We start from the raw sequence: 72,089 nt of genomic DNA, 5'->3' as shown, positions 1-72,089 counted from the left end.
CTTGAGCATGTGGAGAAAAGCCGCGCTTTTAACCTTTTTCACATTAATTTGGCCATAAGTATTGTAAATTTTGATTATAAAAAGTCCCGTTGCACTTGCTTTTTTATTGGTGTCCCCGGTGGCATATCAGGGGTGAGTGGCGATGAAAATGTTCCTGATGGTCATAATTCTTGGTCTGTTTTATTGGGACAATTGCGCACGAAGCGCGCAAAACCTTTCCATTTTACACTATTTTAGTACAAACAAAGGTGATATGTTGTGGTAATTTGCAACATTACACTATTTTGCCCTAAATTAAGGTGTTTAATCAATGGTCTAAAAAAGAAGATGCACAGGGCAATTCTGGACCATTTCTGTCCGGTAAATGAAGCTGTCCCCACGCCTGTTGCGGATTTTCACGTCCAGTGGCTTTGCACCACGGTGACCAAACAAATGGGAGGAGAGGGCGTTACCAGAGGCGTTGTTCTTGATTTCCCCTGCCAATTGAATGTTTGACTGATCGCCACAAACTATACAATATAGGATTTCCCGACTAGATCAGACTTGCTTTGTGGAGGAACTTCTTTAATTTCGGGCTGAAACTAGTACCGTACAGAACTATTTCAAGCACAGAGTTTTATTTCTCACTGCACGGATTTCTATTATCACTGCACGAACGTGCCAGGAGGCACGTTAAAATAGCCCCTGGGGAATCCAAAAAGTGTTAGGTACCCGAAGGGGGGGGGGGGGGGGGGAAAAAAGTTTTCCACTTTAAAACCCAAAATTTATGTGTGCTTCGCGCGCATTGAGACTCTTTATATCACTTTTAACCTGGGCAAGTTTGGGTTGTCAGTGCTTTTGTTTGACAAAATGATGGCAACATGCAACATCTGGATTTGGTCTTGGAAATACTGGCATAGAATTTTATATCATCTACAAAAGCTTACAAAAGCTTACAAACATGATTGTGCACCAATCGGATCAAAAACTGGGAAAAATACAACTAAATCTGGGGAAATTTACATATGTGTCTTTGGTTTCCCCCTCCACTTTTGCAGCAATTTTGTGCAAAATTGGTTGATATTGCCCCCCCCCCCTGAAATTCACTTCCCCCCTGAAAAAAATCCTGGTGCCGCCACTGGTCAGTCAGGAGACTTACCCAGCAAACACAAAACGTTTTCGACATCATTCGCAAAAGGTTGTCAGAAAACGTTTAAATGTCGGGTTATATAAAGGGTATATTAAGAGTATAAAACGTTTTCATAGCCTTAAAAAACATTTTTTGATAAACTAGTGCTCAACAAACAAAAATGTTTTACAGGAAACGTTTAAATGTCGGGTTATATAAAGGGTATGAAACGTTTTAATAACATTCTAAAAACATTCTTGAATACTTGATACAAAACATTCTAAACAAAATGTTATTTTGGGGTTAAAAAAATATTTTGCGAAAAATGTTTGCCCAAAATATTTTCAATAACGTTTTAAAAACGTTTTCATGACCTTTATATAACCCAACATTTCAATGTTATTAAAAGGTTTTGAAAAAAACATTTTAAGAACATTTCTGTGTTTGCTGAGTTCAAACATTTTAACATAATGTTATTTAAGTATTGACACAATATTTGACAAAAATGTTTGCAAAAATAGTTTACAATAACATTTTTTGAAAACAAATACGGTATTGTTGTAGTGTGTTTTCATACAAAACGTTTTAAAACGTTATCATGACCTTTATATAACCCGACATTTTAATGTTATTAAAACGTTTTTACCTAAATCAAAAGCCCAAATATAACTTACTTAAAACGTTTTTAAAACGTTTTTGTGTTTGCTGGGTATTTTTTCAATTTTAATTTTTTTTGGCCCCCGAACTGGTGTGTTTTGCTATTTGATCGGGCCAGTTTCGCATATGTTTATATAGTGCTCAAAAGGAGGAGCAATTATTGCTTTACTTTTTCTTATATCAGGATTTTTTTTTGGGGGGGGGGGGCGGATTTCCCCATCGGAAAATTTAGGAGGTGATGAATAGCGCCAATGCATGCATTGGCGCTATATAGTTGTAAATTCCGATTTTCTTTGCTTTACCTCACTTGTTCGGCTCAAAATTAAGGGGACATATCTGACAGTAAATGCTAATATTTTATTGAAAATTAATACTAATCTATTTTTATATATTATAATATGGCTTTAAGTATCGGTATAAGTCAATATAATTGAGCATCAGCACGACAGAGCCAATCCTACAGAATCAGCACGACAGAGCCATACCTACAGAATCAGCACGACAGAGCCATACCTACAGAATCAGCACGACAGAGCCAATCCTACAGAATCAGCACGACAGAGCCAATCCTACAGAATCAGCACGACAGAGCCAATCCTACAGAATCAGCACGACAGAGCCAATCCTACAGAATCAGCACGACAGAGCCAATCCTACAGAATCAGCACGACAGAGCCAATCCTACAGAATCAATCAGCAAAACAGAGCCAATCCTACAGAATCAGCACGAGAGAGCCAATCCTACAGAATCAGCACGAGAGAGCCATACCTACAGAATCAGCACGAGAGAGCCAATCCTACAGAATCAGCACGACAGAGCCAATCCTACAGAATCAGCACGACAGAGCCAATCCTACAGAATCAGCACGAGAGAGCCAATCCTACAGAATCAGCACGAGAGAGCCAATCCTACAGAATCAGCACGACAGAGCCAATCCTACAGAATCAGCACGACAGAGCCAATCCTATAGAATCAGCACGACAGAGCCAATCCTACAGAATCAGCACGACGAGAGAGCCATTCCTACAAAATCAGCACGACAGAGCCAATCCTACAGAATCAGCACGACAGAGCCATACCTACAGAATCAGCACGACAGAGCCAATCCTACAGAATCAGCACGAGAGAGCCAATCCTACAGAATCAATCAGCAAAACAGAGCCATACCTACAGAATCAGCAAAACAGAGCCATACCTACAGAATCAGCACGACAGAGCCATTCCTACAGAATCAGCACGACGAGAGAGCCATTCCTACAAAATCAGCACGACAGAGCCATACCTACAGAATCAGCAAAACAGAGCCAATCCTACAGAATCAGCACGAGAGAGCCAATGCAATCCTACAGAATCAGCACGACAGAGCCAATCCTACAGAATCAGCACGACAGAGCCAATCCTACAGAATCAGCACGACAGAGCCATTCCTACAGAATCAGCACGACAGAGCCATTCCTACAAAATCAGCACGACAGAGCCATTCCTACAGAATCAGCACGAGAGAGCCAATCCTACAGAATCAGCACGAGAGAGCCATTCCTACAGAATCAGCACGACAGAGCCATTCCTACAAAATCAGCACGACAGAGCCATTCCTACAGAATCAGCACGAGAGAGCCAATCCTACAGAATCAGCACGAGAGAGCCATTCCTACAGAATCAGCACGAGAGAGCCATTCCTACAAAATCAGCACGACAGAGCCAATCCTACAGAATCAGCACGAGAGAGCCAATCCTACAGAATCAATCAGCAAAACAGAGCCATACCTACAGAATCAGCACGAGAGAGCCATTCCTACAGAATCAGCACGAGAGAGCCATTCCTACAAAATCAGCACGACAGAGCCATTCCTACAGAATCAGCACGACAGAGCCAATCCTACAGAATCAGCACGACAGAGCCAATCCTACAGAATCAGCACGACAGAGCCAATCCTACAGAATCAGCACGACGAGAGAGCCATTCCTACAAAATCAGCACGACAGAGCCATACCTACAGAATCAGCACGATAGAGCCATTCCTACAGAATCAGCACGACAGAGCCATTCCTACAAAATCAGCACGACAGAGCCAATCCTACAGAATCAGCACGACAGAGCCAATCCTACAGAATCAGCACGACGAGAGAGCCATTCCTACAAAATCAGCACGACAGAGCCAATCCTACAGAATCAGCACGACAGAGCCATACCTACAGAATCAGCACGACAGAGCCAATCCTACAGAATCAGCACGAGAGAGCCAATCCTACAGAATCAATCAGCAAAACAGAGCCATACCTACAGAATCAGCAAAACAGAGCCATACCTACAGAATCAGCACGACAGAGCCATTCCTACAGAATCAGCACGACGAGAGAGCCATTCCTACAAAATCAGCACGACAGAGCCATACCTACAGAATCAGCAAAACAGAGCCAATCCTACAGAATCAGCACGAGAGAGCCAATGCAATCCTACAGAATCAGCACGACAGAGCCAATCCTACAGAATCAGCACGACAGAGCCAATCCTACAGAATCAGCACGACAGAGCCATTCCTACAGAATCAGCACGACAGAGCCATTCCTACAAAATCAGCACGACAGAGCCATTCCTACAGAATCAGCACGAGAGAGCCAATCCTACAGAATCAGCACGAGAGAGCCATTCCTACAGAATCAGCACGACAGAGCCATTCCTACAAAATCAGCACGACAGAGCCAATCCTACAGAATCAGCACGAGAGAGCCAATCCTACAGAATCAATCAGCAAAACAGAGCCATACCTACAGAATCAGCACGAGAGAGCCATTCCTACAGAATCAGCACGAGAGAGCCATTCCTACAAAATCAGCACGACAGAGCCATTCCTACAGAATCAGCACGACAGAGCCAATCCTACAGAATCAGCACGACAGAGCCAATCCTACAGAATCAGCACGACAGAGCCAATCCTACAGAATCAGCACGACGAGAGAGCCATTCCTACAAAATTAGCACGACAGAGCCATACCTACAGAATCAGCACGACAGAGCCATTCCTACAGAATCAGCACGACAGAGCCATTCCTACAGAATCAGCACGACAGAGCCATTCCTACAGAATCAGCACGACAGAGCCAATCCTACAGAATCAGCACGACAGAGCCAATCCTACAGAATCAGCACGACAGAGCCATTCCTACAAAATCAGCACGACAGAGCCATTCCTACAGAATCAGCACGAGAGAGCCAATCCTACAGAATCAGCACGAGAGAGCCAATCCTACAGAATCAGCACGACAGAGCCAATCCTACAGAATCAGCACGAGAGAGCCAATCCTACAGAATCAGCACGACAGAGCCATTCCTACAAAATCAGCACGAGAGAGCCAATCCTACAGAATCAGCACGACAGAGCCAATCCTACAAAATCAGCACGACAGAGCCATTCCTACAAAATCAGCACGAGAGAGCCAATCCTACAGAATCAGCACGACAGAGCCATTCCTACAGAATCAGCACGACAGAGCCATTCCTACAGAATCAGCACGACAGAGCCATACCTACAGACTCAGCACGACAGAGCCAATCCTACAGAATCAATCAGCAAAACAGAGCCAATCCTACAGAATCAGCACGAGAGAGCCAATCCTACAGAATCAGCACGAGAGAGCCAATCCTACAGAATCAGCACGACAGAGCCAATCCTACAGAATCAGCACGAGAGAGCCAATCCTACAGAATCAGCACGACAGAGCCATTCCTACAGAATCAGCACGACAGAGCCAATCCTACAGAATCAATCAGCAAAACAGAGCCAATCCTACAGAATCAGCACGAGAGAGCCAATCCTACAGAATCAGCACGACAGAGCCAATCCTACAGAATCAGCACGAGAGAGCCAATCCTACAGAATCAATCAGCACGACGAGAGAGCCAATCCTACAGAATCAGCACGAGAGAGCCAATCCTACAGAATCAGCACGACAGAGCCAATCCTACAGAATCAGCACGACAGAGCCAATCCTACAGAATCAGCACGACAGAGCCAATCCTACAGAATCAGCACGACAGAGCCAATCCTACAGAATCAGCACGACAGAGCCATTCCTACAGAATCAGCACGACAGAGCCATTCCTACAAAATCAGCACGACAGAGCCATACCTACAGAATCAGCACGAGAGAGCCAATCCTACAGAATCAGCACGAGAGAGCCAATCCTACAGAATCAGCACGACAGAGCCAATCCTACAGAATCAGCACGACAGAGCCAATCCTACAGAATCAGCACGACAGAGCCAATTATCCTACAGAATCAGCACGACAGAGCCAATCCTACAGAATCAATCAGCAAAACAGAGCCAATCCTACAGAATCAGCACGAGAGAGCCAATCCTACAGAATCAGCACGAGAGAGCCATACCTACAGACTCAGCACGACAGAGCCAATCCTACAGAATCAATCAGCAAAACAGAGCCAATCCTACAGAATCAGCACGAGAGAGCCAATCCTACAGAATCAGCACGAGAGAGCCAATCCTACAGAACCAGCACGACAGAGCCATTCCTACAGAATCAGCACGACAGAGCCAATCCTACAGAATCAGCACGACAGAGCCAATCCTACAGAATCAGCACGAGAGAGCCAATCCTACAGAATCAGCACGACAGAGCCATTCCTACAGAATCAGCACGACAGAGCCAATCCTACAGAATCAATCAGCAAAACAGAGCCAATCCTACAGAATCAGCACGAGAGAGCCAATCCTACAGAATCAGCACGACAGAGCCAATCCTACAGAATCAGCACGAGAGAGCCAATCCTACAGAATCAATCAGCACGACGAGAGAGCCAATCCTACAGAATCAGCACGACAGAGCCAATCCTACAGAATCAGCACGACAGAGCCATTCCTACAGAATCAGCACGACAGAGCCATACCTACAGAATCAGCACGACAGAGCCAATCCTACAGAATCAGCACGACAGAGCCATTCCTACAAAATCAGCACGACAGAGCCATGCCTACAGAATCAGCACGACAGAGCCAATCCTACAGAATCAGCACGACAGAGCCATTCCTACAGAATCAGCACGAGAGAGCCAATCCTACAGAATCAGCACGAGAGAGCCAATCCTACAGAATCAGCACGACAGAGCCAATCCTACAGAATCAGCACGAGAGAGCCAATCCTACAGAATCAACACGACAGAGCCAATCCTACAGAACATGATGCAGTCATGTCTACAGTAGAATTCACTTAGGCCAAGTAAAAAAATATGACATGTATATCGTCCGGACTTTTTCAAAAATCAGTGAGGGAGGTCCTTATTATTTGTTATTATGTTATTTTTTACCATTCATTTCTGTGTAATATTGCAATTGCAAAGTGTTTGTCAACACATAAAATCGGGGAGGCCCCCTAATATTTTTGTAATTTCCCCACAGCCCTACCCCTAGCTTGAAGAAAGTGTTTGCAATGTGTTTATAAATGATAACCAAGAACTTCTGAACATGTCTTTTTATCACAACAATTTTAGAAACAAAGTAAGGAAGCAAATAGGAAAATTAACAAAAATATTTGAAAATCTCCAAAAATTGGTGAGGGCGAGGACGATATACATGTTTTTTTTATTTTACTTGGCCTTATTTTCGGGTCTTATTTAGAAACACGAACAGTACGGCATAATATAATAGTTTCATGAAAAACACCGGGCGGTTCTGTGGTGCTGCCTCCTCGAGCTATGTGAGACCCCGGATATCAAGAAAGGACGCACCGTTTTGCGCATGCGCATAGTAGTGATTTCCCGACTTTGAGCATGCTCATTTCAGTGATATCTCGACTTTGCGCACGTAATTAATTAAGATGCGCATTTGAACGAATTCCCTAGTTTGCGCAGCCGAATTTCCAATTTCGAGCAGCGTGCGCAAACTGGGAATTTCTTTGATATGCGCATGCTCAAACAGCCGAATTTCCGAGTTTGAGCAGCCTGCACTGCACAAACTAGGAATTTCCTTGAAATGAGCATGAACGTATGGAGCGAAGTCAACACGTAAAACTAAATTGCATCATGATCACGGACGGTACAACTGTCAAAACGGAAGAAATTATTGCTCTGAAGATTTAATTTTGCTTTCTATCATCAGAATTGTATATTATTATTATTATTATTATTATTATTATTATTATTATTATTATTATTATTATTATTATTATTATTATTAGTGTTATTATTATTATTATTATTTAATATTATTATTATTATTGTTATTATTTTTATTATTCTTATTCTTCTTCTTATTATTATTATTATTATTATTATTAGTGTTATTAATATTATTATAAATATACTGTGGTTTTATTATTGATATTACCCGGACTATTTGTATTATAATAAAAGTCACATTGGAGAATTTAATTTGTTTATAGGGCCTATCATTATTCTCTTTCTTCTAATTATGTATTTATAATGTATCTTTTATCTATTTATAGGCTGTTTATTTATTTATTATCATAACATATTTTATCATTTATTGATTTATTATTATTTACTTAGTTGTTCATCTAACAAAATTAGTACCATTTTGGGGAACTATATTGGTTATAATAATAAAATAATGATAAACGATACAGGAAAGGATATCATAACAATTGTCCACTTGACAAGGTGATTAGCGCAATGTCACGTTATATAATAGGAGCAATAGCTGAATGGCTAGGATATTGAATTCTTTGGTATTAATCATTGACTGGTGTGCTATTATTAATCAATGGAATCTGTATAATATATATAAAATCAATGGATTCTATAATATAACCAGATTCTTATCATTGATAATTTTTTTTTTAATCAGCCATCTTTCATTTGTATATGCAAATGTTTAATAAATCATAGACAGTAACACGGTAACACCATGACTGTCGAAAGATTAAAAAAAAAAGTTTAAAATGAAATCACACTTCTAAGCCCCTATATCACTAAACTTGAATGTTAAACATGTTTGAGTATATTGAGGGATAGTGCTTATAGCACTAAGAAAAAAAGAAGGAAGGAAGGAAGGAAGAAAGAAAGAAACTTGCGGAATAAAAAAAAGATGGGTTCCCTGCCCTGTCCATTCAGTCTTTCCGATATGCCGATTTTAGATGAAAAGAAAGGAAGCAAACGAATCCGCCCTTCAAAATATAATAATTAGCCCGATTTTAGATGAAAAGAAAGAAAACAAACGAATCCGCCCTTGAAAATATAATTAGTCCGATTTTAGATGAAAAGAAAGGAAGAAAAACAAATGAAAGAAAGAAAATCAGTTCAAAACTGTTTAATATTATACAATAACTCATCCTCCATGCTAAAAAGACAAAACAATGTTTTGTTAAAACATATGGAATAAAATTAAAAGAAAGTCACTGAAAGAGAAAAAACAAATAAGAAAGAAATATAATTTTCTAATTTGCAAATTTGATAAGTATATTGAGGGATAGTGTTTAGAAAGAACGAAAAAACACACGAAAAAAGACAAAGCAATGTTTTGTCAAAAATGTGGAATAAAATTAAAAGAAAGTCACTGAGAGAGAGAAAACAAATAAGAAAGAAATATAATCTAATTTTCTAATTTGAAAAAGAAAGTCAACCCTTTACAAAGATCTTAATTAATTATCTAATTAAAGGATGTTATTATACAGTCTACAGCCTGACCATGCACACGACATTAAACGACCAACTTCTGTGCTTCCAAATCTGGGTATTTGATATACCCAGATATGGAAGACCTATGTGGGCGCGTGAACAGGAAAAATAACGAGTTATGAAGTTTAAAATGAAATATATATTATCACTAAACGCATTATATAATGCAATCACTTTGTAAACATGTTTGAATGCTGAACATGTTTGAGTATATTGAAGGATAGTATTTAGAAAGAAAGAAAAAAAAACACCAAAAAGACAAAGCAATGTTTTGTTTAAAATGTGGACTAAAAGTAAAAGAAAGTCACTGAAAGAGAGAAAATAAATAAGAAAGAAATATATTTTATTTTTTAATTTGAAAAAAATAAAGTCATCCCCTTATGGATGCTATTATAGGGCATGCAGTCTACAGCCTGGCCATGCACACGGCATAAACGACCCACTTCTATGCTTCCAAATCTGGGTATTTGATATACCCAGATATGGAAGACCTATGTGAGAGCGTGAACAGGAAAAATAACGAGTTATAATTATGATGTTTAAAATTAAATATATCGCTAAACACATTATTGCAATCACTTTTTTTAAGGGGGTACTTCTACACCCCTCGATAAATTTGCGTCTATTTTTGCATTTTTCTCAAAAACTAATAACACAGTGGTAACAAAAGTTATGTATATTATAGGGGCAAGGAATCCAATTACCACACTGGAATTTCAGTGACCCAAGACAAGCGGTTTGTTATTTATGATAAGAAATAAGGTACCGCTAGGATGTACCTCGTTTCCTATCATATATACTGAACCGCTTGACTTGAGTCACTGAAATTTCAGTGTAGTAATTGGATTCCTTGCCCCAATAATATACATAACTTTTATTACCAGTGTGTTACAATTTTTGAGAAAAATGCAAAAATAGTCACAAATTTACCACAGGGGTGTAGTACCTCCTTAACATGTTTAAATGTTGAAGATGTTCGAGTATATTGAGGGGTATAGTGTAGAAAGAAAGAAAGAAAAAAGAAAGAAAGAAAGAAAGAAAGAAAGAAAGAAAGAAAGAAAGAAAGAAAGAAAGAAAGAAAGAAAGAAAGAAAGAAAGAAAGAAAGAAAGAAAGAAAGAAAGAGAGAGAAAGAAAGAAAATACAGGCTAAAAAAAGAATAAAATGTGGAATAAAATTTAAAGAAAGTCACTGAAAGAGAGAAAACAAATAAGAAAGAAATATAATTTAATTTTCTAATTTGAAAAAGAAAGTCATCCCTTTACAAAGATCTTAATTAATTATCTAATTAAAGGATGCTATTATACAGTCTACATTCTGACCATGCACACGGCATAAAACGACCAACTTCTGAAGCTTCCAAATCTGGGTATTTGATATACCCAGATATGGAAGACCTATGGGCGCGTGAACAGGAAAAATAACGAGTTATGAAGTTTAAAATGAAATATATATATTATCACTAAACGCATTATATAATGCAATCACTTTGTAAACATGTTTGAATGCTGAACATGTTGGAGTATAGGGATAGTATTTAGAAAGAATGAAAAAACACGCTAAAAATTTTCCACCTAGTAGAATTTGGAAGACATTTGCATTCTTTTAAATTTGCATGCAATGCAAGAATAAGAATTAATATACGAAACTAACTACCGGTATAAATTGCACACAGGTGACAAATGGAGCAGAAACTGTGTCAAATTATGTCAATCCCTGATTATATCTTGTCTCATATGAGAACTGTTATATCAGGCTCAAATATCTAGTGGCCCGTCGGGCGAGCATTGTTGGAAGTTATACTGGCCCAATGCAAAATCCACTGGCGCAGGGCCACCGGACCACCGCTTAAATCTGTCCCTGCCTATACGGGTGAAACTGATAATTGATAATTTAGTTATTATCAAATTTACATTCTAAAGTTATTATGTAGGCCTACAGGCGAATGCCATGTTGCATTCGTGACGTGAAAATACTATTATTCAACAAAGAATTAGGCCTATTTATAAGCGCTTCGACCATGTTGACCGTGTCCAAACAGGGATTTCCCTTTTAATAAAGGAGCACCGCGCAATGCCGCATGTAGAATAGGCCTATCCATTGGTAGGCCGATATATTCAAAATAGCTGTCAATCATCAGAATAGTTAGATTGTACCCTTTTTCATAAATAAGTACGTGAATAATATTATTATAAATATAGGTGTGGTGTTTGCTAGAAATCAGTAATTTGCAAAGAAAAAAGACAATCAGGGGGTTAGCGACCTTTAATTTATGCAAAATTTACCATTAATGGCCAAGTTGACCTTCCCGTTTTCGGCTTGCGGCTAATCACGGCGTATTATACAATTGTATGACTTACCAAAATATGTTATCGCCATTGATTTGACAATGATTGACAGACGAGATACAGATTAATTATACAGCATATATGTCAATCATTTGCATTGGCCTATTGTGATTTGGGTTTTACTTTTTTTATAGGCCTCATGAAAGAAATAAAGAAAGAACATTATAAATATTTGAACTTGACAATCTTTTAAAAATTGTGATTTGACCATATAGGCCTAAATAATCATGATAATTATGTGCATTTTAAAAAGAAAATAAAACCAATTTTCCAAATCTGGGTGTGTGAAATACTTCAAGTATAATTATATTGGGGATAAAGGGAAAAACAGAGTGCACGAAAGACGATAGAAACGCAGAAAGAAAAGAAAGAAGAAAAGGGTTGTATAAGTTGTTATGGTGAGACGGTCATGTTTTGTGATATGACATTTACAGTGAGCTCTACAGTGAGCTCTAAATCGTTATCATATGGCATTATTATAAAGTCTCAAATTTATTTTCGACATTCTGCGCTTAAAAATACTTCAAAGTCCATAAATGATGTAAGCCTAGATTGCTTATGTGCGTGTTTAGTATTTGTTTGGCGGGTGTGGGGTGAGTGTGTGATGACTGTACAACAGGGGTGTGCTGGTTAGTTTATGTGATGAGACGCTTTTGTGATGCTTTATTATGGTGAGCTCAAAACGCATTTTTCCGCATTCTGCGCTCGACATCTATAATACCGCGTGTATGTTTGTAGAATTGGGTGGGGGTGTGTGGGGGTTGTGTAAGGCGGATGGGTGTGTATTTTGTATTGTAGTTTTGATATGATAAGCCTTTGACATTGTTTAGACATAAATATGTCAAAAATCCGCATGAGGCAGTGTTGAAAAACAAGCACGATCCGAAATTATATGGTTATAATGATGCATCCTATCACACTAGCCTATACACAAATCGGATAATCCACTAAGTATTTTGAAATGAAATGCTCAAATAATATTAGTAATAACTACAGATAATAACTCAAAAAAGCCTACATGACAAGGTATTAAAGTGAAATAACCCTTCTGGCTATTTTAGTCTGAATATGACATTATCTCTATATTTCACTATCCAACATTTAGGCCTACCGGCTATTTCATCAAAAGACTCTACCATCAACCTGTAAACCTCGGCATGCATAGAGGTAGGCATTGGCGGAGTGGGAATATTTGTGTGTAGGCCCAATATACTGGTCACGGGATAGGGCCTATATAATATAATTATACCAGTATATATGATATATCAAAATGAATCGATGCACGCAACGGTATTGTTTCTTGTTTTGTTTTTAAAAATGTTGTTCTTAACAATTTGCCATTCTTATAGTCTTTGAACGTCATCAGAGCTTTCAATATGGTTAAAATATACTAATTTATTTATTTATAAAAACGACTGCAAAAAGAGACTAGGTCGTGCGCAAACTAGGAAATTCCCATGAATGCGCAGATGCTCAAAACATAGATTTCCCGAGGTTGCGCATGATGCGCAAAACATAGATTTCCCGAGTTTGAGCATGATGCGCAAACTCAGGAAATCCCAAAAGGACGCAGCTTTTAAGAGCTGCGCATATCAAGGAATTGCTGGGTTTGAGCAGCTTTGGGATGCGCAAACTCATGATATCACCATTTCCCGCATGCGCATTTTTCTGCGTAAACTCATGAAATACGGTATATTACATACATGTGCCTCCGAGTGGCTCTGTCGTAGACTAAATCCTCCAGCCTCGAATATACGCACGGCCGCTACACTGTGCTGTATACGAGGACTGAACACCAAACGTGTTCTGAGCGTGGAGGACTTTTGAGCTCATTAATAAAACGCGTGCGACTTCGCGCGCTTCGCGTCGCATGGCGCATTGCCATTTAAGGAAATTTCCCCGGGTAAATTATCTTCCGACTCGCCCGTGAATAAAACAACTGAATTTTAAACTTGTTCTTTTCGTATGATAATTGCTTTCTTTCCTGCGATTTATATTCCCTTGGTCTATCAGTATTATAATTAGTTTTAAAAAGGCCTATTGCTTTGTTGTTATATTTTCCTTTCACCGTTCTGATTGTGTTTAATACTCTTCACTCGGCCGTCATGTCCGTCATAGTTACTTTGCTTTCTTCAAACTTATGTTCATCATCATATTTAATTATTTCGCAAGACGAATACTTTTATTTGTGGTTCATCGTGTCTAAAAATTTCACGTTAAACAGCCCAAACAAACCTGGCCGAACATGAAAACTAAATAAAGTGCATGTGTGTCGCCCAAAGGCCCCAAATGAGTGTTTTGTTGTTGTTTTTTTTTTTTAATTATTTCAAAATGGAGGGTAGGCTCGTTTCTTATTATTTTTGCAGTTACAGTGAACAGTATTTATCATATAACACAGTCCACGCCGTAGAGAATGTACAGCCAAGTTTTACGGCGCGGCACACCCACTCACAGTAAAATAGTTAGTCAACTGAAATGTTTTAAATTCCGGTCGCATAATTTTTTGTCGCGTGATGATGCGACTTGATTATTGGATATATATTTCATTCATGTATACCTGATTACCTGTCAAGACCACGTCAAAACAAGAAAAATGCTTAACCTTCGTTAACAGTAGATTTTAATATCGTTACAGACCGTTGCAACAGATTAAAAAAAAAGATCATTTGAGCTGGTTTTATCCGGGGTTTTATTAAAATGAAAAGAAATTAGAAATAAATTGTGGAGCAACAGGTACATGTACATCATTTGTACATGGTCGTTTATTTATCGGGTTATTTAGGGGACTGTCATTTTTTTTTTATCTTCATGTATTTTTATTATCAAAACAAAGAAATCACATGGAAAAAGCAAAAAAAGCAGCATGGTCATGAATATACGGGGGGGGGGGGGGTCATAGAATGTTTTGACCAAAAAGTAGGGGGGGGGGGGGTGATTATAATTTTTTACACCAAAATTAGGGGGTTATAGAATTATTAAGGGCTGGTGACTCCAAAATTTCAAGACGCTGTGCGGACAATCTTAATTACGATCAAAATGTATGCACAAACTTTAGTTTTGTGATTCAAAATTTTGACGCGCTCCGCGCACTTTCTTCACATTTAGATTTTTGCGCGCTTCGTGCCTTAGGGGATGTCATTTTATTCGGCAGGTGGGGGGTCATGAATATGTCAGTGACCGGAGTCAATTTTTTTACGACCCCCCTATCGCGGGCTAAATTTTTTTACAACCCCCCTATCGCGGGTCGAAAACATTTATGACCCCCCAAGACAAATTATTCATCGCCGGAAAAGAGGCGCGGAGCGCAACCAAATTTTAGGCCAGAGTGCGCGAATATGTCAGTGACCGCCTGACCGGAATCAACTGTTTTACGCCCCCCCTACCGCCGTCTCAATTTTGTCACGCCCCCCTATCGCGGGTCGAAAAAAATTTATGACCCCCCTAAGACAAATTATTTATCGCCGGAAGAAAGGCACGGAGCGCAACCAAATTTTAGGCCGGAGTGCGTGAATATGTCAGTGACTGCCTGACCGGAGTCAATTTTTTTACGACCCACCTATCGCGGGCTAAATTTTTTTACGACCCCCCTTTTGCGGGTCGAAAAAAATTTATGACCCCCCTAAGACAAATTATTTATCGCCGGAAGAAAGGCGCAGAGCGCAACCAAATTTTAGGCCAGAGTGCGCGAAACGTGTTAAAAATTTTGATCGTAAGTGTAACTTAGAAGGCACGCGGAGCGCGCAAATATCTTGCATTGTGCGCACATTTTTGTTTTCAAGTTAAAGAATGCGCGCGTAGTGCACAAAGATTTTGAGTCACCAGCTCTTTTATAACCCCCATATTTTGGTTGTTAAAAAATTATAACCCCCCCTATTTTTTGTCTCAAAATTCTATGACCCCCCAATATATTCATGACCCCCTTCCGAAGAAATTGACAGCCACCTTAGTTCCAGTAAATAATTTGTAGTCAGTCTGTGTTGGTGGAAGGGGGGGCATAAAATTTTCGACCTGAGATAGAGGGGTTGTAAAAAAATTAGACCGCGATAGGGGTATAGGGGGTGTCATGAAAAAATTTACTCCGGTCACTGACATATATGACCCACCCCCTTCTGTAGAAAATGACAGCCCCCTAAGGGGAGGTCATGAATATAATGGGGGGGGGGATATACAAATTTTAGACCAATTAATATAAGGGGGTTATAATTGTGCAGAGCTACTACTGTATGGGTTCCTCGTACTAGCTCATGCTAGCATACTAACACTCGGGGTGGGGGTGGATATGCTAGGACTTTTACAGTATAATACAATCATGACTTGCTTGCTAGTATATTAATAATTTAAAAGGCCAACAGGGGCTTCGTAGTAGGGCAGGGCCTAATTAGTCTAGACCTCATACGGGAGAGGAGAGGACATCATGTTCAACTAGGCCACAACTGTTGTCATGTTTTTGCTTACCGTTTTTCTTTTGTAGGCAGGCCTGCAGCTTCTGACAGGATGACACACTGTATAGTGTATACTCATGTGGTATGCCATTGGCGGCATTGGTGCTTGTTCAGTCAGATCTCGGCATATAGTACTCATGTCAGTCAGAATACACAGTCAATAATAATGATGACATGAATGGCCATGAATGATGGTAACACTGTCAACATCAGCGTAAAACTCTCCAGTCAGTGCCAGTACCAATGATGGTATGCATGAGTACAATTCATGACTTTGGACATGTTGGAAGCTGGAAGTAGGCATGCAACAATATAATCCTGGGCAAAAATCATGACATCGGGCTGAAATCAACTGGTTTCTCCAGGGTTAGCCTCGGGCCAAGGCCTCGCTGTGCTACGGCTATCCGCTAAATGTTGTGTTGGTACAACATTCATGACATTGACATGCATGCATGGCATAAATGATGGAGAATCTTGCATGGAAGTCTCAGGGTTTTGATCATTGGCATTGCATGATTGCAGTGACTGTCGGTTGGTACGTACATGGTGCGACGATATTTTCAAGTAGCAGTATATTCTCTTGTCAAGTCAGATGCTAGGCCTGTCTACAAGTACAATCAATGTGATGCGATGTATGCCACTGAGGCCTAGTCAGAAGTAACAGGCTACATTCACACACGGTTTGCATGCATGATATGTCCATTTTTGCACGGCAACTTGAGATGCAGACGGACCATAAGAAAGCACACTGCCGTAAGAATGAACTTGTTTTATACTAGAATAGAGCTGATTAAATATGTCGTCACTCAAATGGGCTCAGACCATGCAGACAGTACGTAAAAAAACAACATCATCACCATCATGACATGTAAAAGTATAGCATGCATAGCCATACATGCATAATCACATAGTGTACACATTTACTGCACACAGCGACACTCCCGGTAACTATCCACGCAAATTCTTCCAAATCGGATTATGTACGACTCTTTCTTCACCTCCAGTTTGGTCCAAGCAATGTTGAACACTTCCCGTTCATTATACCTTATTTATTATTCCACAAATCGGTATATCCTGTCCAAAATGTGTCTTCCACACGGCGCCGTGATTGAATTTCGACATCGCTGTTCAAAATTCCGACGAAATGGCGCTAAGTTGTTTGATCTCCATATATGGACTATATAAGTCCATATATGGACTATGTATTCCATATATGGATTATATAAGTCCATATATGGATATTTATCGCGCCGTCAAAAAACGTCGGCGCGCATGAAAAAGTCCTCCATGAAAAATGCACGGATCGTTCTCAGGCCTCGAACGAGCCGCCGCCATGTTTGTCCGCCATTTTGCGAGTGAGAGGCCAGGGACTCAGGCTAGGCTCTGTCGTGCTGGCTCTGTCGTGCTGGAAAGAGGTAACCCAACCTCAACGAAACTTTGACAACAACTTCCCGAGTCGTGACTGTGCTGGTAGCAATAGAAAGCGAACATATGGTAGTTGTTTACTTGTCATAATTCACTTGTTTCGTGTTTTAATTATCCGCATCGAGTTTATTCTTTTATTCGTTACATATCGAGGAATGATCATGAACTGAAACTAGTGGAAACACTGTGATTTGAGGGGGAAGATCGATCAGTTTTTAGTGGGGGATTTGTTGACCATTCATTCACACGGCGCACATACCATCTTGTGCTGTTGTGCCCAAGTCAAGGTCGAAGAGAAATTACAAAACCGAAGGTAAGCTTAAAGCATTATTGTAACATTTCCATGAAAATTATAGATTTGTATTTATTTTCCATAAAATGCTCTTACTCAAGTTACTGTCAGAGGTTTCAATTTTTATCCGAACAACAAGTCTTGAGTGAGATAACTAATATTTCGTGATGACCTAGCATCCTCTTTTTATGACATTTTTCAGTACATATCCATGAAAAAGCATATTCCCAAAATTTCAGTTGATTCCGATTCTGCGTTCGCGAGTTATGCATGATAATGTGTATTACACTGCTCCATAGTACTATAGTATAGACAGTGCGTTGTAATTTCGTTCTGGTGCACCAGAACGAAAGTCAAATTTCACGATATCTTTGCGAAACGAATTATAAATCTGCAAGAAATATTTTGTACATAAACATTATGTACCGTACCATAGGTTTCCAGTGATATAAAAATCTCAACTTTTTTTGAGAAAAGTGGGGGGATGAGGCTGTGGATCACGAAATGCCTTGCCAAAGCCAAAGAAAATTGCAATTTTATTAATTTAATTCCATCCAGGCATATATCTGGTTCCATACAGCAATACGCAGTATTGCTGTCTGGTAAGCAGGTACGAATTGAGACGTTGTGAATTGAGACGTCGGAGCCGGTCAAACACAGAGGACTAGCCTACATCCCGTATCCTACTAGTATCACTCAAACAAGCAAATCTCTTCACGAATTCACTCACCTTGCGATCCTACATCATCAGTTGAAACAAACATCTAAGTTTCCAAAAACAACTTTGTCATTCCTCAAAACTACAAGTAACTTCATTAATAAAAATTGAAATCATACTATTACCCGTTATTGAAAATTTTGTTCGATTTATGCCAACCAAAAGAACGCACGCGTCGGCTTCAGTTTGCCAATATGGTAGCTCCTGCCTCCTGGTCACCTCAGATATGACGTCAGTATCAAGCTGCTTATTAAACGGTGGATCGGATTGGTTGAAATCAACGCCACGCTTTTTGACCTTACAGGGGTCAGAGATATGCATATTCATGTATGAAAACAGCGATGCGGATATAGTATCATCACCGAGAACTGAGAATTGCGACATTTTCGATGTTTGTACCGGGAAATTCAGACACGGAGACTCAGCGGAGATTTGAAAAATTCGTCCAAAGGTAACCAAAGGGTTGGGGATCGCATTTTTAACTATCACTAAATGTTTCGGAATTGAAGTCGGCTAAAAAGTAGACAGTTTCGGGGACTGTAATTGGTGTAGATGTCACATTTTGAACAGTGAGCGATAAGTGACCAATTTCATGCTCAGCACAAGTGACTATCTTTACACAGGGTAATCCAGGCAGCTATCTCTGTAGTTGTTCAAGAAGTCTAGCCAAGAATTTGCTCACCGATAGCTTCACATTCTAGGCTAGAGACCATTGCATTCAAAATCTAGTCGAATTCGCAAAAGCATGACAACGTGTGAAGCAATGGAAGTTCAGAAGTAAATACAGCCGATCATGACAAGCGATTGCATCAAAAATGTTGCTAAAATTACTCTTCAGCAACATTTTAGACTACCCAAAAGGCAAATCTTGCTCAAAAGATACAGTTGACTCATCGAAATAACTTCCATCCAAATTTCAACATTAACAGAATAAATAACCACCGGTGCAAAAAATTGCACTGCTGTCCAACCGAAAAATGATAGCAATGCACTCTAGAGCTCTCTAGCATCGAATGCGTAACTATCATGTGCAAATTCAAAGCTAAAGTTCTCGAGTAACTCTGTAGGTAATCATTACATTTACTACCATATTCATTAAAACTGCAATTGCTAAAAATTTTGTCATTGTCAACACATCATAAAAATGTCTTGGGAAAATGTGGAGGCCTAAATATTTTTTTTCCCAAAGCCCTACCGGTACCCCTACATGTACCGTTTTCATTCACAAAGTCATGGGTGGGCGCTTATTTTTTACATGGTTTACCCAATTTTTTCCTAACAGGCGTTTATTAGAGACAAATTTACATACGTTATAAAAGGGTCCTGACTCCTGAGACGTTCCAGTAGCTTTTCTGATGCAGAAAATATATTGCATGTTTACACAGGACTTCTAATCCCCCACTGTATCGACGTCTATCCGTCACTTCAACATTAATGGTACCCTTTAGCAAATTGAAAATACCCTGGGTGGGCGCTTATTGGGCCATGGGCGCTTATTGGAACGAATACGGTAAATGTAGTTTGAAGAAAGTGTTTAATTGCAGTGTGTTTTACTATAAAACTTTTATAATGATAAGGGGTTGTGCAATAATTATGAGCCCTGGGGGTAAGAACTTTTGCCAAGTCGAAAAGGGGGGGGCCAAGCAATTTTGGCAAGGTGGGGGGGCAAGTGATTTTTGGCACACATTCATGGGGTGCCTTTTTAAAAAGAAAACGCTCTAACAAAAAAAAAAGGCTTAGGAAAACAGTACGGAAACGCTAATTGCAAAACATGTACGGTATTAGACCATTTAAGGTTTGCAAATTGGGATCCCAAAAACTTGGCATGTGTAAAGGGGGGCAAAGATTTCTTGGCACGCTGAGAGGGGGGGAAAGCAATTTTTGACAGTCTGAGAGGGGGCCAATCGATTTTTGGCGAGCCATTTGGAAATTATACCTCCTGGCTCATAATTATTATTGCACATGCAGCCCTACCCATGCTGTGCATGGGTACGAATCATTTGTATAATGCAGCCCCCAGAAGAATTTACTTAATAACATGTCTTTTCATCACAACAGATTTAGAAACAAAGTAAGGGAGCAAATAAGAAAAAGAAAGAAAATATTGGACAAATGTATACTTCTGCATAGTTTGGGTGAAAACATTTTGAAATATACCGTTTACAAGCAAAATACAAAATAAAAGGAGTTGATTTTTGACAAATTGCAAGATGTGATCATACAATTCAACAATTAAGTCCCACCTAAAGAAAAACATAACCATTCATGTAACCATGTTTGCGTCAGCGTATCACTGATAGACAAATCCCATTTCACGCATTCTACACCTCAATGGCTGCCATAGCCGGGTCCCCCTTCGGGTCTATTCCATCTGAAATTTGAAATGATTTAAAACTGTATTCCATCACCCGTGTTATGAATGATAAAAGTTTACAACACAATACAATATAACATTGATTTTTTTCAGTGGCTTTAATCCAAAATTTGAGCAGTAACTACACCCATTTGGTGCAGAGGGGACCCAGTAATGGCCGACTGAATTTTGACCATCACTTGGCTCATTGGATTCGTCTAGATACAGTGGCTCCGGGCCCGGGGAGTTCACCACCCCCAATCATTTTGGTGGCTATGGAAAAGTAGGCCTACCCTACCCCCCCCCCGATTTAACATCTTCCGAGCCTCTATATAGTGTGTAGGCCTACCACCAAAGTTTGAATCCTTACTGGTACCACAGATTTGATCTGTGTACAGTAAAATAGGCCTACCTAGCTCGATCATACCCAGTTGACCAATGGATAACAATTACACCTGATGGTCCTGCAATACGGAAGTGCGAAACATCCACCCGCTGCGTCCTTGTCATCTATCTGGCGGTGGGAATGGCTTAAAGGCCCTTTCAGTGATTTCACAGGAACAATAAAAAAAATGGAAATTTGTCAGAGTTGCTTAGAAATAAAGAATAAGTCTACAGAATTTCATTAAACCATTTTCCCCTAAATATATCGACAAATTAGTCTAAAAACAGAAGTTTTAGAAAGGTTTTCTACTTCAACTCAGATCGACTCGAGAAAATCGAGATTTTCAGACAGTGCGCCACCAATCGACTGGAAAAACTTCCTAGTCCAGTGTTTCTAACACGGGGAAGTAGAGTCTAAATTGATTTAAAACAGACGCTTAATTTTGTAGTAGAAAACAAAATCAGGAATTAAAGGTCACCGAGTCAAACTAACGGTCAATTCAAATATGAAAAACAGTTAAAAGCTGTTAAAATTGTGTATTTTGTTTAAAATAGTAGCTACTGATGTAATAAGTAGTAGAAACAATACGCAACGCGTGTTGGTACGATGGAGAGTGAGCTTCTTTCGATCTCGAAGTCGGACTTTTGTACTGTCAGTATCAAAAGTCCAGAATCATGCAAATGCTTTATTTTGTCTAAAATACACGGCTTTCGACCGAACCACTAGCAGGCTATGTTAGCACATCTATGCCAATTACAAAGGTACCAAAATCTGAATTTTGATGATTTTTACGATCGTCCGGATGAGCAAATCACTGAATGGGCCTTTAATGTACATGTACCATAGTTTTCCATGCTTGCAAAATGTAGTCAACTCAAATTAAATGGGGATGTGGGGTGAAAAAACCTGGTGCAGCAAATTAAATGAGTTGCATGTCCGATCCCCGGGTCCGATCCTACTAGTCTCTGATCTTATTTTCCATCCTTTTTCCATTCATAAATGAATGAAAAAATGAATGAATGAATGAGTTGCATTTATCTACAGTATTATTTGTTTGATTCTTCTGAGCCACGTACTGTGCTTTGAGCGTACATACGCTCCATAATCGACAAACCATTTGGTGGATCTACCAGAGCATTGCACATGGGGCAAATCTGAGACGTTAATCTTTGGATAATCTCTTTGGTGTTGCCAGTGGGTTTCTTGTGTTTACTGGTTCTCTTTAAAGTTCTGTAAGTGTCACCAATGTATGGTACACAAGATCCACAAGGAATGAATGATAGCTGCTGGTTCCTGGAGATCCTTGTGAACAGGTTCCATGGTTTACCAACAATATATCAGAATATAGAACTTGATCAGTACCTTTGGAACACGATGTTGCGAACATGTTAGCGCCAGCAGGAATGCATAGCACAGATACCGAGCACAGATAAGTGTTGACATTCGGTCATTTCAAATATTGAGTTTTAGTATTGGTTTTGGGTTTGGTCACCGTCTCACGTGGTTTCCTATTATCCTGCCTAAGCTCTTCAATGACGTCATTATCAATATCTTTGTTCGTACCCTTTGTTACAAACTAAAGATTTGTAGAAAGGAGTTCAGGTTTTCATTTCAGTTTGTTACATAATGGTGTGAAAAACATACTCGCTTGATTTGAAGTTACCTGATCTAAGTTTACAAAAGAAATGTTTAAATTTCGCAGTGCAATATTCGCGAGCATGTCAATGTACATTTAATTGTGTGGTTTAGACAATCCGATCAGCCAAGGCTATTTTTACTGTGAAAAAATATAGACCATCAAAATATTTGCTCTCCAGATTACAAAAGGGGTTACCCGAGTGATATAAACAACACAATATCCGATCCATATTTTCATTCAATATAAACACAACTGGATTTGTGTCCGATATTTGCTTAGCAAAATCATGACAATTAGTCTCAATAAGCTATTACATTGTATATACTTAATGGTCCTCTCTACACTAAAGTTGAATTTATTAAGCTCTATCACTGAGCGAAAAGCGGTTGTTATTTGACCAATGAGGTAGTGTCACTTTCCCAATGCAACAAAAAGCGATCTACCTCATTGGGTATAAGCCAATCGCTGCTGTCGCTGCGCTATGTAGTATAAATTTAGCGTTAGATGTTATGATTTCTGCATGGACCTCTTTTTAATCTGCTGATTTTTGGCTTCTGAACAACTGGCTTGTGGACAGGGTTTTACGGGGTGTATTGTAACCATGGCTCTTACTAGAGCTAATATTCATAATGTTTTTCTTCTTGTTTTAGATCATGAAGCAGTTGATATCTCGGACATTGTTCAGCTTGTTGGTATGCTACTTGGTTGTCCAATGTCAATCAGCAAAGAAAGATGATAAAATCTACGTGAAGGAATGGGCGCTGAAGATTGAAGGCGGTGAAAGAGTCGCCAGAGATGTCGCAGAGGAGCATGGCTTCCGGTTTGTCAGACAGGTAAGCAGGCTCTGAATTAGATAATAAAAGGTGCATGCACTTGTGCGTATAGTTGGTTCAACAATCAACCTGTATACATGAAGGTTATGCACCACCAAAGAATATTTTCACACAAACCCCCAGAATGTAATATGGTTTTGCAAAATGCTCCACACTACACAAAAGAAGACTTTACATAGCGCTGTTACTGTTAGGCTCTTAAATTCTTGATCAAATTAGGAAAGAAATAGTGTTCTCTTTTCTAATTTTGACAAATTAAGAGCCTGTTAAATTTAGGAACTATCCACAGTTATTGGAGACAACAACTAATGGTATCCATCGATTAATGTGTATCATCCGGACATTCTCCAGAAGACATGCATACAGCCCTCGAATTAAGGATCTGAAGGGGCACAGCAACTTTTTTAGGGCAAGTTGAGAATTGCCTTGGATTTTCACTGAAAAGGCAAGGCAGCACGGCAGTTTGTAATATTCAAGAGGGCATCGTGGCAACTGTTGAAAATTTGAGAAGGGCACCAAGGCAATTTCTCAAAAGTGAAGAAAACACACACAAACATAGATAGATGATTTTATAATGAAGGGGCAGGGCCAGGGGCACCGACGGCAACTTCATTAGAGGGCACAGCAAGTGACTGCCTTGGGTAAAGGACATATTTTGAGGGCATTACAGCAGTGGGGATGGGCACCCACGGCAAAATGCCATGGGTGCCGTGGGTTAATTCGAGGGCTGCATGCATATACAATGGAATACATACAATGGAGTACATCACCTGTAAAAAGTTAAACTGGTATTGGTTGAAGTAATTCTTTTGTTCACATGCATTTGCATGTCTTGTGGAGCGTGTCTGGAGGATGATTTGAACTAAATGTGCTCCAGGAGTAACTATGATAGCGGCCATTGGTTTGGTATGATATATGAACCAATTTATTGATCATGTTGATAGGGTATTGATCAAAGGAAGCCCGGAGTGTGTGGGCGAAATACTTTTAGTCACACAATGCATTCTGGGGTTGCCTGAAAATCTTTGATGCACCACAGTTACAGGCACAAATAAAAATTACATGCACAAAGTCACCCCAGAGTAATTGCAACTCATAATAAATCTACAATGGAAAACAGCATGCATGATTTATCATGAATAAAATACAACTTTTGTGTAAGAAGATTACAATTTACTTATCTTAAGAATAAATTTCCACATTGAAAGTGGATTTACTAAATTATCTCAGATTTTGTATCTTCAGACTGGAGATGAAACTTAAAAGCTTAGAAAATTAATTTGATATCCGGATAATACTGAAAGATGGTATTTGAGAGCATTGTTTTTCTCAAATTTACCACTGAAGAGCACATGGCCGGATAACAGAGAGATCCATATAATATAAGTTGGAATGTATTTAACTCTGTAATGGTTTACAAATTTAAGTTCTTTCTATAGCACCTATACATGGCTTCAAGCAGCCCTATATTCCTATTTTCCTTTATTTTTACACTCTTCCTATATTTTCTTATATATTGTTACAAAATGTCCTATAATTCCCATATTTTTAAGAAATTAACCTGTTGCGTTTTTTTCACTTGCACTGGTAAATTTAATGTGAAATAAAAACTTTCTGTTTGCAATTGTCATAAATGTTCAGCAGCAGCAGCTGTTAGATTTCAAATGCTGCTCTCTATTTTTTGCCCAGTATATTATTTATAGCGATTATACAATGTACCAGTCCACAATTAATGTACACATGCAAAAGTTTCTTTGAGATTTCGATTTTTATTATCTAAATCAATATATTATTGAAAAATAACACTTTGATGTTTTGCAAAAGTTCATTCTACAAATCATATACTTTGAAAACTAGCTTAATTTATCAAATGAGTTACATGCGTTTTACAAAAGTGTTGTTGTTTCAGCCCTCTTTACAACATAACTCAAGAAACACAGGACCTACAGAAGTATGTATGTGATATCAGAATTTGTCTACACATTCGCTATGAATGATCAATGTAATTTTTGCCTTGAAGCTCATTTCCATTCGCAAGATGCTGTGAACTACCAAATCACAACAGTTATTATTTCTATATTTTTACAAGGGCTAGCTTGAGGCCCTGCCTATATAGATGAGTTGACCTCAGTGTTTATCAACAAAGGGAAGGGACTGGTATCAGTGTCAGAAATAAGGAAAATATGGAGGTTATCCCGAGGATAACTAAAGATAACATTAATTTCATTTCATTTCATTTCATTTCATTTCATATTTATTCAAAATAACATCATGACAAATAGCCAAATTGTGTTACTTTTTACAATATTAAAACATCAAAAAATTATTTACTATTATTACACATAAAAGTTATTAAAATACAATATTACAAGAAATAAGCCTAAGAAAAACATATATTATATTTCACATAATAGCGGGAGTTTTATAAACACGAGGCCTGAACAAAATATGATGCGTGCGCATACTGCCAGGCAAAAAACAATGGAAATTGTGACAATGTGTGCGCATACTGTCAGGCATTGACGTCAGAAGTCAACTCACCCCTACACGTGTATGTAAAAGTGAATTATTACACATAAAAGTTATTAAAATACAATATTACAAGAAATAAGCATAAGAAAAACATATATTATATTGCACATAATAGCGGGAGCGGGAGTTTTATAAACACAAGGCCTGAACAAAATATGATGCGCGCGCATACTGCCAGGTAAAAAACAATGGAAATTGTGACAATGTATGCGCATACTGTCAGGCATTGATGTCAGAAGTCAACTCATATATATACACGTCTATGTAAAAGTGAATGATTTGCTTTCTCAATCCCAGATTGGCACTCTTAAGGACATGTACCTAGTGAGACACGAAGACGGAAAAAGAACCAAACGAAGAGCTGATATAACCGAATTTCTTGAGAATGACCCACGGGTAAGGACATCTTTTATTTACAGAGATCATACCAGTCCAAAATTAATACACACATGCAAAAGTTTCTGTGAGATTTCCCCCCCCCCCAGCATATTTTTTATGCCTCCACAGGACTTATTATGTTTACTGGTTATCCGACCATCATCCCATCTGTCAGTCATTCCATTCGTTTTTCTGAGGTTTGCAAGTGCAATTTCTCGGAACTGGTTTGGTGTGCAGTGATCTGATTTGGTGGATGGGTGGCAATTAGTGGTCTTCAAATTCATTTTGTCGCAAAATATGCTCATTTGATAGCTCATTTTACCAAGTGCTGTTTTTTTTATCTGAAAAGGTGTATAGTAATGGGACTTGGTGGAAGGGTCGCGATTGGCGGTGTTCAAATTCCACTGGATTTCTGTCGCAAAATATGCTAATATTATAGCTCATTTGCATGAATTTGTTTTATTTTATTTTATTTCATTGTTTAGAATTGGATTTTTTTCCCCAGCTCCAAATGAAATTGCCCCAGTTTAAATGATGCATGTCAAGGTGGAGGCATTGCGGTAGACGCTTTACCTGGTGAAACATGCAACCCGAGAACCGCAAAATACTAGATAAAAAATGTTTAATGAGCGCCTTTACTTAACCATAACCTTCCTGCGATCATTTTGGGTGAAATTATCACTATTGTCCACCATGATCAAGCTACATGTATTATGGGTCGTTTGATATTGATTTTGAGATATAGCCAATAATGAATATTCAACTTCATTCGTATTTTATGTTCTTGACAATACTAAAATTACATTATCCATGGAACATTAAGTCCAATTGTGACAGAATTTTTAGGGAAATAATGCTATGAAAATATTACATAAAATGAAATTGAAAACTGAATTTTGATTTTGCTCGACGAATAACTCACTTTGCTTTATTGCATCACATATATGTGGCCGCACACTACAAATGAGATGCAAAGTCGACAAATTGTATTCTGAGTTAAATTGTAAAATGAGCATGAAGGTCGTATTCATAGGTACCTCAATTTGGTGCGATATGTTTCTCATTTGATAGTGCGAGTCAAACACCGTTTTAAAAACCAATCAATAAACATATTGCTGAAGAGGATAATTAATAGTGTTCTACATATTTCTATAGAATCCTTAAATAGCGCTACATGTAGTCTTTGTTTGCTTTGGCTAAATCCTGTTCAAGTGGTGGGTTACAAAACAATTAACAATGAGAGGACATTCCTGAACCTCGTTGACTTGGGGATGATTTGAAATGACCGCCAATTATGACTGTTTGATATTTATTAGCAGCAATGTGAAAAAAGAGACACATGTAGAACTGAAAAGCTTATGATATATTTTTCTAAACACAAAATAAAACAAAATTGACCAGGGCCGACTTTACGGCTGATTCACTGTACGGTCTCATATTTCAAACCTTTCTACTCGTTAACCAGGTCCAATGGGTGCAACAGCAGCATCTCAACGAGCTCCATAAGCGTGATTTCCGTGCGCTACCTGACGACGTGCTTCCTGCCGATGCAACGGGTGCAGACGACAAACCATTGAAATTCACAGATCCATTGTTTCCGAAACAGTGGTATTTGGTAAGTTCTTACTTTTATCATGATTGTCCAGACTTTCAGTCGCAGGCCTGGAAAAGTATGTTTATTTCCTGGCAAGAGAGAATTATTTCCCTCCAACTTGGCAGGATTCCCACCATTTCTTATGTATTTCTTTATCCAGAAAAGCAAAATTTCCCTCCAAATGACCAAATTTCCCAGCAAGGAGATTTCTGAATTGCCTGTTTTTTCCAGGCCTGTTCAGTCGAGTAGGAGTAACCATATGGTTGAGGTTTGTATGAGGCGAATTTGGAGTAAAAAGTGGTGATACACGATTTTCATTCTCATAAATAAACAGCTGGAGCAATTGATGCAACTCAATACAGATCATTTTATAGTAGGCTTTAGGCTTCCTTGTAAGATGGAAAACAAAATATGAAAAATCAATAAAAATTTGTAAATTAAAAACTATTTAAACACTGCACATGTCAAAAATGTATTAACACATTGATATTCATGGTTAAATTGGCAGTAAAACATTTACACCAACCATCAAATTTAACAGCAATTTATTCCTTGCATCTGTCCATGTCCATCAGGATTGTAGCTACAATATAGTCTAAATACAAAAGAATGAATAAAAATACTGTAGGGTCGGCATTGTGCAGCTCAATTGAGGACCAGAATAACCTTTTTTCTTCAATTTTGTGTCTCCCTGCAAGACATCAAAATGTTCTTGCAAGTTGTGTGGCAGTTTGTCTTTCTGAATGGTGATGCCATCCAGTTACAACCCTTACATGTATGTTGGTTACATGTACATGGCGCAGCAGTAAACCTATTAAAACTCTTGTAAATTCAACCATGCTTCAGATTTCACATCACCAAATAATGTCTCTTGTGGGATTCCGTCCTGATCTGCGGTGTTTTTACATTTCGGTAAAACCTATAAATCAATATTAAAAAAACAAAAAAAAAGTGCAGATTTTGGGAAAAATTTGTGCCAGGTAATAAATGTAGGCTTGAATCTAAGCATCTGCCAAGATTGGAAAAGATTCTGGGCTTTTAATCAGATTTTTCATGTATTTCTCAAACCGGCTGCTTCTGGGTAAAATCACAAGTGCTTCTATTTTGAAAATTGGGTGAAAAAAGTGTATTGCATTCGTGGTCCGGTAGCTCGAAAATTCAATGGTCACCAATATATTTAATTTAGTTTGTTTACTTGCTTGCTTGTTTGTCAGTCAGGAAAACATCACTTTGAAAAATTGAGTCGCTTCGTAAGGTAGGTAGAGCCATTTGAATAGAGGCCATTTTGTACACAAAGTATAGGGAAATTTATTACTATTGTGCACCCTTCAAAGCTTAAGTTGGGTGGGTGGAGAGACAAGTTCTCCTGGAGGCACTGCCAAATGACTTCCTGAGAATGCAAGGAAAATTTCCAAATAAGTGCTGTTTTCACCACACCGCATTGTCCACATCATTTTTTTTTTTTTAAAGGTGTTTTTCTGAAAGTCTTTGTACTTAAATACCCTATTCAATCCTTTAGCCCTAACAGTACCAGGTCATAGTGATGATGCAATTGAATTTTTCCAAGGGATATATAGGCACGCTCTCATTGGCCGGGCCAGTGAAAGACCTGTGGCTGCCGGTCGCCAACCTAGTGCTTGGAATGCGAAGGGTCTTGGGTTCGAATCCCAGCTGAGCAAACAACTTCTTTGTTTGTTTTCTTTCTTTATTCCTTCCTTCTTTCCCTTCCAATTGCCAAATAGCCCTTGGCATTAAGGTTAGAACCCATAAGACAAATTTTATTTGTCTATTTCATTACAGTTCAACCAGGCTCAGAATGGAGCCACCAAAGGTATAGACATGAACACCATGCCGGCATGGAAGCTGGGCATCACCGGATACGGTGTGGTTGTTAGCATCATTGACGATGGTAAGTTTAATTGGGTATAATATTTGTCGGTATGAATTGTTATTTCATGCGAAAAAGACTAAAGGACATAGATGGAGGACACATTTTTTCTAACGACTAGCAAGACTTAAACGGACATGCAGAGATATGTTCCTGCTATTCCATTTAAATTCCACACTACCCCTGTGGAAGATAATGGAAATATCTTCCACAGGGGGAGTGTGAATTTCAAATGGAATGAACACATTTCAAACTCGCCCTCCCTCTGTGGAAGGTTCAAGTTGAATCTTTCTCGGAGGGTGTATGAGATCTGCCCAATATGTTCATTCTATTTAGAATTCATACTCCCCGTGGAAGAAGTTTCCAACATCTTTCACATGGGTAAGTGTGAATTTTAAATGGAATAGCCCAATTGTCCATACTTTCAGTTTATTGTAACTTGTTTGTTTTTTTAAATGATTGCTCCATATAGAAATACACATGAGTCCTGATGACACCAGGATCCAACATAATGTTCAAGCCAGGCTATTTACACCGTGTAATCATGTTGGCATATTTTGGAAAGAAATTAAATAAGCGATAAACAGATCAAAAGAAAAGATGGCCACTCCCAACAAATCAAGTGATGTCTATTTTAACCCCATGAGAACTACCTGCCGATTGGCCAAAATGAAGTTTTCATTATCAATTGGCCCAATCAGCAACATTGTCAGAATAATTTTCAAGAAAACTCTTATAATCCAATATCAACTGCCACTGATGAGGCTTGAAATGGTTGTACTCCGACAATGATCAAATCGGAAACAATAATAAAGTTGCTTGTTGGAGGTGACAAGAAAATCTGTTTGGAAATGAATGCATGCAGTTTGTTTTGAAAACTGATGGGACTATGATGGGCCAAGAGTCAGTTACGGAATTATTTGATCTGTTTTATTTAACCCCCTGAGCACTACCTGCCGATCTAACATGGCCTCTGATTGGTCAATTATGTGATATATTCACTTGAATCACCAATCAGAATGGAGCTTTGCAAATAATTCACCCCATTTATTTTGTGTGGTGAAATTATTCTAACAATGTTGCTGATTGGTCCAGTCGATAATGAAAACTTCTCTTTGGCCAATCGGCAGGTAGTTCACATGGGGTTAAGAAATGGCTATTTTGATCAAATTTGCACATAATATCACTGCATGTCCGTTAAATAAATTGTCGGGGGAAATTATCTTGCAGCGGGGAAAATGATGTAATATGACCATCTGTGGTATTATTAAGTGTTTTATTTCATTAATATCTTTTTATTAATATACAGGGTGTCCCAGAAAAAATTACCGGGCAAAATGTTTTGGACGTAAGTCGAGAAATAGACGTCAGAATCCAACAATTTAAATATCAGCGTGTAGCCCATCTTATTGCGCATCTTATACGCTAATTTTACTGGAATCGGTTGACTGATTGCGAAGAAATGACCGATTACATAACGCATGCGTCAATTCACTTCATTCCAAGTTTGAAAGAAAGATCATTCAACACAATGCGCACGAGTGGTTAACACTGTGGGCTTCATATTTTGTTCGGTGAATGCTTTTCGTTCTCTCTAAACAATCCGTTTCTTGCAAAACATTTAATTAGGTTTTGTTCAAATTTGAAAACCTGCATGATATTGAAAATGAAAGCTTGCATGTAAGATGATGCTCGGTACTTGTAAATATCTTTTTTCGTTAATGTTGATATAAATTTTGCATAAAGAATTATTACATAAAGAATTCCAGCTGGCTTTCACAATTTCTCACACATTAATGTTTTTGGAATATTTCCAAGAAATTCTAATGCAAAGTTTAAATCGTTTAAAACTTCAACATTAATGTTGCATGATATCAAACATCACACATAAATCGGTAAGCACTTGATCAGTGTCATTCTTGGCTCAAATGTTCTTTAGAAAGTTGAAATATAACATATTTGCACAACCTAATAATTAAAGTTGGAAACCTTCAAATTGCAGAAATCAAAGTTTTCTGGGACAAACTGTTATTTATCTTCTGTGAAAGCACGAATAACATAACACCGTCGGATTATAAAATAGATAATGTGGACTAAATTTAATGAGATACACAAACTTTAGGAAGCGCTGAGTGAGTATGAAAAAAGCGCCTGTTGATCAAACTTGGAATGAACTGCATTGATGCGCGCATTATGTAATCGTTAATTTCTTCGTAACCAGTCAACCGAATCAAATAACATTTTCGTACGTGATGCACAATAAACTAGGCGATGCGCTACATTTTAAATTGTTTGATTCTAATGTCTATTTCTCGACTTACGTTCAATTTTAGTCACTCGGTAATTTTTTCTGGGACACCCTGTATATGTGGGAGGGTGTACAATATGGTATATTGCTGTTGAATGATATTGCACACATCAGTTGTATGGGAAAGGAAGATATTGTTATCATCTGGTGTGTATTTAAGGTAGAACTACACCCCCTGATAAATTTTGTGACTAATTTTGCATTTTTCTCAAAAAATATTGCACACTGGTAACCAAAGTAATGTATATTATAGGGGCAAGGAATCCAATTATTGCACTGAAATTTCAGTGATTCAAGACAAGTGGTTCATTATATGTTAAGATATGAGGTACATTCTAGCGGTGCCTCTTTTCTTATCATAAATAACATATAGTGCTTGTCCTGAGTCACTGAAATTCGAGTGTAGAAACTGGATTCCTTGCCCCTATAATATACATAACTTTTGTTACCACTTACCAGTGTGTTATTATTTTTTGAGAAAAATGCAAAGATGGTCACAAATTTATCAAGGGGTGTAGTACTACCTTAAGGGATTTGCATCATCCAATTTGAAGCACTGGTTGGGTGCATGATTCCAAGAAATCCAGGAAAGGGTTTGGTTTGGGTTCATTCATGGTGGGGTACTCAAGTTTGGTTTGGATAGGGATGTGCCATATTGGGCTATTCCATTTAAAATCCACACTACCCCTGTGGAAGATTTTGGAAATATGTTCCACAAAGGAGAATATGATTTCAAATGGAATGAACACATTAGGCAGCTCCATTTGAAACTCACTCTCCCTCAGTGGAAGATTCAGGTTGAATCTTTCTCAGAGGGTGTATGAAATTCAAATGGAGGTGCCTGATGTGTTCATTCCATTTGAAATTCATACTCCCCCTGTGGAAGATATTTCCAAAATGTTCTACAGGGGGAGTGTGGATTTTAAATGGACTAGTCCATTGGAATTTGTAGGTGGACCCTTATCAATTGTACAAGAAAATTTGACCAAATTTTATTACCTGAAGCCTGAAATTTGGGCTTCATTTAAAGGTGAAATTATATTTATACCAAAATTGCCCTAAGAAGAGGGCCATTGTATTTCAAGTGACCTGAAAATGAGTTCCATATTTTCAGCACATCCCCATGATCATTTGTACCGAGTACCCCCCAGGCCCCCCTCGCCTGAGATTTGGGTACAATTTTGTCACTTGTGACTCGGAACATTGGGATAGTGATTGGTAGGTGTGTGTGCAAAAGAGAGACATTTGTGTAAAAATTTGGTATCGCATAGGAATGTATACATGCATACAAACTGTGTGGATTGGAAGAATAATGTTGTTGGACTGTTGGTGTTATTCTTTGGTGGGGTTATATCATGGGTATTATTCATGGGGATGGGGTTTCACCCATATGCAACCATATTGCAATATTATAACTACAGAGTGGGACAAGTAACCATTAACAATTTAATGCAGTGATTTGTACAGTTGCAATGAATATTTTATTTGATAACGATCCACCACATGGTACAAATCACAGCTGTACTGAAGTCCTATGTCAGTATGATGATTGCCTTTGTGGTAATCAGGTACCATATACATACGGTATTGGATACTGGTAGTGGTATTTGGCTATTACAGGAATTGTGGAGGGGCCACCATTCAGTATCCTTGCCCCTGGGTGCCACAACCCCTAGAGCTACACCACTGTCTGGTTATACCTGCCCTTTGTAGGCAACACATAATAAGCCAAATCAGCATTGGAAGTTTGCAATGCATTGTGGGACAGTTTTTGCAGTTTTGGGACACTTTGCCCTCTGACCTATTGGGAAAATTAAGAAATATTCATTTTTGTGCTTACAAAATATAATCTAAAATGTTTTACAAGAATGAAAACAAACCCCCAAAACATAATTATTTTATAAATTAATTATTCAAATATTTTTAATGATAAGATTATGACAATAATGAATTAATTAGTAATAATTATAGCAATTTCCCCAATATGTTAGAGGTCAAAGTGTTCCAAAACTGCTCTCAAAAACTGGAAGTTACAATGCCGATTGGGCTTATTAATATCATCCCTTTCTTTTTAGTTTGGAAAGCAATGGCTAACAAAATTACACACTCATACTAAATATTGATCAAACCATGCATGTTGTAATTAAAACGAGAAGCAAAATATACAGAAGATAATAAAATATTCATAAATTGTGAAAATCACTGCATTGATGTACTATGTAAATAAAATGAGTGTAAAACATATGGTGGTGGTACATTAATTCATAATCATTATCTTTTTTTCCATCCTCTCTTCTTTGTCTGTCTTTCTGTCTGTTTGTGTTATTATTGTTGGATTTTTCATTTCATTTGCCATCAAGTTCACACGGGATAGTGTGGTGGTATTAACGTAAGTGAAAACGGTTTGTTTATATTGGATATTGTTACATAAAAACTGAAATGGGCATGTGTTGCATGCACGCTGTATGAGTAATTGACCATTTTGTGTAGGTTTTATTTGCACGTATGTTATATAATTTATCATTTTGTGTAGAATTTGTTTGCATACATGTATGTTATTGTTATTGGGATTTTCCAGAAATTTAGAGATACCATTCCAGTTTTGTTTCAAGTTCCTTAGGGAAAATAGTTGCTGTTTAAATATTTCTGTGTAAATTCTGTTCTGCCTTTAAAGTAAGTCAGTTCTTCTGTGCTGAACTGGCTGAGTGGGGTGGCCCCTTTAAGCAATTTTTTAGGCCTTTATATTCATGGGGAAAAGAATGATTGGAAATTTTCACACACAAATAACAATTGGCAGAAGAAATATTAGGAATTCCAATTTCTTCACACCCCCTGTGTGGGAGATTAAGGTTATGTCTTCCATAGGGGGTGTATGGGTTTGAATTAGAATAGCCCAATAGCCTGCCTCTTTTGACAGAACAAAATACTCCAAACAAAAAATTTATCATGAGAGTTTCTGGGTTTTTTTAGGGGTGTGGTTATTTTCTGGAAGAGCCTTTTGACGCATGCAATAATGTTGTTTGACGTGCATGATTGATAGACAACTGCACTTTCACCCAAAGTATTTAATTGTTTTAATGACAAAGTTACTGAAATGTTATGCTAATTTATATAGATTAATGAGATTATACATTTGATTTTATGCCTTCCTGTCATTAAGCTTAGACAATTAATTGATTTTCTCAAAAACAATCCCGATTTTTGTTTAATCGAGTACCTGATGGTTTGAAAATATTGTATTACAAGTATTGCTATAACTTCAGATTTTTTCAGACAATCTAATTTTGCTGTGATTGTCCAGAAAACTTCTGTTTGAGACATATCATCTCTGTTCTGTCGAAACCTCATAACTCCAACAGCTGGTCTATGGTGTTATATGTACAATACAATGTATTTAACACATAGCAGCTATTGGAGTTACAAGGTTTTGACAGTTAGTGTGCTACCTAATGATAAAACTGCATTCACTACAAATTTTACTTTGAAACAACAAAAATGGCTGCCATGAACGATCGAGTAAATGTTCTGGCAGTGTATGTCACTGCAAAATTGCAATGTGCATGTATAATATTTTAAACTTACTAATTATTATAATTCTTTAGAATTATTAACAAATGTAATTGCACAATTCCTGCAATTGACACAATTTTGTTTTGATTTGCATCTTTGTTTTGTGCATGTTATTAGCTAGTTTTATGTTTTGCATTTAAATTGAATATGAATTTAATGTTTTCAATTTGTTTTCTACTCAGTTTGTAAAATGTTTGTAACTTTGAATGAAATCTAAAATCCACTTCACAGGCATGTGTGATGCGATCAAGCAAAATCAGTCGGAACTCAGAAATATTAAATTTTCAGTTTCTTATAGGATAGTAACAAGCATTTTCAAAGCTACATTTTGTAGAAAACTCCATTGAAATTGAACAATCAGTTCCAAAGATATGAGCAATCAAAGAGTTTCATAAACACCAGGAAATATTTTCTTTGTATGGTTATATCTCAAAATCAATATTTCCGAGTTCAGACTGATTTTGCTTGATCGCATCACATATGTTGCATTGGAATAGGCATTAAATAGCATTTTCCAACACACACTTTCATGCTAAACATAAGTACAGGACGAAAGTTACACAATTTCGGAAGCCAAAAAGCACACAGATTTTCAAAAAAAATATGTAATTTTATGAAAAACAACACTAGCAGCCTATCGACTTTAAGTTTTCCATGCACAGCCCCATGAAGAGTGCTATTCAGATGGTTGTCAATATAAAGTAGGCCTCTATGTATGCTAGACGATGAAGTTGGGACTTGGAATTGGTTCCTGGTTTATTGTCTTTGCATGCAGTCTCGCTAGTTTACACTGAGAACCATCTAAACATAACGCTCGGCACAGAAAACTTTCATAATTTAACTTTGGTACCGACATGTATGTGAGGTGGTCAGTGTGTTTCTACCTGCTAAATTGAGCTGCATAGTGACTGTTTATATTAATGTTCACATTAGTTGCTGTTGCCTTTACTTGCCATGATCTTGAAACCTCATAGAATAAAACTTATTCTTGATCCCTATATTTCCTTTGTTGTCCTAGTATAATCTTTAAATTCTCAAAATTTTCCAAACCATTCAGGGTCATCAGATTCAGGGCCAAAAACCTATCTGCTATTCTTTTCTACTGTATTGTCTAGCAGATACAAATTGTCATGCATGAGTTGCATCAGGCAAAAGAATGTCACACAATACTCCTCTTTTCGGCAAATGACAAGTGTTTCTGGAATGCTGCTAAAATAAGAAAACTTTTAATGCTAATTTATTGCACATTCTAGGGAAGCGTGGTTACCTTTTTAAATAGCCGAGTGAGAGGGTTTTCAATGAAATATTTTTTGTGTCAAAATTGAAGCATCCTATGTATAAAAGAATATATGAATATTTACTGCACATCATATACTATATACCCCAAATATTTTTTTAATTGAGCAAGAATAAGGATAGAAAAAACGTTGAAAATTCCATGTAAAAATTACATTAGACCCGCCAAAGTTTACTTTTGTTTAATCTAATCTTTTATTTCCTAAAAAAAAATTTGAGGTCTAATGTGGAATTTTCATATGAATGATAAAAACATCGAACATGTATACAAGAAAAATGGTAGGTTCCACTATAGTATTATACTGACATACATGTATATACGATGTACGAGCGCACGTGTCCGGCGAGTCAAAATCGACATAATGTATTGCCCATGTAGAGGCTCATTTATTGTTGGATTTCTGTATGTAGAACACGCAGTTAACAACAATTGAGCACTATTAATACACATTAATGTTTTTAGGCAAATAAAATTCCAAAATATGGTACATTTTCTGCCTTTGCTTGTCACGTGCTAGGCCTATGTTGAAGTTGCGATTATATGTTCAAATAAGTTTCAAATGGATACCAACAAGACAAGTGGCCGAGCGGTCTAAGGTGCTAGGCTCATAGAGTATCCAAAGCGGTGCGCCGTGAATTAGAACCCCACCTCTGTCAAACTTAATTTTACTTTTTTTTGATTTCATATTGGGGAAATGTGACTAGGAGAATTTATGTATGGCGTGGAGTGGTGTGGTCACACAACTAGCCTTCATACTCAAGTGACATTAACAATAATTGTCTAAAGATTTAAAAAAAACAAATTCAGACATAATTCTGTCTGGAGTACACAGCGAAAGCCAAAAAAAAAAGCCATTCTCATTTTTATAGCAATTGTATCACCTTTTAAATTGTTTTTTTTTTAAATCAAGTGAAATTGAGGGAAACATTTCAAATAAATATAAGGTTCAAATAAAAAAAACCTTCCATATGTGCAATTTTTGACTGCTCAGTGCCAGTAGTGGGTAAGTGCAATAGCTGCCATGTGTAGATGAGTACAATATACTATGTGTAAATTGCCAAATGTTCACAGGGCAGCTTTTGCACTTACGCACTTCTGGCACCGAGCAGTCGTTTTGCTTGATGACATTAAATTGTGTACTGGATTTTCTTGCATGTGGCCATAGGAAGTACATGTAATACAAATATTACACATTTCAATTTTTTAGGAACAGATGTCTTTTATGTGATCTATTATAAAATATTTTTATTGTGCCTGTTAATGCATGTTTTGTACTGGAGGGAACTGATTTAGTATGTTCATTTGTATTTTAACCATCATTCAGCAACTGCAACTCAATTTAAGCATGAACAACCCTGAATTAATAATAGGGAGTTTTTGATTTCCACGACGGATGGTTGTCCAGACGTTGTCGTTGTCGCCACAACGGTTATCAGACTCTTCGCATGTTGTAGAATGAGAACGACAATGCATTACAAAATCGACGACGACAATGTGTGGTGTTTTATCTTTATCGTCACAGAACTATCCATCGTGGAAATCGAAAACTCCATATTATTATACTCAAAACTTAGGTTTATTTCAAGTTACAACAGCATGATCACATACACATACAATAACTTATTGTTTTCTATTTCAATATGTTTCTTCCATTTTCAAATCAGTATGCCATATGCTGGACACTTCAGATCACATCTTTTTTTTTTCAATGTTTGCATGTTGTGAAATAATGTGGCTTGCACGATTAAAATGTAGCTGTATTATATCAGATATTTGGCATTTCAAATGTATTCTTTATGTTATACCCAGTCCACACTAGTATATTTTCGTCATCATGTCGTAATTACCCGATTATGACACGATTATGATACATAAATGATGAGAGCGTCCACACGGTCAGCACCTCGTCATCGTGTCGTAATAAATTCACGCTACGGTGATTACGAAGCCCATTGAGTATACATAAATACAACGACAAAATGCGTACACACAGGTAATTTTCATCATTAATTACGACACGATCATGCTAGAAACTGGCCCAATGATGGAAATTTTCATCATTCGTGAATGATGACACGATTGCAGTATGCCGACGACATTGAGCGGACATATGGTACTAATATTATAATACGATTATGACACCATCGTAATCGGACAAGAAAAAACACACTCGTGTGGACCAGGCCTTAGTTTCAATGTTTGCATGTTAGGAAATATGACTCGCGTGGTTTGCATGATCAAAATAGATTTTGCTGAATTGAAATTGCCAAGATAGATGTACTGTATTTCGTCAAATAGTCGCCCCCTCTCAAATAAACGCCCCCACCACTTTTTTCAACCTAGATGTTTAAAAATGCTGATATTTCCATGCTATCTTGTGTAGTAAGCTTACCAAGTCGCCCACATGGTCGATAATAGCGTCAATAATTGGCGAAAATCTGGATTGGAAACCCGGAAGTGAACCAGAAGTCTGTGTTTCGAGTTCATAGTTAGTCAATTTAGCATGAGTTTTAAGTTTACCTAATGATTTTAACAGGAATTATTGTTCTAAAATTGACCTTGAATAAATGCCCCCCCATTGGGAAAATGTAACGCCCCGGGGCGTTTATTTGACGAAATACGGTAGGTTCCAACAACAAGGTTTTAGTGGTACACTGCATCAAATGACACGGTAGGTGAATTGCTATTTGGTAGTCACAATTCCAGGAAAGGTTTTTTTTTTTTAAATTATGATCCTGCACAAAATCACACAATAGAATGGAAGGACATATTATATTATATTGATTGTTCTTGATTATTATTCCATTACTTGGTGACTCCTCAATAAAAAGTTTTATAAATCATCTTAGAAGGCCAAAAATAATTGTTGTGTTGCCCATAGCGACAGAAGATAAATCCTTAAAAATCAGGCTTGCAATTTTTTTTTTTTTGAATGACTATTTTTACAAATAAGCTCAAAAAACTAGTCTTAAATTAATTATCTAACCAATTTAATAAAATGGGCAAAGTACAAAACTATAAAATCTGCTTTTGAAGTACTTATTTGTTTTAGTATGGACTGTAGAACAGTCCATGGTTTTAGCATAGGCCTTCAAAAACAGTCTGTTGCTGTATGCATGCATGCATAGAGTAATATTATGAAATAATGAGAACAATTGATGTGAATCATTAAACTTCTGTGGCCATATGGTAGTGTGTTAGGTTATATGAATAGAGGATAGATCATATGGTGATGGGTGAAAAACCTGTTTATTACGTGTTTACTGTAAATATTAAGTGGTGGTTTTAATAAAACCTTTTCATTTTGTATGACGTATTATTTGCTTTCAAATATTGACACAAGAAAAAAAAAGATAAATTTAATACCGTACTGACGCGAGTATAGTCCCACCTTCGAGTAAAGTCCCACCCCAAATTTTCGAAAAATTTCAGAAATTAAAAAGTTATTTATTTTTTCGGCTTTGGAGTCCCACGATCTAGACCTAAATGCTATCATTCATGGTTGACCTTAAAAAAAAAAAATTTCAAGATGTTTTGTATTTTTAATATGAAAATTGATACTTGGTATTCATGTCATAATCTATTAATGATTTTAAAATGCATTCAAATTCAATGCATTTTGAAATCATTAATAGACTATGACATGAATACAAATTATCAATTTTCATATTAAAAATACAAAATATCTTGAACTTTTTTTTTTTTTTTTTGAGAAAAACATCGTGTCATATTTACCATGTTACTCCTAAAATTTATTTTTTGACACTACAAAATCGAAAAAATAATTTTTTTTTTTTTTTATTATTATTTTTTTGAAATTGAGTGTAGTCCCACCCCCAATTTTGAAAAATGTTCACCCAAAAGCGGGGTGGGACTATACTCAGCGCATCAATCTGGTAATATACTGCAAAAATGGAAATTGTTGCAGAAGGTTAATTTTTATGCTAGCTACATGTATGGGGGGTCAATGGTAGGCCTATATTCAAACATTATTGTTGGTGTTGTTTATTTAAAAGCACTTAGATGTATTGGATTGACTAACCCCGGACTAACCCATAATCTCACTCACCTAACATTCTATACAATTTGGCACATTAGGACAGTGTGGTCTGGGGGGGAGGGGGAGTTGGTATGCTAACTCAACCCCCTAACCCTCCCCAACCCCTACGAATAGTGTAAAATTGAAGATTGGTCAGTAAACACCAAATTTCACCTTTATTTTGAGCAAAAATAGTATAAAATTTAAAATTGGCCTGGTAAACAGTCCACTAAATTCCATCTTAATTTTTGGGCTAAAATAGTGTATAATTGAACAATTTTTGTGATTTGCTTGCAATTATCACCAGACCAGAATGATTCCCACCAGGTATTTTTGTCTTTGCCCCTTCAGACAACTGACCCTACTGATACACCCCAAAAAAGGATTTTTACAAAAACCGCACTGCATTATTTGGCATTGTTGGTTCAAATATAATCAAAAGTTCTTTCTTAAATGAAGTATATAACAGTGAATAACATATACATTTTTGGCTCCTTATAGGTGTGGACCCGACACATCCAGATCTGGCACCTAATTTTGTAAGTATTAAATTAAAAGTATTATCATATATAGACCTTTTCCCTGTGACATCACTTAATCGATATTGGGTCTTAGATGTAAACAAACAACATGTGCATTTTCACATTCACGCAAATATGAAAACCCCAAACACTACTTATCATCTGTTTACTCTTTATGGAGTGATGAACAAGATGCGTAATGCCTGCTGGCAAAATTGCACAGAGCGTCAAGCGTCACACAAAGTTGATTAGGCACGCTGGCACGATAATTGCGTCCGGGTGTGGATGACTCGAATGCTGGACACAATATCGATTGATGGGGGGAAAAGGTATAGGCAGTGTCGCTGGTGTTTTGGTAATAACATTTTTAGAACTTTTGGATGTGGATGACTCGAATGCTGGACCCAATATCGATTGATTGGGGAAAAGGTCTATAGGCAGTGTCGCTGGTGTTTTGGTAATAACATTTTTAGAACTTTTGACAAAAAATGTTCATTCCTAAATAGCAAACAGGATATAATGTAAACTCGTTATGATTTTACAGCATAAGCGTGATGGACTTGGGCAGAATTAGAGGGTGTAGGATTTTTGTTTCATCTTGCGAGAATCCACATGGATTTTGCCAACAGCATTTTGCAAGAATCTTTAGAATTTCTCTCCCCCCTCCCATTTACTTAGTGTGTAAGCTCAAAAAGTCTGCAAGAGTCTCTTTCGATTCACACAAATTAGTTTAGGAGAATCTCTGCGATACTTGATTCTTTGAACCTGTCTGCCTTTTTGGGCAACAAATTATCAGCATTTAATACTGCATTCATACATTCATTCATTCCCTGCAAACACAAAAAAATTAAAAACTTTAAGAACATTGTTCAGGTTTTGGTCAAAATGTTTTAATAACATTTGAATGTCAAGTTATATTACAGTCATGAATCAGTTTTAAATACGTTTTGTATGGAAAAAAATGAAATGTTACAATATTGTTGGTAAAATGTTTGTTGGCAAACATTTTTACAAAACAGTTTGTTAACACTTGAAACACATTATGTTGGAGTGTCTTGCAGGAAGTTTTTCAAAAATGTTTTTGAATGTTATTTGAAAATGTCTTATACCCTTTATCATGTATATAACCTGACATTTAAACATGTCTGCCTTAACATTTTGGGTTTGCTGGGATGGTACTGAAGACTTTTTAAAATTTTGTGACCAAAAATGTTATATTCATATCATTTCTTCGTAGGACATGGCAGCGAGTCATGATTTCCAGAATGAGACGCATGACAATGATCCTAACCCTCATCCAGATGACAGTGTAGAGGCTGGTACAACAAATGAGTAAGTGTAAATCCCTTTCTTAAGACACACTCACCCCCACCCCCACCACCCTACCCTGATATACACACCCCACAGACACATGTCATGGCAGCGAGTCATGACTTCCAGAATGAGACGCATGACGATGATCCTAACCCTCATCCAGATGACAGTGAAGAAGCTGGCACAACAAATGAGTAAGTGTAAATCCCTTTCTTAAGACACACTCACCCCACCCCACCCCACCACCCTACCCCCATATACACACCCCCACAGACACATGTCATGGCAGCGAGTCATGACTTCCAGAATGAGACGCATGACGATGATCCTAACCCTCATCCAGATGACAGTGTAGAGGCTGGTACAACAAATGAGTAAGTGTAAATCCCTTTCTTAAGACACACTCACCCCCACCCCCACCACCCTACCCTGATATACACACCCACACAGACATATGTCATGGCAGCGAGTCATGATTTCCAGAATGAGACGCATGACAATGATCCTAACCCTCATCCAGATGACAGTGTAGAAGCTGGCACAACAAATGAGTAAGTGTGAATCACTTTCTTAAGACACACTCACCCCACCCCCACCACCCTACCCCCATATACACACCCGCACAGACACATGTCATGGCAGCGAGTCATGACTTCCAGAATGAGACGCATGACGATGATCCTAACCCTCATCCAGATGACAGTGTATAGGCTGGTACAACAAATGAGTAAGTGTGAATCACTTTCTTAAGACACACTCACCCCACCCCACCACCCTACCCCCATATACACACCCGCACAGACACATGTCATGGCAGCGAGTCATGACTTCCAGAATGAGACGCATGACGATGATCCTAACCCTCATCCAGATGACAGTGTAGAAGCTGGCACAACAAATGAGTAAGCGTGAATTCCTTTCTTAAGACACACTCACCCCCACCCCCACCACCCTACCCTGATATACACACCCACACAGACACATGTCATGGCAGCGAGTCATGACTTTCAGAATGAGACGCATGACAATGATCCTAACCCTCATCCAGATGACAGTGTAGAAGCTGGCACAACAAATGAGTAAGTGTGAATCCCTTTCTTAAGACATATTCACCCCCACCACCCTACCCTGATATACACACCCACCCCGACACATGTCATGGCAGCCAGTCATGTCTTCCAGAATGAGACGCATGACAATGATCCTAACCCTCATCCAGATGACAGTGTATAGGCTGGTACAACAAATGAGTAAGTGTGAATCCCTTTCTTAAGACACACTCATCCCACCCCCACCACCCTTCCCCCATATACACACCCACACAGACATATGACATGGCAGCGAGTCATGATTTCCAGAATGAGATGCATGACAATGATCCTAACCCTCATCCAGATGACAGTGAAGAGGCTGGCTCAGAAAATGTACGAGTCTGTATGAATATCCTTCTCAAAACCCACTCAATCCCCCACACACCCCCACCCCAGGCAGTGACATGCTCACATACACTTGCTGACTTGATGACAGGCTAAAAAAATTGTTGTGTTGCCCTCCCAAGCCTAAAATCAGGTGGGTCAGCCGGCCTATTTTTTTGTTATTACCAACTCAACCATTTGATACCTGCTATTTCACATCCAGGCTTCATTTTAAGGCTTAAAAAATGTGCGTCCGTATGGACACTAGTTTGCTGACACGGTTGCAAAAACTTGCGTTCAGATGGAAATTTGTCTATCTGACAGTGAAAACTTACATTTTGTGCATAACAAGTATCTATTTCTTATGGAAGTGTTACAATATTGTTTTAATCATGTACTTATTTTTTCATTGTTATTGCAGTCATGGAACGAAGTGTGCTGGTGAAGTAGCTGCTGCTGCTAACAACAGTGTATGTGGTGTGGGTGTGGCTTATGATGCAAGTATCGGAGGTAAGAATGTATAACATGTAACAACAGTGTGGTGTGGGTGTGGCTTATGATGCAAGTATCGGAGGTAAGAATGTATAACATGTAGCAACAGTGTGGTGTGGGTGTGGCATATGATGCAAGTATCGGAGGTAAGAATGTATAACATGTAACAACAGTGTGGTGCGGGTGTGGCATATGATGCAAGTATCGGAGGTAAGAATGTATAACATGTAACAACAGTGTGGTGCGGGTGTGGCTTATGATGCAAGTATCGGAGGTAAGAGTGTATTACATGTAGCAACAGTGTGGTGCGGATGTGGCTTATGATGCAAGTATCGGAGGTAAGAATGTATAACATGTAGCAACAGTGTGGTGTGGGTGTGGCTTATGATGCAAGTATTGGAGGTAAGAGTGTATTACATGTAGCAACAGTGTGGTGCGGATGTGGCTTATGATGCAAGTATCGGAGGTAAGAATGTATAACATGTAGCAACAGTGTGGTGTGGGTGTGGCTTATGATGCAAGTATTGGAGGTAAGAATGTATAACATGTAGCAACAGTGTGGTGCGGATGTGGCTTATGATGCAAGTATCGGAGGTAAGAATGTATAACATGTAACAACAGTGTGGTGCGGATGTGGCTTATGATGCAAGTATCGGAGGTAAGAATGTATAACATGTAACAACAGTGTGGTGTGGATGTGGCTTATGATGCAAGTATTGGAGGTAAGAATGTATTACATGTAGCAACAGTGTGGTGTGGGTGTGGCTTATGATGCAAGTATCGGAGGTAAGAATGTATTACATGTAGCAACAGTGTGGTGTGGGTGTGGCTTATGATGCAAGTATTGGAGGTAAGAATGTATAACATGTAACAACAGTGTGGTGTGGGTGTGGCTTATGATGCAAGTATCTGAGGTAAGAATGTATTACATGTAGCAACAGTGTGGTGTGGATGTGGCTTATGATGCAAGTATCGGAGGTAAGAATGTATTACATGTAACAACAGTGTGGTGTGGATGTGGCTTATGATGCAAGTATCGGAGGTAAGAATGTATTACATGTAGCAACAGTGTGGTGTGGATGTGGCTTATGATGCAAGTATTGGAGGTAAGAGTGTTACATGTAACAACAGTGTGGTGTGGATGTGGCTTATGATGCAAGTATCGGAGGTAAGAATGTATAACATGTAGCAACAGTGTGGTGTGGATGTGGCTTATGATGCAAGTATCGGAGGTAAGAATGTATTACATGTAACAACAGTGTGGTGTGGGTGTGGCTTATGATGCAAGTATCGGAGGTAAGAATGTATAACATGTAGCAACAGTGTGGTGTGGATGTGGCTTATGATGCAAGTATCGGAGGTAAGAATGTATAACATGTAGCAACAGTGTGGTGTGGATGTGGCTTATGATGCAAGTATCGGAGGTAAGAATGTATTACATGTAGCAACAGTGTGGTGTGGATGTGGCTTATGATGCAAGTATCGGAGGTAAGAATGTATTACATGTAGCAACAGTGTGGTGTGGGTGTGGCTTATGATGCAAGTATCGGAGGTAAGAATGTATTACATGTAGCAACAGTGTGGTGTGGATGTGGCTTATGATGCAAGTATCGGAGGTAAGAATGTATTACATGTAACAACAGTGTGGTGTGGGTGTGGCTTATGATGCAAGTATCGGAGGTAAGAATGTATTACATGTAGCAACAGTGTGGTGTGGATGTGGCTTATGATGCAAGTATCGGAGGTAAGAATGTATAACATGTAGCAACAGTGTGGTGTGGATGTGGCTTATGATGCAAGTATCGGAGGTAAGAATGTATTACATGTAACAACAGTGTGGTGTGGATGTGGCTTATGATGCAAGTATCGGAGGTAAGAATGTATTACATGTAACAACAGTGTGGTGTGGATGTGGCTTATGATGCAAGTATTGGAGGTAAGAATGTATAACATGTAACAACAGTGTGGTGTGGGTGTGGCTTATGATGCAAGTATCGGAGGTAAGAATGTATAACATGTAACAACAGTGTGGTGTGGGTGTGGCTTATGATGCAAGTATTGGAGGTAAGAATGTATAACATGTAACAACAGTGTGGTGTGGGTGTGGCTTATGATGCAAGTATCGGAGGTAAGAATGTATAACATGTAACAACAGTGTGGTGTGGATGTGGCTTATGATGCAAGTATTGGAGGTAAGAATGTATAACATGTAACAACAGTGTGGTGTGGGTGTGGCTTATGATGCAAGTATCGGAGGTAAGAATGTATAACATGTAACAACAGTGTGGTGTGGGTGTGGCTTATGATGCAAGTATTGGAGGTAAGAATGTATAACATGTAACAACAGTGTGGTGTGGGTGTGGCTTATGATGCAAGTATCGGAGGTAAGAATGTATAACATGTAACAACAGTGTGGTGTGGGTGTGGCTTATGATGCAAGTATCGGAGGTAAGAATGTATTGCATGTAGCAACAGTGTGGTGTGGGTGTGGCTTATGATGCAAGTGTCGGAGGTAAGAATGTATTGCATGTAGCAACAGTGTGGTGTGGGTGTGGCTTATGATGCAAGTATTGGAGGTAAGAATGTATTACATGTAACAACAGTGTGGTGTGGATGTGGCTTATGATGCAAGTGTCGGAGGTAAGAATGTATAACATGTAACAACAGTGTGGTGTGGGTGTGGCTTATGATGCAAGTGTCGGAGGTAAGAATGTATTGCATGTAGCAACAGTGTGGTGTGGATGTGGCTTATGATGCAAGTATCGGAGGTAAGAATGTATAACATGTAACAACAGTGTGGTGTGGGTGTGGCTTATGATGCAAGTATTGGAGGTAAGAATGTATTACATGTAGCAACAGTGTGGTGTGGGTGTGGCTTATGATGCAAGTCTTGGAGGTAAGAGTGTATTACATGTAACAACAGTGTGGTGTGGATGTGGCTTATGATGCAAGTATTGGAGGTAAGAATGTATAACATGTAACAACAGTGTGGTGTGGGTGTGGCTTATGATGCAAGTATCGGAGGTAAGAATGTATAACATGTAACAACAGTGTGGTGTGGATGTGGCTTATGATGCAAGTATTGGAGGTAAGCATGTATAACATGTAACAACAGTGTGGTGTGGATGTGGCTTATGATGCAAGTATCAGAGGTAAGAATGTATAACATGTAACAACAGTGTGGTGTGGGTGTGGCTTATGATGCAAGTATCGGAGGTAAGAATGTATTGCATGTAGCAACAGTGTGGTGTGGGTGTGGCTTATGATGCAAGTGTCGGAGGTAAGAATGTATTGCATGTAGCAACAGTGTGGTGTGGGTGTGGCTTATGATGCAAGTATTGGAGGTAAGAATGTATTACATGTAACAACAGTGTGGTGTGGATGTGGCTTATGATGCAAGTGTCGGAGGTAAGAATGTATAACATGTAACAACAGTGTGGTGTGGGTGTGGCTTATGATGCAAGTGTCGGAGGTAAGAATGTATTGCATGTAGCAACAGTGTGGTGTGGATGTGGCTTATGATGCAAGTATCGGAGGTAAGAATGTATAACATGTAACAACAGTGTGGTGTGGGTGTGGCTTATGATGCAAGTATTGGAGGTAAGAATGTATTACATGTAGCAACAGTGTGGTGTGGGTGTGGCTTATGATGCAAGTATTGGAGGTAAGAGTGTATTACATGTAACAACAGTGTGGTGTGGATGTGGCTTATGATGCAAGTATTGGAGGTAAGAATGTATAACATGTAACAACAGTGTGGTGTGGGTGTGGCTTATGATGCAAGTATCGGAGGTAAGAATGTATAACATGTAACAACAGTGTGGTGTGGGTGTGGCTTATGATGCAAGTATTGGAGGTAAGAATGTATAACATGTAACAACAGTGTGGTGTGGGTGTGGCTTATGATGCAAGTATCGGAGGTAAGAATGTATAACATGTAACAACAGTGGTGTGGATGTGGCTTATGATGCAAGTATTGGAGGTAAGAATGTATAACATGTAACAACAGTGTGGTGTGGGTGTGGCTTATGATGCAAGTATCGGAGGTAAGAATGTATAACATGTAACAACAGTGTGGTGTGGGTGTGGCTTATGATGCAAGTATTGGAGGTAAGAATGTATAACATGTAACAACAGTGTGGTGTGGGTGTGGCTTATGATGCAAGTATTGGAGGTAAGAATGTATTACATGTAACAACAGTGTGGTGTGGATGTGGCTTATGATGCAAGTGTCGGAGGTAAGAATGTATAACATGTAACAACAGTGTGGTGTGGGTGTGGCTTATGATGCAAGTGTCGGAGGTAAGAATGTATTGCATGTAGCAACAGTGTGGTGTGGATGTGGCTTATGATGCAAGTATCGGAGGTAAGAATGTATAACATGTAACAACAGTGTGGTGTGGGTGTGGCTTATGATGCAAGTATTGGAGGTAAGAATGTATTACATGTAGCAACAGTGTGGTGTGGGTGTGGCTTATGATGCAAGTATTGGAGGTAAGAGTGTATTACATGTAACAACAGTGTGGTGTGGATGTGGCTTATGATGCAAGTATTGGAGGTAAGAATGTATAACATGTAACAACAGTGTGGTGTGGGTGTGGCTTATGATGCAAGTATCGGAGGTAAGAATGTATAACATGTAACAACAGTGTGGTGTGGGTGTGGCTTATGATGCAAGTATTGGAGGTAAGAATGTATAACATGTAACAACAGTGTGGTGTGGGTGTGGCTTATGATGCAAGTATCGGAGGTAAGAATGTATAACATGTAACAACAGTGGTGTGGATGTGGCTTATGATGCAAGTATTGGAGGTAAGAATGTATAACATGTAACAACAGTGTGGTGTGGGTGTGGCTTATGATGCAAGTATCGGAGGTAAGAATGTATAACATGTAACAACAGTGTGGTGTGGGTGTGGCTTATGATGCAAGTATTGGAGGTAAGAATGTATAACATGTAACAACAGTGTGGTGTGGGTGTGGCTTATGATGCAAGTATCGGAGGTAAGAATGTATAACATGTAACAACAGTGTGGTGTGGGTGTGGCTTATGATGCAAGTATCGGAGGTAAGAATGTATTGCATGTAGCAACAGTGTGGTGTGGGTGTGGCTTATGATGCAAGTGTCGGAGGTAAGAATGTATTGCATGTAGCAACAGTGTGGTGTGGGTGTGGCTTATGATGCAAGTATTGGAGGTAAGAATGTATTACATGTAACAACAGTGTGGTGTGGATGTGGCTTATGATGCAAGTGTCGGAGGTAAGAATGTATAACATGTAACAACAGTGTGGTGTGGGTGTGGCTTATGATGCAAGTGTCGGAGGTAAGAATGTATTGCATGTAGCAACAGTGTGGTGTGGATGTGGCTTATGATGCAAGTATCGGAGGTAAGAATGTATAACATGTAACAACAGTGTGGTGTGGGTGTGGCTTATGATGCAAGTATTGGAGGTAAGAATGTATTACATGTAGCAACAGTGTGGTGTGGGTGTGGCTTATGATGCAAGTATTGGAGGTAAGAGTGTATTACATGTAACAACAGTGTGGTGTGGATGTGGCTTATGATGCAAGTATCGGAGGTAAGAATGTATAACATGTAACAACAGTGTGGTGTGGGTGTGGCTTATGATGCAAGTATTGGAGGTAAGAGTGTATTACATGTAACAACAGTGTGGTGTGGATGTGGCTTATGATGCAAGTATTGGAGGTAAGAATGTATAACATGTAACAACAGTGTGGTGTGGGTGTGGCTTATGATGCAAGTATTGGAGGTAAGAGTGTATTACATGTAACAACAGTGTGGTGTGGATGTGGCTTATGATGCAAGTATCGGAGGTAAGAATGTATAACATGTAACAACAGTGTGGTGTGGATGTGGCTTATGATGCAAGTATTGGAGGTAAGCATGTATAACATGTAACAACAGTGTGGTGTGGATGTGGCTTATGATGCAAGTATCAGAGGTAAGAATGTATTACATGTAGCAACAGTGTGGTGTGGATGTGGCTTATGATGCAAGTATCGGAGGTAAGAATGTATAACATGTAACAACAGTGTGGTGTGGGTGTGGCTTATGATGCAAGTGTCGGAGGTAAGGGTGTTACATGTAACAACTGTGTGGTGTGGGTGTGGCTTATGTAAATATTGGAAGTACTAGTGTGTGACATGTAACAACAGTATGATGTGGGTGTGGCTTATGATGCAAGTATCGGACGCTGGTAGAATGTTAATTGTAATACATTTCTTTTCTTTTTGTTAAGTAAGAGGAAATAATTATGTCAATAAACAACTGATAAATAAAAACAATCTTTCATGTTGCAGGTATGCGAGTCCTTGACGGTCCTGTAACGGATGCAATGGAAGCGTCAGCACTGACATTCAATAACCAGCACATAGACGTATACAGTTGTTGTTGGGGACCACCAGATGATGGAGATAACTTCAGAGGACCACACCCACTCACTGCTGCAGCGTTGGAGACAGGAGTGAAAGAGGTGAGAAATAGTGATATTTGGAGCATCTGCCTAGTATGCAAGAGGTCCCCGACTGGATTCTGTGGTTTCATTGCTCATATAGTCTGTAAAAACGTAATGATCAGGAGCATATAAAAGTAGAGACAAAATGACACAAGTAATCCAGCTAGCATAACAGATTCCTTCAACAATGAGCATGTTTTGAGAAAATCACCAAATTTGCTTTTACTTTACTGACTCGAGGAAGGCATATGTGACACGATCAAGTGAAATGAGTCGGATGTCGCTAATATTGATTTTGAGATATTGGTAAAGAAAGTGTTACAATTCTTTTGTTTTATATTGTTTTCAGCGATTGATAAATTGATGTAACTTCACAAAGAAAAGTCATATCAACATGGGGTTTTCAGTTTCTGAAAGCTCTAAATGTCCTCTTTAGAAACATGTGTAAAACTCATTTTCGACCAGGGCCGACATGTGACTCATTCCCCTTGATCATGTCACATATGTACTAAAGAAGATATGTTACCCTTCTCAGAATCCTATATTGATACTCCCATTACTTTGTACAGGTTCCAATTGTTTTCATGTTGAGAATATACTGGCTAAACATGGGGCGATAGTCAAACTAAACAATTTGCAAGCTCTGGATGTGCTCTGTTCATTGAGGTACTTTTTGCACTATCGACCCATGTTGCACTAGATAGCAAATCAGTTCAGAAAATTGAAATGGAAGAAATGCATTATGGGAAGTGTAAGATATCGTCTCTGATCAGTGTTTATCCCTAAAAAAATCAACTGCTCAGTGCCAGAAGTGGGAAAGTGCAATAGCTGCCCTGTGTAGCTACCATGTGTAGATGAGTACAATATACTGTGTGTAAATTGCCCAATGTTCACAGGGCAGCTATTGCACTTACCCACTTCTGGCACTGAGCAGTCGAAATATCCGATACCTCAATGGTTAAGAAACAAGGGCGTTATCAACATCGTAATCACATCTATGCATATTACTACATGTAGCCATGCAATTGGCTATTCCAGTTTAAATCCATACACCCCCTATGGAAGACATGACCTTAATCTTCCACACAGGGAGTGTAGAACTACCTGAATGGGTGAATCCATTTGTAAGATACACCCCTTGTTTGGGAGATTCAGGTTATGATTTCCATAGGGGGTGTATGGATTTCAAACAGAATAGCCCCATCAGTATATCAGATCTGATAATAGTATTACAATGAATAATTGTAGATTTTGAGTATCATAGTTGGGCAGGCAAAGCATCCTATATGTGCTTGTGGCCCCTGAACATGTTTAAAACAAAATGGCCAACAGGTTACATAGGAGGTTTTGCTTTAAACATGTTCAGGGGTCAATGACACATAGGAGGTTTTTCCTGCCCAACGACGGTTGATTTGTTAATTATTTACAACAACAACAACAAAAATGTTACTTTACCGGCCCTATTATTTCAACCAACAGGGTCGTGGCGGAAAAGGCTCCATCTTTGTCTGGGCATCTGGAAATGGCGGAGTAAAAGACGACTGCTCTGGCGATGGATATGTGAGCAACATCCGTTCTATATCGATCGGTGCTATCAACGATGAAGGTCTCTCGGCATATTTTATGGAGTCTTGCCCATCAACTATGGGGGTGGTGATATCAGGAGGGCCTCACTATGACCGAAAGAAGAGAAGTACAGACAATACTATGAGGGGCAGAGATGGAACATTGAACCTTGTGGTATGTAAGCAGGGTTTTCTTTTTTGCTGAAGGGGTATTTTCAAATTTTTTGGACCATTTCAACTGTGAATTTTTCCTCTGAAGGGGTCCAAAACATTGCCTAAGGGGTATTCTTATAATATAGACCAGTCAGGAGAGGGGGCAATTTTAGAAGAAAATATTAAAATGTCCCTTGAGAAGTAAGAAACTTTTGCAAAATGAAGACCTAATTCCAGCGATTTGGTGGACCAATTTGCACTATGACTGTATTTTGGGTTTTAAAAAGCTTACAATGTGTGAAATGAGTAGTCCATGGAGCGTATTGGGGGCACGTTTTTAATATTATGGTATGCCTATAAATTGTGTTAAACATAAATTGGCAAATGTCAAAAACAGAAGTGAAAGTGGTCATTTGTTTATCAACTATGTATGGGGTGTCTGGGGGGGGGTGTTCCCCCCAAGAGGAAAAATTTTGCAACATTAAAGTCCAATTGAAGCCATTTGATGCATCATTTAAACAGAAAAAAGGACCCGAACTCAATTTGCGAAATTGAAACTATACAAGTCTTGAGACTCAAAATCACTAAAACATGCATGGATCGATGCTGAGAAAATGTGACGGGCCCTGCATATCGGGAGTAGGTCCTATTAAAATGCCAAAAGTCGAAAAATAAAAGCACAATATCGGGTGTTTCTCTATTCAAATTTTGCAATATTTGAACGCGTACATTTTCATGATTTTTGTACGCGTTGGGCTGTAGGACTTTGGATTTGAAGGGGTCCGCAACGTGCCTGAACGCGTAAATATGCGTGTTTTGTGCGTTAAAGTAAACCCTGTATGTAAGATACAGGGTGGCCAAAAAGTCTTTTTTTTTACCATTTTAGTATCACAGGATGCTAATTTTTTGGACACCTGTATAACTTGGACCGCAGTTTTATTTGTGTAGTTTTTAACATACTGAAATGCTCTGTGTGTACTCTTATCATCCGGAAGAAAGTTCAAATTGTGATTGAATTATTCTAGTCAACCAGAAAGCTCATGGGCTATTCTAGTTGAAATCCATACGCCCCCTATGGAAGACATGTCTTAATCTTCCACATAGGAAGTGTGAATTTGAAATGGGTCTACCCAGTGGCGTACCGTGGCCGCCCCAACCCCGGGGGGCTGAAGAAGAAACAATTTTGCCGCCCCTTCCTTAACAGCCCGAAAAGGTTGACCAAAATTTTTTCACGGTCGTTTTAGGTGCTAGCGCCCTAAAAGCAACCTTTTTTCAATTTTTTTTATGCTTTTTCAATTTTTGCGCCCTTTTTCGTTTGCTAATTCGTTTTGTCCCCCCCCCTTGTTTTTGCCGCCCTTCTTCTTCCGCCGTCCCTTCGTTTTTGCCGCCCCCTACTTTGACCCCGGGGGGGCTGGCGCCCCCAAAGCCCCCCCCAAATACGCGCATGCTACCGGAATGGATGACTTCAACTTCCCTCCACTCCCCTTCCCTCTCCTTTTTAAAATTTTGTTAGCTTATTTCCCAACTTTCTAAAGCACGACATACTGGGCTATATATCATAGTTTGGTCAGAATTTCGGTTTTGATTGCATCATTTTTCACTTGCGACTGCCAATCTTTTCGAAATCAACTTGTGAATAATATACCCATAGATGGATGATCAATAGAAATATCAGTTATTTCTGCTGCTGGTATTCAAATTGAAAGGTATATCCAAGCACTGTGTTTTTATCTGACATTACTGAAAAAAATTAAATTGTTTTTTATTTGACCAAGAAAATTAACTTTAAAGCAAAAAGGTGTATCTCTGAATTGTGTCAATTTCAACATGTATCGATTGACTAATAGCACTACTATCCATAACAATAGACAGGCTGGGGGAAGATGCCCCACCAAAATCCCAATTGCCCCAAAAGTCCCTTTTTGACCCAAAAGTCCGATTTGTGAGCAGCGGCGAAAATATTGGGGTTTTATGCCTTTTGGTCAAAAAGGTCCAAAATTTGGGGGCAAATCCACTTTTTCAAAATCCGCCCCCTAGTCCGAAAAGGTCAACATTTTGAAAAAAGGTCCATTTGTGAGCTTAGTGAGCTTTTATGCCTTTTTGGTCAAAAAAGGTCCAAAATTTGGAAAAAAAGTCCACTTTTTCAAAATCCGCCCCCTTGTCCCAAAATCAGACCCCCAAAAAATAAATCCTGGTTACGGGTCTGACAATAGAGGATGGTCAGTAGGGTTCTGAGTGCTTATGCTAAACCAACATTTCATGTATTCTTCCCTGTAGGTGACCACTGATCTCCATCACAAGTGTACAGAACGTTTTGTGGGCACATCCGCCTCGGCACCACTGGCATCGGGCGTTATGGCTCTTATTCTACAAGCCAAGTAAGTCTATCAGGTAGTAAGGATGGCTTCAAACCCGGTTCTGCCGGTGTGTCAAACCCGGTTCTGCCGGTGCCTCAAACCCGGTTCTGCCGGTGTGTGACGGTCGAGTAAGTCTATCAGGTAGTAAGGGATGGCTTCAAACCTGGTTCTGCCGGTGTGTCACCCGGTTCTGCCAGTGCCTCAAACCCGGTTCTGCCGGTGTGTGACGGTCGACTGGCTTTTGGGTTTTGAAGTCATTCCTAAATCAGGGGTCCTTGGGAGACCATAAGATTTGTTTTCTAGTGGTATAGTCCAGGGCCTTACGTCATGAAAGCACCTCATGTAGGACTTTCATGTTCATTTTGTTTTTTGAACTGAAATCAAATCTACACAGATCAAATGAATCATGCTGCCAATTTTCCTGAAGATGATGGCCTAGTAAGCAGGGGCGTCGCTAGACCAATATGATTCGGGGGTGTTCAGCATGTTTTGCCGACGGAAATATTTTGTGAATTGTTGACCCAAATTTTTTTTAGCCAGGACGGCGCTCAAGAATCTAAAAAAAAGGGGGGGTAGGAGTAAAAAAAAATTTCGACCATTTAATTCACAATAGGTCTATTTGTATTACGAAATGACAGCCTTCTATATGACTCATGCAATTTGCCGACAATCACATAGCTTTGAATACATTTGCAGACAATCATATGGTTTTGACGACAACAGTCAATTTTTGCCGACAAAATTGTGTATTGATGACACCCCCATCCCCCCTCCAGCATCGCCCCTGCTAGTAAGTTACAAAAATCAAATTCTGTGCAATACCTGAAATTCTTCCTCCAATTATTAGGAACAAAAAAGTCAATGGTCACATATCTGTAGGATGATTAGTAAAAGAGTTGAATGGTGAAATATGTGCCCAACCGACCTGAAAAATGTTCCGGTACAAATGAATGCCAACTGAACACCCTACTTGAAAGGACCATCCGTCCAACCCGACCGTAGAATAGGGTTGTTTTTGTCATCGCCTAATGTACTTTTTCTCTTGTATCCTCGTACATCAGTCCGGAGTTAACATGGCGAGATGTTCAACACATCGTCGCAGAGGGAGCTATGATTCCAAACGTGGAGCAAGATGGCTGGCATATCAATGGGGCCGGTTTCCATGTCAATCCCATGTTTGGGTTTGGCGTACTAGACGCTGGAAAGATGGTGGAACTAGCTCTGACATGGGAGATGGTATCGGAACAACTGACATGTGAAGTACCAATGAAGAAGTTTAATATGTAAGTATAAAAGAAATTGCTGCTTTATTCATAACCTTATTAGTGATGCGATCAAGCAAATTCAGTCGGAATTCAGGAAATAGTAAATTTTCAGTTTCTTATAGGATAGTAAAAAGCATTACAAAGAGCCTGCATTTTTCAGAAAACCCTATTAAAATTGAACAACCAGTTCCAAAGATATGAGCAATTAAAGAGTTTCCAAAACAACAGTAAACAAAGAGAAATATTTCCTATGTTTGGCTATATCTCAAAGAAATTGCTGCTTTATTCATAACCTTATTAGTGATGCGATCAAGCAAATTCAGTCGGAATTCAGGAAATAGTAAATTTTCAGTTTCTTATAGGATAGTAAAAAGCATTACAAAGAGCCTGCATTTTTCAGAAAACCCTATTAAAATTGAACAACCAGTTCCAAAGATATGAGCAATTAAAGAGTTTCCAAAACAACAGTAAACAAAGAGAAATATTTCCTATGTTTGGCTATATCTCAAAATCAATATTCCCGAGTTCCGACTGATTTTGCTTGATCGCATCACATTGATATACGCGATACATGCGATCCAATCATTTGTATTTATTTGCCAAAACGCAATCGATGAATGCGGTTACTAATATTCGACAGTGGACTTACGCATCGTCAGTGTAAATATTAGTAACCTCCGCAGTCCGCACGCACTGTGTTGTGTGTTGAACAAATTGTGAGAGCACTGCCCGCCTTATTTGGATTGGGCGCTACCATATTTGTACAGATTGTGATTCGCACTTCTGTTATTGGTCGTCCTGATTTAGCCTGATAGATTTTTGGAAAGGCAAAATGTAAATTTTTTTTATTTTTTAGGAAAATTGTGTGTTATTTTGTAAAGAGATGAAAGTGACGGTTATGAATGAGGTTAATCACTTTGTGTTGGTACTATGTTGGGCATTGTAAAAAAATCTAAACATTTTGCTTTGGAGCTCAAAATATCCCGAGCCTCGGTTCCAAAGGCAAATTGTTTAGATTTTTCACAATGCCCTCCAAATAACCGATGCGCAGTTATTAACCTCTAAATAAAGTACTCTGCACACTAGCAGCGTAAAAAATACCTCCAGTCTGTAATTTGTTGACTAGTATAAAAGAAATATGTCACAACTGATCAACCTTGAAAAGGTTTATCCATAGTTAGTGAATAATTTGCATTATTGAAGTTAGAAGATTTATATCCAGCAAGTTATCATGGTTGTTTGATGTAGAACTGTATTTATTTTTAAGCAAAGTTGAACACTGATGGCGCTATTTATCTTAAATCTTGTTTGCATCTTTGCAAGGAGTAGACACCTGTATAATGACATTAAAACATATAAATGAAAAACCTATAGCAGGTGAAATTTTCAATCTACTTTATCATGCCAAAATCGTGTAAGAATGCATTATAGCCCTTGACCACAGTTGGCATTGTAGGGTCAGTCTCAGTGGCGGCGCCAGGAATTTTTTCCGGGGGACATTGAGGGGGCAAAGTGAATTTCAGGGGGGGCAAAATCAACCAATTTTTCATAAAATTACATAAAAGGTGAAATTGTTGTAATTATGGGTTTTTACAGGAGGGCAAGAGTTCTGACTGGGGGGCATTTTCTCCCTAATTCCCCCCCCATGGCAGCGCCACTTGTCAGTCTGCAGTTGCACAGGTACACATTGTCAAGATACCTGACTGGTACACAAACAGTACCTACACAGTACCAATACTGATCCTGCACAGGACACACCATCAGTGCTACAGTACTGGTACAACACTGGTACTGTACAGTACAAGACAGTCTACCTGCCTGTGCAAGCGGCCGCAATAGGAATCTGGTATTATATCAGTTTCACCCTTTTGAAGGTGACAACTTTTGTCCCTCTATTTCAAGCAAAGAGAAGAGACTTGGATGTTGCTTTACCCCCAGTTCGCCTATGGGGGTAACAGAATAACAGTTTGAATTCCTAAGACTGAATTTCACTAATTTACTGTGCAATACATTTTTTCCCTTTCCACAGCAAAGTCCCTATGGGTGAGTCGAGGAATGCAACCATGAAAATCAAATGCTCACACATTGCCAAACTTGAACACACCATAGCAAGCATCAGTTTTGAGGCTCCTCGTCGAGGCGACGTCAGCATACGACTCATCTCGCCATCTGGAACACCCTCGCAGCTCCTCTCCACACGACCCAAAGACCACACGGATGAAGGTTTAGAGGACTGGCCTTTCATGACGGTACATAACTGGGGGGAGACGGTCACTGGGGAATGGACCTTGGAATTGACAAACAATATGCCAAGTGAAGAGGTCCTTGAAGATTTTCTTAACCACGAAGGAGATAGTAAGGATGACGATGAGGATGATGATGAGGGCGAGTTCTTAGAATTAGTCCCACGTCTCACTAAAGCAGCCGTTCTGGTGAAATGGGGATTTACGTTCTATGGCACCGGTCCAGAGAAGGGCTCCAAAGGAAAACCAGATGAGCCTGAAGACGATAATCCAGCGATCAATCCAGAGTTGACGGGTCCGGCTGACCAAGAAACCATCAAAGACGTCTGGAACGACGAACAAGCCGATGACGAAGAGATCAACGTGGATCCGGAAGACCTAGCCAAAGGTGCGAATATACCTCCTAATATCGAGCACAACTTTGAGGATGGAGAGATCGACACGGGTGCTTTTGATGGACACGTCGCCAATGACGACATACTGAGTTTGACAAACGGCGAGAAGATGGCGTTGCTGAGGTATCTGTTGAAGATGGAGAGTCGCGAGTTTGAAGAGAAATTAAGAGAAATAGAGCTCCAAGAAGAGTATGAGAAGGTGCGTGATGCAGTATCAAGTTATAAGAAGGATGCAGACATGGAGAAGATGAAAGACGAACAAAGACGATATCACAAGGAGGATGAAGGGAATGAAGGGGACAGACGACATGTCAAGGAGGATGAAGGGGACAAACGACATGTCATGGAGGATGAAGGGAACGAAGGGGACAGACGAAATTTGGACGAAGGCAAACTTCATTTGGAGAATCTTAGCCGTGAGGAAGTTTTAATGCTGTTGGACGTGCTGAAGAAATATGATTCAAAATATAAATAACTTGGATTTGGCAGTTTCAAATTGAGCATTGAAAGGTTTCATGTATCTTTAGTATACTAGTTACAAAAAGTAGACATGGGATTACAGACATGGAAAAATCAAGGAATTTCTTTTATAGGAATTTGTCATTTTGTGGGAGATTTTGCTTTCCCAGTATGGGAATTTTAGTCATATTCCTAAAAAAAATTTAGTAATCGCAAAAAGAAATTTTTCCAAAAATGTGCTAAACCATCCCACAATGCATTTGGAATTTAATGCCGATATCGCTTATCAGAGAACATATTTTACACTTCCCAGAATCCTTTGCAAGGTGATACATCACCTCAGTTAATCAAATGACACTCCTAGTACTTCAGTACAGGTTCCCTTCGATTCGTAATAGAGAATAGACCCCTTAATATGGGTCGATATTCAAGAATTAAACATAATTTTCAAGATCTGAATGTGCTCTGTTCATTGAGGTACTTTTAAGAACTATCGACCCATGTTGTCAGGGTTCAATTTAACTTGTGTTGTGGAGCAAAATGCTCCCACATTTTGGACAACCTGCTACACAAATATCAGCTTATGTAGCAATATTTTACAATGTAAACATATGCTAATATGATAAGAACATCACCTAAATAATATTTTTGCTAAAAATTGCTATGCAAGTTTTTCAAAGTAAATCGAACCCTGCATGTTGCACTAGATAGCAAATCAGTAGAGAAGATTGAAATGCAAGAAATGCATGTGGGAAGTGTAAGATGTCTTCACTGATCGCTTATATTATCTGGAATGAAATCTTTCAATGCTCAATTTGGAAAAATGAAATTCTATCATATTTTTTGAAGACTAGGAACAGGAAACACATAACAGGGTATTTCTAGTATATAGGTTGTTTTAAACTAATTCTGCATGGCTTTCTATTTATTACTGTGTCAGGCAAATATTTCAGTGTTATTTTCCAAATGAGTTATTCCAGCTGAAATCCATACACCCCCATGGAAGACATGCACTTAATCAATCTCAATAGTACAGTTCAACACCCCTGGTGGGGAAAGATGAACCGGTGACATGTGTGTGTGTTATTTAGTGTGCTAGTTGAAATACTGCTTGAGCTGGCTTTTGAAAGCCTTGGGTTCTTCTATGGATATTAGTGATAGTAGGTTCCACTCTGTCTGCACAATCATCAAATAGGGGTTACCTGAATGGTTGACTCCATTTGAAATCCACATCCCGTGTTTGTAAGATTAAGGTCATGTCTTCCATAGCGGGTGTATAGATTTTAAATGGATAAGCCCATTGAACATAGATAACCTGTTGGAGTTCCTAGCAAATGGCTCTATTTCATCATCCTTGTCACAATGTTACATTTTCTGCCAAGTGAATCAACCATAGTTGCCCAGTAATTTGTTTCAACTTTGAGCTGTATTGTGGCTCAGTATTTCAAAAGGATACAAATTTGACACCAAAATTACGAGCATATACCATACCATAGAACCATATAACTAGGAGAGTTATATATTTGATAAGAGTTTGAACCCAAATATAGCCATTTGCCATTTGGTATACCTTGATAGCACTTTTATATAAAATACCTTATGTTCTTTGAAAAATTGGTACTTCTCTATCAAATATGTTTACAAAAATTGAATTTGTAAAATGGTACCTGTTCAAATTTCTTTCTCCACTCACTGAAACCTCTGCAGATCTTTTGGAGTTGCCAAATGGTCTGATATTTCTATATTTTATTACTATTTTATTAATTTGAATGTACACCATTGTCAAAGGGCAAAATAGTGAGTCAAATAATTATTCATTAATGAGACAATAATTATATGACGGTATAAGTTCACATGGGAATTTTTTCCAATGTGGCATCAGAGAGCTGGTGACCCCTCCAAAGGAAGGAACTGCTTAGGGTTTCATGGTGTGCAGAAAGAAATTTGAATTTGAGTGAATTTTGGATATTTCTATAATAATGTAGAAGCAAAATGGACTGTTCCAGTCGAAAAACATACACCCCCTATGAAAGATGTGTTCTTATGCTCCCACACAGGGGGTGTAGATTTCAAATGAAGTTACCCATTCGGGTAACTCCATTTGAAATTCACACTCATTGTGTGAGAGATTAAGATCATGTCTTACTTCTGGGTTGTATGGATTTCAACTGCAACAGTTCAATTGGGGCAAATCATGTATTTGTAATCATAGAAAATTTTAGAATCTGAAACTTCGGTAAATCAAAGGTCACAGGTTCGATTCTTGAATGGTCAGTGGATTAATTCACTGGCTGTTATCAGTGTTGTGTGGTGAGATGTTTAAATCTATTTATATATTAGTATTAATATGTAGCTATTTATTGGTTATAATTGAACTTCATATTTACGACTTAAAAGTGTCTCGGTGTTCCCTTGACAGGTGCTAGTTCTTCTGGGGTGAACCAAACCTGCCTGGTTATCAAATTAATCAGTGACAAGGTTATCTCTGAATTTGACAGATGTTTTAATGTTATTGCATCGATTAACACCTGTCAAATCCAGAGATAATATTGTCACTGATTAATTTGATAACCGGGCAGGTTTGGTTCACTCAGAAGAACTGCTCTAGCGGGGCTTCCTCTTTAAGATGTGACAACTATGTGGCTACCAAGATCAGTAACAACAGTTTAAAGAGGCAAGCGAAACATTGTATCGAAAGTAGAGGCCACTGAGCCAGAGGAGGTAACATTTCTAAATCGTCCCACTGTTCGGTACTCAATTGACTTTAATGGAACAAATGCACACAGAAATTTAACATTTAATGTTAAAATGTGCCAATATTACGACACTTGTGGCCTAAAATTGGGCCAAAGGAAGGTGTAAATTATAGCTTTTTGTCAGTTTTGTCTATTTCGAGCCAGGGGGGAACTTGTTGGTACACCTGTGGTCGATTGCCCACTTAAGGGATCAATTTAAGCTATGTGCTAAGTCTTAAAAATCTTATATGCAGTAAATCTTTGATGCAAGAAAAATGTGTGAAAGTTACCTTGTGTATCTGAAGTTCAAAATATAATTGGACAAGAGTTTTACCAAAGTTTATGTTGATATAGATACTTATTTTACCATGTAGATGAAATAAATAGGCTAGCCTGGAAATAAGTAGACTGGAACCAGGAGCAATTTGTTTTTGAACATTGCTTGTGGTTCACTGGAATTTTACAAGCACCAGGAGCAATATTTGAAGAAAAAGGAGCAATTTTCAAATAGTAAATCCTTTTCTGCATATACAGTTTAGCATTCCAGCACTACTGCATCAAGTGCAAAACTGGAACCACAAGTAATTTTCTAAAATAATTTGCTCCTGGTTCATGTGAATTTTACAAGAACCAGGTGGCTTTACGAGGGCAAATTTGCTCCCTGCGCCCGCTTATTTCCAGGCTTGGCTAGGAGGTAGGGGAAGATCATAACCACATGCCAAAGAATGTCAGCTTGAATGGTTGTCTTTAAAATGTGGATATGTGACATAATTTGGGCTATTTTTGTTCTAATTACTAGTATTTCTTTGGTTAAGTTCTGGTTTCATCGTTGATTTTGTTTGTAAAAGATTATGCAAATCAAGAAAGTGCAAATACTTGCATTTGTGGTGCTTGTGATAATAGGTGTTGAAGTAAGTGATATAGGGATAGGATGTTTGGGGATATGGGTGAACTTAACTTTTATTTGAAGTTGAGCGTTGTGCAAAGCTTTGGTGTGTTATATCCAAGTGTCTTCTGAAAACCAGAACTTCCAAACATATTGTTTTCTAGTTGAGAAGTTGGTGCTGTTGCTATTAACAAAATATCTATTTTTTCACAGATTTATTGCACAGTTAGTAACTCATTGTCATGGTTTCTGCACACAGCGGAGTAACAAAATTTGCTGTTTGTACCTTTTTAATGTAGTTTTCCCACTGATACTTTTGACATTGTATTAAAATCACCTTCTTCAAACACACATTTTCAGAAATTGGGACAAAAAGCTGCCTGGACATTTATACTTTATCCTGCCAAGTATTATTTTGCATCTTATGGTGTTATGTCCATGACAGGCACACTCAAGTTAAGAAAATAAGGTTCTTTGGCTGTCCTCCAGGGAGAACCTTTAGGAAAGGTTCTTCAAAGACCCATTAAAGGTTCTATAATGGTCTTTAGAACCCCTATTGGTTCAATAAAGAACTAATTAAGGTAGGATCATCGGATAATAGGCCCATGCAGGAAAATAGCCACTATATCAAATCAGAATTATGTATCCATATCAAATATATAACCAATTTAAGATAAGACTTTACTCCACTTATTTTTAATGTTTCATGAAATTTTAAACATTTCTTGTGTTTTTCTTGATTTTTTGAAAATTCCCTAATTTTTCCTACAAATAATTATTGCTAGCCTAGAGGGAATGTGATATGGTTTCCATAGTTTGTGAGGTGGTTAATAAGCCTAATATCTAAATTCTCTCGCCAGATTTTTTTGATAAAGTGTTTATTTTTTGAGAAAAATGATTTTTTTATTTTTAAATTAGGGAAATCTAGAAACACCCATAACTTAAAATAGAAACACTTTATTAAAAAAAGCTGGCGAGAAAAGTTTCTAAATTTAATAACCTTTCATATGACACCTTGTTTGTTAAAATTGGCCCTATGGTTAGCTCAGACAATAATTATGAAATTGGGTCATTCAGTGTTTCTAGATTAAATTAAGAAAATTTGAGCAAGTACTAACATTACCTTCAAATATCCCCTTTATTACTGGCCAATATATAGGAAAAAAGTCATTAATATTATTTGATAACATTTTTGTAATAAAAAGATCCAAAAAGCAGTTCTATAAAGGGGATAGAAAGGAGAAAAAATAATATGTAAACATAGTATCCATTTTCAAACTTTTACCAATTTTAGTGAACGAGGCTTTGTGTCAAAACCACTTTATGTACAAAGTCAATGGGGTTTCCTACTGATAAAAAATGGCATAACTCAAAAATGCTTTGTTGGCAAAAATTAAAATTTGGCAGGCAAGTTTTTCTCACCCAACTACACATCCTGTATCATTTTAAACCAAATCTGTGCATGACACCGTAGCCGATGATTCTACCTTAAGGCTCTTGAACATATAAAATATCTATGGGATAAGACAAAAAGGTTTCATGTCACACCTTAGTTGTTGTTGTTGTTGTTTTTTTTTGTAAAAGTGCGCCTACCTATAGGGTTGGAAATACATTAGCTACACAAATGCGAATATCATTGACATACCTTGACCCCCTTGAAAAGTGTATGTTGGAAAACATGGAAATGGATGTGTGCAGAAATGCTGACATTATGTAGGTAATTGCTTATGTTATAGTATGTATGCACTCTTGATAAGGGTATTATAAAGTATTTTTGTATTAAGTTTATGGTGATGCATAAAGGGGACTGGACAACATGATATCATTTGTATTACTGTGGCTGTGTTCACATGGTCGGGCATAAGTCACTTATTACTGGTAATAAGTCACTTATTACTGTTAATAGGTAATAAGTCACTTATTACTGATAATAAGTGACTTATTACTGGGAATAAGTGACTTATGTCCGACCGTATGAACACAACTTGTAATAGACAGACATATAATGAAAAGTAACACATGCATTGGGCTATTCCAGTTGACTTCCATACACCCCCTATGGAAGCCATGACCATTATCTTTCACACAGGGAGTGTGAATTTCAAATGGGACTACCTGAATGGGTGAATCCATTTGAAATCTTCACCCGCTCTGGGGGAGATTAAGGTCATGTCTTCCATAGGTGGTTGTATGGACATGACCATAAGTTCACACAGGGAGTGTAAATTTCAAATGGGGTTACCTGAATGGGTGACTCCATTTGAAATTTACACTCCCTGTGTGGGAGATTAAGGGCATGTCTTCCATAGGTGGTTGTATGGACATTACCATAAATTCACACTGGAAGTGTACATTTCAAATGCGGTTACCTGACTGGGTGCACTCCATTTGAAGTCTACACCCCCTGTGTGGGAGATTAAGGTCCTGTCTTCCATCGGGGTATAAGGATTTCAACTGGAATAGCCCATTGCATCATATCAATTTCCACAAAGCATGTACTTCAGAAGTTGACAAAAAGTGGGGATTTTTTATGCATCACCTTAAACTAACTTTTAAAGTTATCATGTTTAATAGAGAGTCAGTATTTTGTATATTAGAATCAATATATGTATAATTTGCACTATATCTATTATATGTATCTATATAAATCTATTTTGTCTATATTACGCTAATATTTTATACTTTCTTTATTTGAGGTGTTTATTTAGTAACAAGTATCTTCAAATGACACAAAATCTTGATGTATGGTTATTTAACAGATAGGCTTCAAAATTGTTTGCTTTAAAATGTAGTTGTATTAGCCACATTGTTACCCACATTGTATACATATATTTAAATGCTGTAAAATTGCTCATTAATTTATCAACTGTAACCTTGCCTTACTAATTTGGGTAAATCTAGTTTGTGATAGTCGGTAAAAATGCAGTGGTGTAGCATTATCGAAATGGGAGCAAGGGGAGAAAACACAATTTAACCCCACTATAGGGCCTGTTAACATGCTATACTCCAAGAACCACTATAAATCCAATGACCACTCCCATCTGAAAAAAGGAGGGAGCATTCATAGTGTTTTTTTATGGATTGCCATGGTCAAAAAGCCCTAGAGTAGGGCTAGCACAATCCAACATGCCTTTGCAAAATGTTGCATCTTTTATATAAATTAAATTATAGTATGGCTGGTTTTTAACCAGGCTGGATGCAACAACAAAGTTGATAACAGAAGCTGGATCATGACATAAGGGGCATGCTGAGTTGTGCTAGTAAGGTTTTGAAGCCATTAAAGTGAAAGTTTGCCAAAAATAATATGATGTCTATTATACATTGTGTTCTTTCCCCTGTCTTCCCTCCTTTTAGAATGACTTGAGCTACACTTTTATGCATTTTGTAGTTGTCTTATCTTGCCCTTTGTGTTTGATTGAAAGAAGATTCAGTTATACTCTTGGTCAAAAAAAATTACCCTGCAATGGGGAGGGTTTTTTATTTGACAATACTTCTTCAATCCGCATTTAATGAACTTTTATCTATTGACTAAATAGAGTGGACAGTAAGATTTCGGTGGTAATACCTTTTAAATTGTGTTAGTATATGTCTATATCATATGATGTAAGGGAGCATGAGTAGTTTTCTGGGGGATGGGCAACCAAAAGAATTATTTTAAAAAATTGTTAAGTAAAAATTGTTAATTAGGCCTTGTTTGATTGGCGTAACCGTCCGATCCTAAAAAGTAGGCCCGACCCTGACTCTTTTTCTTTCTTTTTTGCAAAAAAATAAAAAATAAATTTTTTAGAAAAGAAGAAAAAAAGTTCCAAAGACTTTATCAAAATGAAATTTACAGCTTAAAAAGTAAAACCTTAATTTTTTTTTATGTCACGCCAATCAAACAATTTTTTTAGGCCTTAAGGTAACATTTTGGTGAGAATTTTAAGAAAAAGATAACAATTTTAATTTTAAGGTAGGGGTGAAATTTGCAATAAAATATAATATAATTAAAAATAAGATGTAATTGAACTTTTGGCGTGCACCCTAATAGAGGGACTCCCTCTGTGGTAGTAATTGTAAGATCATGGTACATGAATTTGACTTGGATATTCAAGTTGAAATCCATACACCCCCATGTAGAAGACATGACCTTAATCTTCCACACAGGGATGTAGATTTCAAATGGATTCACCCATTTCAGGTAACCCTATTTGAAATTCACACTCACTGTGTGGGCGATTAAGGTTTGTCTTCCATAGGGGGTGTAGGGATTTCAACTGGAATAGCACATTTCTACCTGTAGAGAAACGAATAATATGATAACAAATCTTGCCTTAAAGGTGCGTGGCCTGATTGATAGCCTCGTCCCCTTCCCACTGTACCCCCATCAAAATGCAGATTTTGGTATCAAGAGAAAGCTTATATATTTTTTTATCTCATGTGAAATGTTGGGCCTAATATATGTTTAGTCTAGTCGGTATAATCAAAATTATGGTAGTTTGGTGTTTATGACCCTGAAAGTTGTGTACTGGGGTGTTTTTTGGGGTGGGGGGGGTGGGGAGAGGGATGTGATACACATTTTTGCTACTAGAATTCAAACTGCTAGAGCAATTTAAAAAAAAAAACTTGAAATAAGAATGTTTGGGTGATGGGCCTCTATACAAGGTAAAATACATAAAATGTTACATTTGGCCCACGCACCTTTAATGCATGTTTGGTTTAATTGGGGATTTGTTGTCAATGTTTCTGAGCTATATGAACATGTCTTTTTAAACTGTGTGTCAATTGTGTGCTGTTTTATGTTTGTTGTGTGTATGATTGTCGTAACTCTATATAGATTATAAATTTGGTAATGGCGATTAAACTATCTGCACAGGGAATTTCGTATTTGAAGTGAAATTAATTTGAGTGTACTTGGATAATGTTACGATGCGATCAGGTCATAATAGGCGGAATTATTCGGTTTTTGTTACAGCGCATGTCAATAAAGTCTCAACGTATTCATAAAAGCATGCACCAGTCTTGCAGTACGCAAAGCACAGTTCACTTAGGTGCTGTTCTCAGCTGTGTGTGTACTCTTCTATAATCCACAATGTTATGAGACCATCTATTCCTAGCTGATCATATAGTATTATTAGCCAAACTATATCGTTAAGAATTTGGCAGACGGCCGAATCAGGATTTGTGTTTTTTATCAATTTGTGTTGCAAATGAATTATTTTGAACAAGGGATCAAGCACTTTCGCTAAAAATGGCAGCATATCAATTAGTTAATGATGTTCAGCGTGATAAGTAAGCGAAAGAGGGTAGCAAACACAGTTAGCTAATGGTGCAGCATGGTATGGTAAACGCTGATCACCATTCAAAAAATTGATATGCTGCCCTCTGCATGAACTTAACAGACAAATCCGGATTAGGCCCTCTGCCAACTTCATAACGATATAATGTTAGTTATCTATGAAACCGTTTAACCTACAGGCTATATCGACTGTTCAGTGCCAGAAGTGGGTAAGTGCAATAGCTGCCATGTGTAGATGAGTTCAATATACTGTGTGTAATTGCCAAATATTCACAGGGCAGCTATTGCACTTGCCCACTGAGCAGTCAATATTAAAATGATGGTTCCCAGCAGTTTAGTGATGTTTATTGAAAAGCTGCCTTTAAAATACAACATTGGATCATGTTAAATTTAGTCAGATTTGATGGTTTGCATTTTGGTGTAGCAGTTTTGTCCATAATCGCTGGAAACTGATTGTACCAATCATGAATCATGGCATGAAGGGTTTTACACGTTTTTGCCACTTTGGGCTATAGATTTGAGACAGAAACCATAGTAATTAATTTCAAACTAAACCCATTAAAAATGTTTATCAGTAGTATATCATATCGGAGGGTCAGTTGTAAGAGGGGCAGAGGTTACAAAATTCCTGTTGGGCATAATGTTGGCTAGGTTCTACCAATGTGAGAACATTTTCAATTTTACAATATTTGAGCCCAAAATCAAGGTGAAACTTGGTGTTCAGTAGGCAAATTTGGGCTCCACCAAAATCAAGGTGTTTACCAGGCTAAAAAGAAGATTCACAGGGCAACTCTGCCCAATTTCTACCCAGTTCATGATTTTGTGGGGAGAGGGGGCATTTGAGGGCTAAAATGATTTTTTTTGTGGGGGTCAACAAATTTTGCGCAAAATTGCTGCAAAAAGTGGATTTTTTAAATAATTTTGGCAAGAAACATATTGGGGGAAAATGCCCCCTTGCCCCTCCCACCCCCACCTTCGTGCCGCCTGGTAAATAGTGTTGGCCAGTCCAATGAGAACCCCCGTAAGAACCATTTGGTAGCATCCCTCCTTCCCCTGCCTGATATGCTATCTGTTTCTAATCAATTTCACTCTGAAAGACAACTTGTGTGTAAAAGAGATGTCTTGGTCTGACTTCTTCTTATCCTAAATTTAAGAGAGTTGATCAATCCATATCAAGCACCCTTTGAACAAATCACAAGTCAGTTGTGAAAAGATTATACTGCCCTCACAAAATGAATTAATTATTCTTAGCACTTTGAAATTGCCTTAGCTGCAATTGCAATGCTCCGTTCATGGTGAAATAGAGTGCGCGCTTTACTTGATATTTACTTGAGAACTGCTAATTATTGTTCATAATTAATATAGAGCATCTTGTTTCAGAGGCATTGCCATTGATATAATGATAATAAAGCAGGTAATATTGGCGTTATAGCCCCGTAAGCGACTTTATACTATAAAACAGCAAAACCAAATGACATAGGGCCTACAAGCATAAAAGAATGGATGTTCCGGCTTAAAATGTTCAGTACGGAAAGATAACTTAAGTCTACCAAAATATGTTTTAAAAGAATGCGAAGATATCATATAAAGCCTTAAAAAATTTCTTCCCTTTGGGCCGCTCGCATTTCGATTTTGGGAGTAATTATTTGAGAAATCCAGAAATTTCAAGCAAAAAATGATGACATACCTACCTTTTGTTTACAGGCGCTATAAAATAAATCAATCTATGATTTTCCTGAGTGAAACTATCAATTTTCACCCCTAATTTACTCTGCTCTGATTTGAAAATAAATCTACATTTTTCCCCAAAAGACTCAAAATTTTAGGTGTTTTGGAGAAAAAAATATATATCTTCAACACGAAAAGTCAATTTTAAATGATGGACGGCTTTTTCTCCCAACTACATACACTTTATTTAAGAACATATCATCAGATTAAGTTTCCTTCGAGGACTGTTAAATAACAAAAATATAAAAAATCAATTTTAATAATTTGCCATAAAATTTGTATTATATCGCGAATTTCAAAAAAATCTAAATTTTCATAATGCAATTTGGTGTGTCTGATGTACTCACAAACATACTGTTTAAACGTTGTTATCCGATTCCTTAAGAACCAAACATCAAACATTTTACATCAACCAAAAAGAGCAGCTACAAAGGGCAAGTCACCATTGACCAAATTGAAGAATACAAAAAATGCATGCATGCGATAGGGGATACAAAACAGCAGGATAAGATGTGAATGGCTCAATCCGCCTTTTTACACAAGATAAATATTGTCAAAACAGCAAAATTATTTAACTTTCAGAGAGCCAAAACTAACGAGTAAATAGAAACAATTACATAATTTAAGATTTGAGAAACGCACATTTGTTAGTTAACCATAATTCAGTGAATATACCATTTTCAACGAAATCCCTTTAGAGTATAAATTTCCAGCCTCATCACCGATTCCGTGCAATACTCGTTCTTAACCCCAAACCAGATCATAAAATTCTCTGACTATATCAAATTGCGTTGGGTTTTCCACTCGTCCATTTATAATCACCGTCGCGAGCTCCTAGTACCTGGGAACTGGAAATCAAGAATCGGCTACAGAAATGGCAGTGAAAGGTTGAAGTGCACGCTGAAAATAAGGGGAAATTGTTTAATCAATTTGTTAATTAGTCCTATATAATTGGTTCCCCCAACTCAACACAAAAATTGACAACCATGAGACTTACCAAATAGCGCGGAGGTAATTTTTTTACCAGTAACGAGGACCGCGAATTTGGGAAAATAGGGGGTATTAATTTGGACAGTCCACGAAAATTGACTGTGAAATCAGCAAAATAGGGGGTATTTAATTTGCACTGTCCGCGAAATTTGGATAAAAGGGGTACTTGGGAAAATCCGGTAATTTTATGTCAATATTTACTGTCACTGAAAAGGGGTGTTGGAAATTTTAGTCATTGAAAACCACAAAAAAGGGGTTGTTTTTGGCCAAATTTTGTCCTTGATTTTGCATGAAAAAGGGGGGGGGGGTAAAGTTGATGAAAAATCATTGCAAAGGGGGTCTTTAAAAGATTTGGTA

The 72,089-nt window shown here is 38.2% G+C and overlaps 1 protein-coding gene and 1 long non-coding RNA gene across 2 annotated transcripts; both read left to right on the top strand.

The window, feature by feature from the left end:
* Positions 1-17,633: 17,633 nt before the first annotated feature.
* LOC140140451 (PC3-like endoprotease variant B) lies at positions 17,634-63,085 on the top strand. The gene is made up of 14 exons (XM_072162211.1): positions 17,634-17,946; positions 23,671-23,853; positions 26,683-26,781; positions 28,229-28,378; positions 30,158-30,266; positions 41,961-41,998; positions 43,218-43,312; positions 44,221-44,373; positions 45,131-45,219; positions 51,524-51,696; positions 53,158-53,418; positions 55,674-55,774; positions 56,815-57,036; positions 59,048-63,085. Exons 2-14 carry the CDS (start codon positions 23,674-23,676, stop codon positions 60,129-60,131), a joined length of 2,754 nt encoding a protein of 917 aa, XP_072018312.1. The 5' UTR covers positions 17,634-17,946; positions 23,671-23,673; the 3' UTR covers positions 60,132-63,085.
* On the top strand, positions 63,086-68,595 carry LOC140141058 (uncharacterized). The gene is made up of 2 exons (XR_011857346.1): positions 63,086-64,317; positions 65,230-68,595. It is a non-coding gene; the product is annotated as an uncharacterized lncRNA (long non-coding RNA).
* The last annotated feature ends 3,494 nt before the right edge of the window (positions 68,596-72,089 follow it).

This window comes from Amphiura filiformis, chromosome 19 (assembly GCF_039555335.1).
Source record: "Amphiura filiformis chromosome 19, Afil_fr2py, whole genome shotgun sequence".
Lineage (NCBI taxonomy): Eukaryota > Metazoa > Echinodermata > Ophiuroidea > Amphilepidida > Amphiuridae > Amphiura > Amphiura filiformis.
The sequence above is the reverse complement of the archived record's forward strand: the minus strand, read 5'-3'. Positions and strand labels throughout refer to the sequence as shown.

What these genes read in the sequence shown, in the direction of transcription:
- LOC140140451 (XM_072162211.1), top strand. Translation starts at nt 23,674, where the DNA reads ATGAAGCAGTTGATATCTCGGACATTGTTCAGCTTGTTGGTATGCTAC. An exon ending in GAAGCTGGCACAACAAATGA is followed by an intron (nt 44,374 to 45,130) that starts GTAAGTGTGAAT and finishes TTGTTATTGCAG; the next exon opens with TCATGGAACGAAGTGTGCTG. An exon ending in TGGAGACAGGAGTGAAAGAG is followed by an intron (nt 51,697 to 53,157) that starts GTGAGAAATAGT and finishes TTCAACCAACAG; the next exon opens with GGTCGTGGCGGAAAAGGCTC.